Source organism: Bemisia tabaci, chromosome 1 (genome assembly GCF_918797505.1).
Source record: "Bemisia tabaci chromosome 1, PGI_BMITA_v3".
Taxonomy (NCBI): Eukaryota; Metazoa; Arthropoda; class Insecta; order Hemiptera; family Aleyrodidae; genus Bemisia; species Bemisia tabaci.
In genome coordinates, this window is record NC_092793.1 from 22,860,551 (window position 1) to 22,914,059 (window position 53,509).

The 53,509-nt window shown below is 39.9% G+C and overlaps 2 non-coding genes across 2 annotated transcripts; both read right to left on the bottom strand.

Annotated features, from left to right (window-relative positions):
- Positions 1-24,854: 24,854 nt before the first annotated feature.
- Positions 24,855-24,926, bottom strand: TRNAH-GUG (transfer RNA histidin (anticodon GUG)). The gene has a single exon. It is a non-coding gene; the product is annotated as a tRNA-His (tRNA).
- Positions 24,927-29,192: 4,266 nt separating this feature from the next.
- Positions 29,193-29,264, bottom strand: TRNAH-GUG (transfer RNA histidin (anticodon GUG)). Its single transcript has one exon. It is a non-coding gene; the product is annotated as a tRNA-His (tRNA).
- Between the last annotated feature and the right edge of the window lie 24,245 nt (positions 29,265-53,509).

Below are 53,509 nucleotides of genomic sequence, written 5' to 3' on the forward strand. Positions count from 1 at the left end.
AGCGTTACAACTTCATTTACAAAAAATGTTTCGGATAGATACTACAACTAACCGTTTGCTGTAAGATTTGCAAACCGAGGCCGATCGAGGCAACATTGCCGTGGACATCATAGCGGCTAGTTGTTATGAGGTAAAAGCTTGCAAGTACACACATCATGTTGGTAATTCTACACGCCTGTTTTACATACTTTTAGACTTTGTCGGATTCATGGCAATAAGTGGCTGCATATGTCGCAGGTCATAATTCAATGACGCCTCCTGATGTCGTCTGTAAAGGCACAGTGGGGGTCTCTGCCTAACCATGGCCCCGTTAATGGATAAAAATCCTATGCTGATTTTTCCTACTTACGTACAAGGCTATGAACATTTTCCCTGGGAATCTAAATTACTTTACGAATCGTCCAATCTCCACGGCAAACGCTAAGATCGCTCTATTACATAAGTGATATCCACTTATGTTAATGGTTTCCCTCTTGTACATATAATGCGTTATCCTTCCCCTAAAATTGTGACAGTACCCCAATTTGTTGGATGATTTTGTCGTCTCCAACGAAATATCATAAGTTGGAAATCAGAAAAACCATGAAAATCTGAAACTTGTTGACGAATTAGAGGGTGGCACTTCTTTTTGGTAGCAAGAGGATTGAGGTGGCAATAATATCTCTACATACATATAGGTCCTTACTCTGTCATTCGGGTACTGCAATTAAGAAAAACGCCCGTGCCGTTTATTTCAGAAGCAGTGAAAAAAGCGAAAGTGCCTTCAATTTTGAACATGCAATACGCACATCCGCGGAACACGAATAGTTGCACAAAGGCGCCGCGCAACCAACTCAGGTCGTGGTTCTTCGTAGATTTAGATAATCACCGATTTGAATCGGTCATTTTCAGAAAGACTTAAGCGCCGAAAATTGAAATGTGAGAAAAACAGTAATAAACCCCATCGACCCATTATAAATTTCAGAGCTTTGAAATATTGAATTCATTAATTACATTATTTTAAAATCCACGATTTGAAACGGGCCAATTATTACAGTATCTGACGTTTTGCTCGTGTTTTCATCTCTGGCGCTTAAGTTTTTTAAAGAATGATGCCAATCGTCAGATTCCAAAGTAAAATGACCAAGAATGTACATAATGAGCGTCCTTCCGCAATAATGACTAAATTCATACAAAATTGAGTAAAATGCGTGCTTTTCAAACGACAATTCGTTACAACTGTAATAATAAATAATTCTGGATAATTTGATTTCATATGTTGGCTTCTCCTTTGGGCCTTAAAAGCTCCATGACGTAACCTCCAAAATTACCAACATGTTCAGACTTTCCCCATATTGGCACTCTCTAATGGGAATACGCTCCCGATATCACATACATTTTTCCACTTTGACGTAATGATGCTAAAAAGAACTATGTATAGGCGCGAAAGATGGGGTGTACTCGTGGTGAGGTGGGTAAGAAACAATGTAAAAGTGGATATAGTTCCTTTTGAGAAAATTGAAAAGGGGGATTTTACATTATATCAAAAGGAATTGAGCGCTAACTCGTGAGCCGTGGACATGTGACAAGAGCGTTGTGGACAGGGCTCATGAGTTAAAGTACCCCAACGACGAGCCCGTCGTCGTCGTCGAGCCTGGTCGTCATCGCTGACGTCACTGGCGCTTTAAAATTCCCATTCATTCTTATGGCCCGAGCACTAACGAGCACACCCCATCTTTCCATCTGCACATCCTTCCATTTAGCATAGACCCGTCCACTTGAACCCTGGCGTCGGAGTCGTCGGGTGGGGGATGAAGATGTCAGAGATAAGGAGGTAACGTATACGCGACAGTGACCTCTCGAGTCGAGTGGCGCCGGGCGTCGCGACGCCTGCGAGAGTGGAAGAGCGTCGCGGCGCCGGCCGCGGTGGAGATGCTAAACGAAAACGAAACTCGTAAAACGCCACTAATCCTCGTCGGAGGCGTCATAAGCGTCAAAACGACGACGGCAGAAGGTGGCGATCGCGATAGCGCACCGCTCACTTGCACAATTGCATACCGTCACCATCACCGACGCCGCCACCGCGTCACGCCGCGAGATGCGACAGTTCCAACGAGCTTCACCGAGACCCGTGTTGCCCGACTGGACACATGAAACGGGCAATTCTAAAACCTAACTCGTGCACAAGGTCAAAGGAAAAATTTGAAATTTCAATTTTGAAAACTGCGAGGCACAATGGATTTAGTCAATGGGAGAGGTAGGACATATCGACGGTGCAAGTTGGAAAATCTCCGCAACTGTGTTATTTTTTTAAAGGAGAACAAATGGACATGATTCCTCGCAGTTTTTGCAGAATTTTCCTCGCACATAGAAGAAAAATCACGGCAGTTTTAAGGAATTACCGTTGAGTAGTTTTCCGTTTAAAGAATGAAGTATGACAGGAAGTCTGCGACGTCGCAAATCGAATTATGTGATTGCCGACTTTCACCGTCGATATGTAATTTGGAAACTTTAGATGCTCATGACTCCATTCACACGAAACTTTAGGGTTTCAAAAGTGGTCTCATTGGTTTCCTCGTAAAATCTTTTTCTAGTGACGCCCTTTAAAATTTAAAATGCAACAAAGTAAACAGCAAAATTGGCAGTTTAAGTTGAAAATTTCATGTTCGACCTCTCTGATCGACTCGATTCACAGTGCGAGGGTTGGTTGCGAGCTCTTCTGACTTTAGAAACCTAGTATTAAAATTCAGTGTTTTGCGGAAGACAACATTATTTTTCCCATGATCTATGAAAAGGGACCTAGGGCCGTCCCTATATTGTAACGCTCGAGAGGGAGGGGGGTCGAGAACTCGAGAAGAGCGTTCCGCCATTTTATTTTTACGTGGTAAGGGTAGAAAAGGTCGAAATAGGTGATTTTGAGTTCTCAACGGGAAACGCGGAGAAGCTTTTGTAACTAGCTACAGGTTGCAGAACCGCATTATAGCTATCTTAAGCTCCTCTGCATTGGGGTGCATTTGAAGATCCGAAAGATTAATGTAGAGCCGTAGGGTGGCTGTCCAACGGTTATGCGTCACGCAGCGCAGTACCGTGATGGTGCGGGTTCATTGACGCATGGCCGCCAATGTGCGGTTCTGCCTTTCCGTCTCCAGTTGACCCTATGTCCCGAATGTCCGCATTTAAAAGACACTTTGAAGAACTCGCTGGGTGCAGTAGCTTTAGGTCAAAGGTCTCTCGGATACAAGGTCGCCATGGAACGGTGTTCGCATGAAAACTCGAAGTGGTAAGTAGGGCTGCATCATTGCGTGGCACCGCGTTCCATAACGCAAAACAGCTGAAGTGCGGTCCTACGTTCATTGACGCAAAACCACCGATATGTGATTCTGAGCATCCGTCTTCGGTTGACCCTATGTTCCGTATGACCGCACTTAGGGAACTTGGCGAAGCGTGCTGGATGTTGGAAGCAGTCCTTTAAGGTGAAAGGACCTCCGGACCTGGTAGCTCTGGATAGGAGTTCACGTGAAGGTTCGTGAAAAGGTAACGTAAGTGGTACCGCCCGCGTTCCAAGACGCAAAACCGCTAAAGGGCGGTCCTACGTTACCTTTTTGGATTTATATGTTAACACTCCTCCAGAGGAACGCAGAATCGCTATATTGCGGTAAATGTCGCAAAACCCGAAACCAAAAGTTCCGAGATCCGCCCACGTTTGAGCAAAATTCAACAGTGTAACTTTAAAATCAGACCTATGCAAAGGATTACAATGATTTTAAGAAAATTCAAGACATTTGAAGTACTGAGGAAAAATTTTGCAGGTTCTGAAATTTTAGGTTTTGTCAAAATTATAGAATTGATTTCCGTATCTTCTATCATCTGCGTTTGCAAATATTTGATATTAATTGCAAAGGTCTATTTTCAACGATATATTGTTAAATTTTACTCGAGATTGGATGAAGAAACTGCCCCATTCATCCTTATAAACCTTATGGGGTCTCTCTCAAGAAAAGAGCACTCCAAGGAACGACTTAGAGTCCGATCCTCACTCCTGAGAAAATAAAACCTCACCGAGTAAAGATTTTTGTCAGACATCTGGGAAGAATTACGTGCGATTCCCAAACCATCCGGCAGCTTGGTTCTAGAAGCGATTATCGCACATCTGTGTGCTCTTGCTCGAGATTTTAATCCACCTGTTCTTTTTTCTTCTTTTCCCTTTTATTTTACCGACTCCTTTAATAATGCTCATTAACCCACATAATCACCGCCCTCTCCCCGCTTTACCGAACGTGTCCAGACCCCTTCCCCTCCTCCACCCACTCTCGTGTGTAAGCGTGGCTTCTGATTCCCTTCCAAGCGGTCAATTAAGTCAATACAAGGCTTTCGGATGGCGGACAGTCGCTGCGTTTAAATTGAACAACCATCAGTGGCGATTTTGCAAGTCGGCAACACCGTTTTCCTCCATTTAAATCCATTAAAAATATCGATTCTTGGTGAAGCGAGCTGCCTCACCAAGAATCGATTGTTTTACGTACATTTAAACGGAGGAAAAACAGTGTTGCCAACTTTCCAGAATCGCCACTGACAACCATGGTGTCGTTTATCCAGGTGGATCGACCCGATACAACTAGAACCATCTTCAACTATTAGAGACAATACATTTTAGAAACCGCATATAGCAGGTTATTTTCGGATGTTAGCGCTCGCAGATTCGCCTCATTTCGGCCTAAAATTCGCCTGAAAACCAAAGAGTTGAGTACTAACTTTAGCAAATTTCACCAACTTTGCAAATAGTCGCCTACTAAAGTACTCACACCGACATTCATCGCAGTACGGTATTGACATTTCATTTGTCTGATTTTTATACGTGTATCATGAGAATGGTTTAGGTAGAGAAAATAACGGTTTGTAATATCGTACTGCAAAATGACTTTTTTCGCTGTATTTTTCATAGGGTATTATTCTCATTAAAAATAAATTTTAACAATTAGAATTTTTGAACGCTCGCTGATTTTGAAGAGCACTGAATGATTGGAACTAAGACCTACCTCGAACCACATCGAGGTTAGCCATTTCACCATCATGCTGAAAGTTTTGATCGAGAAATACGTCTGTTCGCAAGTAGACACCTTTGCAAAATCCTCTAAACCATTCGTTCAAATTGTCAACACCTGCAAGTGTTTACAATGAAAGGTTTTCCTTAATGTGCGAAGAACGCCTGACTTTGACTCTTGCGCAAATTTAACCATCAAACCTTTTGACGCTTTCTTGCAAACGCAGGTTCAATTACGCATTGCACCATTCACCTAGCACTGACCACAACCGCACGCAATGGAATGGTCATCATGCATCGATCCTGTCGTCACCTGACTTGCCAAATTTCCGGACTAGCTTATTTCATGGCTTCTCTGGTGAAAAAGCATCTACATTTTTTCGTTAACCCCATACAAAAAAAGGAGTTAAATATGGTTCAGGGCTCATCTTAAAATGTGACTATGCCCTTACATCAGAGCAGGAGCGACCAATTGAGACTTGCTCAATGAAGTCCTTCAATGCAGAAAAAATATCAATTTAGCTGTCACTGTTTTCCACGATCATCTCAGGCAAAAAAAAAGTTTAACAATGCGGGGAAAAAACGCATACTCATCAAATTTTCTTCAAGTTCTTTCATGTTTTCTGCTCCATCTCGTCGTAATCTTTAGTGTAAAAATGGCAGCGATACCCATCTTCCCGACAGAAGTGACACTGTCTGGGAAGCGTTGAATAGCACTTACAAAGTTTGGTGTTAAGAAAGACCGAGACCAGTAGTGGGAAAAACACTGACGTCATTCTCTATCAATATTAACTCAAAATCAGTGCGTATGAGCAAGCTTTGATAAGTCCTTATAACCACCGAGTTTATACTGATTAAGATTGGCATCGGTGTCTTTTGCACTGGTTTTGGTATTTTTTGGCACTGACTTAAAGTTATTCGTAGACACAGTGAGACTCTACTCTACTACCCCTTGGTCACAGGTATGGGAACTTTCACTTTCGGGGATTCAACATTTCCTAAAAAAAATTGCACAGAAGCAGCAGCCATCAACCCTCGTGGCGACTTGACTGTTGAGTACCTGGTTGATTGTTGACCTACCCTCAGGTGGCACAACGTGCCAAGCAGTCAACCAAATTTTGGCTTGTTTGTTAAACGAAATGCTTAGCACGGTGCTCGACAACTAGTGTGTTATGGATCACTAATGTCAGGATACCAAAGGGAGGTCTCTCCTTCTTTCTGTGCTTGTCTCAGTGTTACATATAAACCACTGGCAAATGCCACCATTTTTAACAGGGAAGTTTTTTAATGAGTTGTTTTAAGACCTCAATTGCCAGAGATTTTACTTCGGTGTAATCGTGTAACATTTTGTGATTTAATTGCGAATTTATGGTTAAAACAAATCATTAACAGACCGGGCGATCTCATTCATCAGCTACCTAGAAAAAGGTATTTGGCACGCGTGTGCCTTGCGCGATTATTGTTGCGTCCGAGATTTGCATAACCGCTCATTCTTGTAACAGGGAAGTTAATAGGTAATACACACAAAAGAGTTGAAGAGGTAACACACATAAATGCTGCTGTGCTAAGGAAGAACACCGCATGGACCTTCAGACGTTGTCTAATTTCCATTCAAAAGACACGAATATTCAGGGAAAATTGTGAGCATTTGTCTTCTAATTTTTTAGAGAATATGCTTCACAACTTGATCTGAAGGATCTATATATTTCAAGGAAAAATGTTCATACGTTTTCCCAAAAATGTAGATTTACTCAGGAGAAATTTGGCAACATCTGAAGGTTCATACGATGTTTCTACATAGTACGGCAGACGGGCAGAATGGGAGCGTGGTTACTCCGATTTGTCGGTTACCCGAGCCGGACCCCAACATGATCCTCCTCGGGTGCATTTCAACGAGGAAGTGCCGGCAAGATGGGACGTCATCACACATAGATCGCCAACGGATTGACAGTCGAATTGCTATCAAACTAAGACCACATAGCTGTTTTTAGGAAAATTCATCAAACGTGAATAAATCTTCACCATAATTTTATCAAACTTCACGATATTTAAATATACCAATGCCTTATTCATGGGAGAAAGCTGTCATTTCAAAGAATTTTTGACATTCAAAATTACGAATGTAGCATCCGGCGGATGATACCATTTTATTGCATTAACGGAGCGACATTGTTGTCCCCATTTATCGCCTTTTCGCAATAATTTGCAAATTAGGACCACTTGGCTCATTTCGTGGCAACTTGCAAATGAAAACAATTATTAAGTGAGCAAATACCTCGTAATTGAGTTAAATGAACGCGCGTGTTTCAGTATGGGTGACGAAAACAGTAAGAGAAAGAAAGGAATCAAACTTGTCTCAATTACCGTAAGTTGAATAAAATTTTTTTGAATACTTAGAGGGCAGTCATCCATATTACCCGTGAATTCATGATTATTGACGGTTTAAAACAGGTCGGGCAAGAGGCCTAGATTTAGGATTTATGGCCCATTTAAAGGCCAGGACTACTTAATAAAATTCATTGATCGAACCAAACCCAAAAAAGTGAGAAAAATTATTTGTGATCTTCTTAGAATGTGAATTACTTCGTTAGAATATTCATGAGAAGTTCCTGAAATGATAGAAAAAAAAACAAAACAAAAAAATCACAAATGTAGAAAATGAAAATAAAAATATATAAAAAATTATCCACGCGACGAACATCATGTATGGACAATTTTGATAAGAAAACACTCATCTTGGTGCTTGGATTCTTGTCGTATCCACTTGTCCATTAGCTGATATCAGTTTCGATGATCGAAATCGGTAATATGGCATCGAGGCTGATAAAAAGGACGCTAGATAAGCGTGGCACAGAAGTTGGGCCCCTTTTGAAGGGGTGGGCTCTAGAAATTACAAAATATTTAAATGACCACACCGAGGCTTTGTCCGCGGTTCGTGCATATTACTCTAGTATTGCTTTAATTACCCCGTGTTTAAGTGACATAACCGTACACTTCTAGGAATCTGCTAATTATTCCGGCAGCGCCCGGTTAAACTGTTACAATTTTCGACCCGACCGCGCACTGTGTTGTCAAATTTTTTTTTAAAAAAATATGCTTGCTCTACCCTGCGGTGAACACCTCTACAGAAAAAGAACCTTTCAAGTACTTGCTCTGTGAATCAGCAACATTTTCTATGGTGAAAAAAAATAAAAAAAATAAAGTAGCAAGATTGTCAAGATTTTCTCGATGATAATAGTATTGCAAAATAGTTTCAAGACATAATTTTTGCACGGAGAAAAAACGTCGTGCATGGAACCCGAAGTTTAGGTCATGTGGATCTCTGAAGTTATCGATCACGGATCCGAAAACTTGAGGCCCAGCTGCCGAAATGCGGGTCAGACATCTAAAGTGCTTTGATATGTCCCGGAGTACTTCAATTAACGTGTGACCCGAACTCTTCGCGGTATGTACCGAAGTATCTCAAGTCTGACCTGAACTTCGGCAGCTGGACCTCAAGTTTTCGGATGCGTGATCCGAAAAATTCCGAATCCAAATGACCTCAACTTCGGGTCCTATGCACGAAGTTTTTTTCTCCGTGCAGAAAAACAGAGGGAAGTGAAAACCGCCACAGCCGTGAGCAGCGTTAAAATCTGCATGGCTTCTCTCCCTGAGGCTGTCAGCGCGGTTATAGGCGTCATCTCGGGGAAAACAGCGGATTTACCCTCCAGCACTAAGCCATGTTTTTATTCAACTATCATGATACGGCGAGGCGTGTCGCATGAAAGTCTACTCGAATCATAAAATGACAGGTGCGACTTTGGAGAAAAACACGACTTACGAAAGGGCATTACCGGCGATTGGGGTCACCGTTGATCAAATAAATTGAAACAAATTGATTGGAAACTTGATTTACGTGACCTGTAAATTTGTATAAATTTTATTGGTTTTTATTTTAATAATTTCAAAATTTGTTTAAAATCTCGAGAATTGTTCGTCAGGAATCAATCGGTGGAGGGAATTCGTTGTTCAGCGTATGAATTGCAGCTATTCTTAACGTTGGCGAATTTTCAGACTTTCAATTAAGACCGGTCAGCGACGTACTGCGCAAAAACATTGACCAGTTCTCGAACTGGGAAACGGGGATGCACTAATATGCGTTTCACGGCAACTGACAGACTGCACTGCATTTGGCGCAATGCGAGAAGTATTCACGCAGTCTTGTAGGCGTTGATATGCGTCCGACGCCGGCCACGCTGTGTTATGCATGATTTTTTGAACTCGCGTTAGAATAATCGCCTCGAATGTTGGGGCTTTAAAGGTCTATGTTGTGTCTTGACGCCATGGGAGTATTCCAACTTCGCCACCTTTCTCACGATTAGATATTTTTCCGAGAAAAGTTAGGAAAGTTCTCTAAGTTCGCTTGTTTAGATTGAATGGACCATTAAAAAAGGTACGAATTTAGGAACTTTTATACATGATTCTTCATTAGAATATCACGTAGAACACGATTCGCACAACGAAAGCAACTGAAATCATCTCCTGGCTAAGATATTAACGTTTTCATCGTACATTGTTTACGGGAAATTTGAATTGCACGGTCACAAGAAAAACAATACTCTACGCAAGTAAAATCGTGCATTACAGTGGCTAAAGCAGACTACTCAATCTAGCATTGTTTCCTTCTCACCCTGTGTTGTTCAAAGGATGGACAGCTTGCTAAAGCTGCGCCAAAGCGTCAAGATTGAGGTTGCCGTATTTCCATGTTGCTGAGACTGTCATAGTAAAATTCATTGTGCAATCTAACCCAAGTAAATTAGTCTTTTTCCCATGAGTGGAAAGTTTGAATTTATTCATAAAGAACGTTATTACCGCGCCGACCATAACCATAGTTAAATTATCGTAAAAGTGTATATATCATGTATATTTTCATTAACCCAGCCACCTGCTGCCCTCGTGTGGGCGAAATATCAATTAAAGTTCACTTGTTTTTCCGGGAGGCTTGGTTGGAATATCCTTGTCTTCTAGTCGCCATGACCACGGACCGGTAACATTGTTTTGAATGATTGGAACTAAGTGTGACCTCAACTTCGGGTCTTACGCACGAAGTTTTTTTCTCCGTGTGGACAATTTTACTCACGGTCCTAAATGGGGCTAAATGTACATGGCTTTAAAAATGAGAAATATATGAAATTCGAAAGAAATTCAAGTAAATTAGAAATGTTTCCGGTTTGAATGGCTTACTTACATGCTTATTGTGAAGCGCGACAGTATAATATTACTTCGGAACAGCTCGCTTTTGTGGCGCAATCTAGTAATGGTCCTGCTCCCGTTTCTATCCTGCGGATCGATTGTTGAATCGATATCGAATGATCCTGATCGATAAATCCCTATATTAGCAATGCATTTTATCGATCATGGTCATTCGATATCGATTCGACAATCGAAACGCTGGACCTGAGTCATCCGCGCTGCTCGAATCCGGGCACTGAATCGCACGCACGCTATAATGAATACACACCGTTTACAACAATTAACCTATGCGTATATGTAACACGTGACGCAATACGCAATTACCAAACCCAGGCATTTAAATTCGCCCCCCCCCCTTTCCACGAGGGACACTCTGCACTTGTATCACAGCCGATCGTCCGTGACGGGAAGAAGAAGGGTCCTTTTTCCAGGACCAGGAGAGCTAATACTAAGCGAATTTTATTTGAAGTTGCGACCCTCTTTGAAAGGTTCCTCCCCGGTTTGTCTCATCAATCACCAACACTCGTGGACGCCGTTGCTACTAGATTCGACTAATCAGATCAGTTGGTTTTCGATAGGTCGAAACTTTTTTAGAACCACCTTGCGAGGTAATTCCGAGCTCGTACACCAACGTTGCGACTCGTTCGTCACCAAATTTGAAATTCCAAACTCAAATAAAATGGTAGCTCGGAAGTTCGGGCGCCAAAGTAGTACCAAACCTCTAAATAAAATTCGCTTAAAGAGTCTTCGTGCACCGCAACAATACATTTTAGGGACCCTGCAGCCTGCACCGCTGTATAAGATAACAGGAAGCAGATTTTATTTTTGAATCGGATCCGAAAATTGGATCTGGTCGGATCTATGGCAGTGCCTTGCTCTCGAAAATTTCAATCAATCAGATTTACGAAAAGCAAGCAGGAAAACCAAACACGTAGTGTTGGAAGAGCGGAAGACCGCACAGTAAGAAAATAGCATGGCTTATCATATTCAGTTTTATGCTGATATGTACTAAGTTTTCTAACACATCATAAGTGCCTTAAAATCGTGGAGTATGCAGTATTATTGCAGCACTGCTCGAATAGTTGTATGTGGATTACATTTTGCAGTGTTGAACCACTATCTTTGGCTCTTCCACAAAAGTTTTTTTTTCTCAATGGGAAAACCAATGGCATATATGTTGTTTCTAAAATGATTCAGAAATTGTGGTTCCTTATTGCAAAATGTGGTCCATTTAGTAGTAACGCCAAATATCTATAAACGCCTCTTGATTTTACGGCTGTTATAAGGCCAACGTGTATGTATGAATTGTTAAATTAAATCACGGTGATGAATCTTTGGAGATATTCCTTTAGAGAATAAAAAATCTTAGGAATGGAGCAATTAAAAATAGTCATTCTCATTATAATTACAATTTTGGTAACATTGTGAAATGTACTTGTGTTTCCATGTAGGTAAAAGTTACGCAATCTCGGATGGATGTCGAGCTATGTTTCAGGCATTTGCTTTTGACTCATTGCAAATAAACCACCTGACTCTTTTTGAAAGGTCAATCTAATTTCCTGCGGGTTCAATAACGGAGCCATCATACTTGTCAAAAGTGATTTATGGCTAAATACGTTTCAGTCCGTTAAAGTAAATATGGGTGCATCAAAGAGAAGGAGAAGGCATAGACTTACTTCCAAAAATTTTGCACAAGTATAATACCATTTTTTCGCGTCTCGTACAAATGAGTCACCGCTGTGGTCTTATAAAATGAACTTTTACTACTTTAAGTTACGTAAACAACTCGGTTGCATTGTCACACGGTGAGACGAGCCATCAGAAGAGGTGGAAATGCAGCTTTTATAGCTGAAAATATAACTCTTTGTGTTTATTTCGTCGAAAATTTAAATTTTAAGGGATGCTTTTTTCATACAATTTTGCAAGTGGGGAAACCAATAAAGCCTTTATTAACGTCTAAGTTTTGAATTCACAATGGTGTAAGCTTTTAAAGTTTGCAAATCATGTCCGATTCTCCGCGTTTGACGGGTTACATTGTGCGCCGAGGAGACATTCGCTAAATCTGCAATCCATCAAGATGCTAGAATTAGATAACAGTTGCACCCGGCTCATACGACGGGCAAATAATGGTTTGTTCGGAGAACACTGTAATATAATCGGTAAAATGCAAGTTTTTTTCACCTGTCTGACAAATTTTTGACCCTGGCGCCATGTCCCCGTGACACTCTTAACTTTTCTCGCGGGCCCTGATCGAGAATTAAAGTTACGTAGGGAGCTTTTATTACGTAACTTATTATTTGTGAGTGGGTGTGTGGCAAGAGAAGTTTTCATTACAAAAAACACGTAATGAAGTGATTTAAAAACCTCATTCTCGTCCGGCGTGCATAGTTGTAGGGATAATTTTTTAAATGGCTTTCAATGATTGGAGACTTTATCGCATGGTAAGAAAAGTAAGCAATTGAGGACTATGCACACGTAAGGAAAGAAATTCTCCGGGGATTTTGGAAACCCTAAAAAAGCTGATATTTTTATTAGGTCTATTGATTCTTTTACAGCTTATGGAGTGGATTTTGTGGTCATTTTCGAATAGATATAATTATTCGCGCTCCGTAGTGGGTAAATGGTTAATGCTTCAAAATTAAGATTTATACATTTTTTGTTAGATCGACGGTGCTATTTTATTAATTACCTGCTCATATTTTTACTTGCTGTGATTCCTTTCGCAATCATAATTTTCAATGATTGAAATAAAGGAAAATCACATGTTAAAGCATGTAAGGCCTTTTTAAGACAAAAATCTGTTGTAGGATCGAATATGAACATAAACCTTACTTTCTAAGCTCAGCCCATTATCTTTGAAAATTTTTGTACGTTTCTTGTTGACATTTGAGTGATTAGTTGCACTATTTGGTTTTAAAAGACGTTTGTTTGATAACCTCCTCTAACCAACATAGGAGGTTAAGATAAGTTGTGTTACCTGTAAAAACAATTGAGTCCTCAAATGTAAACATTTCTAACATTAGCAAGATACTATGTAGCGCGGAGGGTCTTCATTTGGACATATCTTAATCAAATAGAACTATAATGTGACCTAGACCCCAAGACCCATAAGAAGGCATGCATGCTAGAGTCCATGTCACAATTTAATCAGTTCTTTTTGATTTAAATGAGTCCATTTGTCTCTGCTCATATCGCATCGTTGCGTTTGGCGGTACGGTGTGGACACCAATCAAAATTCAATTAGTCGTATACCAGACGTGAGAGATAATATCAGTAACGGCTGATTTAATGACCAGTTTATTGTCACTGTTATCACAATCAGCATCTTACATCTGCCAACGCAACTTGGTATACGTATTAACACTCGCCGTAAACATAAGACTTCGTGTACCGTTCCCTGAGGACTTCTAGCCAGCACCATCCACGCGCGTAGAGTCCTCTGCAGTTAACGTGCTTGATATAAAAATCAAGAATTTTTTACCAGGGGTCATTTTTTAATTATATAATTATATAGGGGCAGAAGAGGGGCTGTAATAACGTTGCAGAGCGAAATATTGAGTGAGGAGTATATTAAGCTGCAATGATAAGTAACGGCTGGAGTGTGTGGGGTCCGTATCCCTAATAGCTCCTCAAACAGCGCCTTTCTTTAAGAGGGATCCAGGGCTCCATTCTAACTGATGGAGGTTTGAGGAAACCTTTAATTCAGCAATATAAAAAGAAAAACTTCTGCGAGCCCTCCGTAAAATTCAGGAACATAACTTCGGATGGGTCCTTTTACGTAAGAGACTACAATTATTGGACAATGCAAAAAGTACAAAATACAAAAATTCAGTATTTTGACTTTTCGAGGTCGATAAACCCACCATACAATTTTAAAACCCATTACTATCTTTTTTTTCGTTTTTTTGATTTTTTGTAGCAGCAAATCATCATATAATCTCTTGCAAGGACCCCTTTCCAGAGTTACACTCCTGAATTGTACTCAAGGTTCGTAAAAATTATCTTCTTAAGAAGCTAGCTACTAACCTAGAAGACTTCCTTAAGACTCCCTCATACAACCACAATTGGGACCATGTGGAACTCCTCTAAGAAAAGGAGCTTTTTAAGGAATGACTATGAATACGATGTGACTGGGCAGCATTACGTAATTATTAGGGGGAGTTGAGCACAGCGTCACAAAATGATACACGGATAGCTGGGTGTGTCAAAAAACTGAGCCGAGCGCTACGTTAATTTAGGGATGCCCTTTTAGGCTTCATTAATTTTTTTTAAAGCCACTGATCTGGAATAAAAAATTAATAACTAAATTTTCGCATTATCCTTGAGTTTCAGATGATATCAATGCGACCAAGGTATGTGACGTCAGTGCAAATTTTAATTGAAACAATCCTCCGATACCTACTATCGTTGGCATTTCGCGCTCCCAGGGTATTGAGTCAAAATACCCCGAATCATTCTACTTGGCCGTCAACTTCATGTCATTCCTGTAATCAATCATTGCTTCTCTGGAGAGAATATTGCGAGTGATTGCGAGACTAAGCGTGTTGGTATTAAAATGAAGTTGCGAATTTTGTTCATCGACTGCTGAGATCGCCCATCATTTCATCCGAAATACAACAACGATGATGCGATTGATGGCAACAAAATTGGTTAAAAATTACTACTGTGGCCATTTAATGTATTAATTTTATACTACATGTACAAGTACTGGTTTTTTGTGTGAGGATATCACACTTTTTTACCTAAAACCTCATAAATGCTTTAGACATGTACAAATATGCTTACTACGATAGTGCTAAAGTACAAATACACATACTCTTGAAAATAACTTTATGTTTGTACAGCTCTTACGGAAACTGCATTTGAAGGGCTTGGAGGACAAGGCGCATAAGTGCAGTTTTTGAAAAAATTGAGATCTTAACGTTTTCAAGTAGAACTAGTTTTGATGCATAGTCTGTGAAAAATTCGCTCCCAAATTCCAATTTTGAAGCATCAAAAAGTCAGTTTGAGTTTTATTTCCATCATTAGGATTCGTGAAATTTCGAAACTTCAAACACATACTTCTGGAAATAGCAAAAACTGCACTTATGCGCCTTGTCCTCCACGCCCCTAATTTGTTATTTAATCACTCCTAGGTGCATAAGATTTTTCGTTATTTTAAGTGGTAGGTATTTAAAAGCTTCAAAATTACATGGAGCCCTAGGGCGAAAAGAAAGTTTAACCTCGCATGTTTATGCGTGAACATTGGATTTTGATTTTAGTTGTGAATTTTTCAAATAAGAATTCTACTAGTTTTAGTTGAAACCATTCATATCTTCTCTCTTTTTTTAAAAACCCGCACGTATACGCCTGTTCCTCGAAGCCCCTCATTCGTTTTCTCTTGATCATGTAAAATGATTCATTTACCGTTTTATTTTGTTCCCAACTCCTCATCGAAAAAAATTGAAAATTACACGGCAAAAATAAGCTATGACTCTTACACGCCGACGCGACATTCATACAACTATGAGTTAACAAAACATCTGCCGAGTGGACCTTGAGGAAACTTTTGGGATTTTTCTCCTAATTGAACATCATGTATACGAACGGGGAAAAATATACCATTGCCGATGTTTTTTTTTTCTGCTTCCGTCTATAAAAATAGAATATTCCACGTGGTTGAAACGTTCATTTTTATGATGACTCCGGTGATGGAAAGTCAAAAGCTCGGAAAGACCAGCGGGTCGATTCTTGGATTGTTATCGAATGACCTTGATCAATAAATAGCATTGGTAAGATAGGGATTTATCGATCAAAATCAATCGATAACGATTCCTATAGATGTATGCTGTCCGTTCGTGACGACTTGCGCTTTTATTGCTGCTTTCCGTAAAAAAACGTGACAAATTGTCAATTTTATGACCCATACTCAATCACCTAAAATTCTTTTGTTTGACGTTTTATGATTATAATAAAACGATTTAATGGGCTGCACATAAGAAGAACTTAAAAGAATTTAATGGTGGTTTTCTCACTGATTTTTTATTTACACATTTTTAGAAAAAAAAGCGGGTTCCTCTTTTTCTCGAAGGTGAAAAGATGAATATCTTTCAATTAAACTTGGTTATGATCGATCAGAGAACCATATTTATCCGTCGTATCGATTGTTAATTGCTCAGATCCACTGGGTTTGCAGTATATTTAGAGGTCAGCTGATAATGAGTGGGTGTCTCAACAACCAGCAAAATTTTGGATTCCTCCATCCCCTACCAGGAAGAAGACGCTGCAAAGGTCGAACGTGGGCAATTATCGCCACTTGACAAACGATGCGGTATGTTTTGTATGATTTGATTGGGAATAAATACTGTGCAAGTTTCTAAATTAATTTTGTTAAGAGAATGGAAGGAGAAAAAAACTCACATGCGTCGTAAAATTTCGACCGAAAAAATTGTTTTTCGCATTAAGTAAGTATGCTTCAGTATCGCCGCTTTTTGAACACGTGTATGCTTCAAATGATCCGAAGAAAAAACTGCTCAAGTTGCTAAATTAATTTTGTTAAAAGAGGGGAAAAACTCACTTGTGACTTTCATTTTGATATAAAAAACTATTTCACGAGTAATAAGTATCGACAGCTAAACTGCGAAACCACGTAACTTCACTGCGATGTTCCAAAATCTCTGCACCTATTTTATACGTTTCCGAAGAAAAGCAAGTCAACTGTATAGCTTGAGGTTTTTTACGGAATATTCTGCAAATAAAGAAGAAAAACTAGCTAGGTAAGTTTTCTAGAAATTAAATCGACTGGTTTTCCATTAAAAAAAACATAGTATGACCGGAGGTCTGCTTCGTCGTAAACAGAGGTACATACATAGTTTCGCACTTAAGCCTTCGGTATCGGTATACTTCAAAGCGGCAGAAATTTTTGACTCTTAAGTATTAAACCAACATTCCAACATTCTCAGTTAAAAATTAGATAGTACTTTGATTATATATCCCTACGTGCGACCAGGGGAGGATCCAGCACTTTGGCAACACAGGATTTTCTCCATTTAAACCTATGTTAAATAATCGATTCTTGTCGGAGCACCTGGCCCCTTCAAGAATCAATACATTTCCATAGGTTTAAATGGAGAAAAATCAATGTTGCCAAGTTGCTAGATCCGCCAATGCTTACGACTAAAGTCCTTTGACACTAAGGCAAATTTTAAATACTAAAATAAAAATATTGCTGATTTTACAAATTTTAAGATAGGTATCTATTTCATCCCGAAATTCGGATTTCGAGCGATGGTGCAGGATTCAGGTCGCGGGTTCCGACGCGTGCGTGCCCCGTGCCCGGATTTCGATTTTCAATAGATTCGATATATCGATGAGCGATAGTTTCCCCGCGAAAGACGGCCCGTTTTGAAGTATCGAACGCCCCTGCTAATGGGCCACGTGTGGTTGCGTGCGCTGATTGACGAGGCTGGCGGCTGGGGCTGGTCTCACAATCGCTTTCCCGTATGCGGCTGAAATAATGAATTGGACGTGTTAATTGGTCCAGTTTGATGTTTGATCACCGACCGCCGTCCAGTAACCCGCGTTGCGTTGCACGTAGTAGTCAAAACAGACGCTCTACGACTTGCCAGCCTGCCTTCTGTCCCTAAATTAGATCGAAAATTCCAAAAATCCTAAAAATTGATTACCCTAGAGTATATTCCCTGGTAAAAATTGGCAGTAGAATCTGTGTTCCAAAATACCATAGACCTACAGCCGGCTGTAAGATTTCCAATAGCTTCTATAGCCGGCTACACAATTTCTTATAGCCTTTTATATCCGATGGCGATTAAGCAACAGTCAGGCGGTAAAGTGTATGCTAAACGTTACTAATTACGGATGCTAGGACTTAGTGAGTTTTTGGACTACTGCTCTCTTTTTGGGCCGTAGTATCTTGATTTATTTTGCGAGGAAAGCTCCATACTTTTGATGGATGCCTACCATTCCTAATATATTAGAGCGCCTTTAGTTTCGTGTGATACTGTGCAATACCTCTGGTGTGAAATAGTTGCCTCAAGCACCGTGGCACGCTGCGGCGCGGCAGGCGGGCAGCCAGCGCGAAACGCGCATTGGCGCCTACAAACCTAACGGGGATACTTCACGCGTTGCGCAATGCGTGAAGTATCCCTGTTAGGTTTGTAGGCGCCAGTGCGTCGCCACTCTGCTTTATGTTAGGCTCTAATATTTAATCTGGCGGAGTCAGCGTTATTCAACTCATGATTTTGAAATATTTGCACATCATGTATGGATTATTCTCATTTTAATTGATGAAAAAAAAATGTATTAAAAGAAAATATAATGTGTGTTTTGTAAATATTAAGGTGGTTCCGTATCAAACTTAATGATTTCAAAAGCACAAGAATTTCTACACAATTTCTTATAGCCTTTTATAATCGATGGCGAAAAAGCAACAGCCAGGCGATAAAGTGTAAAGCCCGGCGATAGGAACTATAGCCTGGCTGCATAATTTTTTATCGCTTCGTATAGCCCGGCCGTACGATTTTCTCCGCATTCTACAGCCAGCTATATGATTTTCTGTAGCCTCCTTTAGCCGGCTATAAGAATTTCTATGGCATTTTGAAACGCAGCTCTTATCGCCAATTTTTACCAGGGTTACCCCACCTCTTCAGCAAAAAATAATATGGGGCCGTTCATACTGCCGTGCTAAGGAAGAACGCCGTATCAACATTCAAGGGTTGCCAAATTTCCCTTGATAAAACATGTATTTTTGACAACATTCATGCATATTTTTCCTTGAAATTTTCGGATATTTTAGATTAAATTGTTGACAAAATTGTCTGAAAATTTTGGAAAATAATAATCGTAATATTCCCAGTAAATTCGGTTTTTATTGGAGAAAACTTGGCAACGTCTGAAGGCTCATACGGCGTTTTTTCTTAGCACGGCAGCATAGAATACGTAACGTTCTAGGAGACGGTTAGACGGAGCTTTGAGCCTGCGTTACAAGTAGAGTGAGGGGCTCAAAGATGCGTTACGTAACTGAAGAATGAGCGTATGCCACCGATTTTTCGAAAATCTGCGATGATAGAATGATGGTGTTGACGCTTATCGACCCTACAAATTGAGAAATAAGGAACATCAATAAGGGTATTCCCTCGCGTCTCTCATGTCAGAAAATCAATTTACTTAAAGAGAAAGGGAATCCGAACAAAGCCATATCCATCGTCTAGGACCACAGAGGCAAAAAAAATATTGCCTATGGAAACAGATGGCTACCCAAGAATCATGCCGCGATGTGCAGACGCACTCGGTTTGGGTGTTAGGTTGGAGCTTAATTTCTCTCCGAACAAAGCCATATCTATCGTCTAGGAACACAGATGCAATAAAATGTTGCCTATTGGAAACAGATGGCTTCCCAAGAATCAAGACGAGATGTGCAGACGCATTCGGTTTGGGTGTTAGGTTGGAGCTTAATTTCTCTCAACTCTCTCCCCTGAGTTTCCGTCTTAAACGACAGCCCTTCACTGTATCCAGAGGGACCCTCTAGTGACACTGACGCGCGGTAGCGAAGAGAACAGTAAGTGCATGCTGAGATGAACCTCGAGACACATAAAAGCATTTGCTAACCATGGCTCATGTAGAAATACACTTACGGCACTCTTCGCTACCACGGCAGAACGTCTTCGCAACACGTGGAAACTTTTACTTTCTGGAATTCAACACTTCCTGAGGGACAGTAATGAGGTAGCAACAGTCACCACCCTTGATGAGGTGCGAGTGCGACGTAATAGGCCAAACAAGTTTACCAAACTTGGATTTGTTCGCGAAACAAAATACTCAACACGTTGTTAAACATCCACCAAGAAGGTAGGTCAACAGTTGAATGTTGGAGTCCCGAGAGTAAAAGCTGCCACCGTTGCCATGACACCAACGCAGGGTCTCTCTTTGTCTCTGAGTTTGACCATAGGCATCGAAACTTAATCACCCTCCTTATGGAGCTTCGGCCGGGAGCGAGGGAATGCGTCATCGTTCCGTGGCGTCCGAGTGTCATTCGCTTTTGACGAGGGACGCGGGCTCTGATGAATGGTGCGTCCCGGACTGTCTCCGCCACCGACACCGATGCCGCTGATGATGGCGGCACGTACATGTACGTACAAGTGAGCGTGTAGCAGTAACGCGGTCGTGGAACTTGGAGCTACTGACCCGCGGGCCCGAGGGCCGTGACCCAGTAACTCCCGGCCTTGCAACGAATATAGACATTATGACAATTTCTTAATATTTTTATGACTGACAACGCACTCTGAGCGAGAGCTCGGTAGCAGATGACGAGGCTTCCAAGAAGGAGTTCATTTCAAGCGTCTACAAGTCGTAAGTTGGAACATGAGTATCGCTGGACAAGGTGCGAATTTCTGATCAACGTTACTTCCTTAAAATTTCTCGCGAAATGAAAATAACTGATATTAACTCCAAACAAGGATATTAACGTTTTTATCCAAATTGGTTACAAAAATTTGAATTTCCCGCTCACAAGAAAAACAAGAATCTACTTGAATCTAGGGATCTAGAAGCTAGATCCCTACTACATGGAGAAAAATCTATGGCTTTATAAACCAATTAGTGGTTCATACAGAATACCACTAATAGTCGTGAATGAACTAATGATTCTCGGTCTGTGAACCATACTAAGGTATCTCTATCTCGGTACCATATCAACGTATGTATACAATCACTAAGGTAGATATGTGCTATTATTCAGGGCCGGATTAAGGGGTTGGCCACATGGGCCGCGGCCTATGGCGGCAAATCTAAGGGCGGCAAATTTTGCAATTTTTTTAAATGTAGGTATAAAAAAATCGGATTTAGAAAAAAAAATTACTAACGAGAAAAGGCTAAAAAATCTCTCATTTCCTGAGAGTATAGTAATTTCAAATTTTGTCGTCTTTCAGTGATAAAAGAGACAGCACCTTTAATTAGTCGAGTTAAGAGAGAAACCAAACACACAATTTAGCCTGGAACGGCGCGACTTAGGGAGAAATGATGACGAGGACTTGAGATGAAAAGGAGAAGCCCTCGGCGCAGCAGATCGGCATGTAACACATATTAGCGCCTACAAGACTGCACGAATACTTCACGCATTGCATCAAACACAGTGCGGTTATTGCGGTCAGCTCGAAACGGATAGCGCCTACAAGAATGCATGAATACTTCACGCATTGCGCCAAACACAGTGCGGTCAGAATGAAACGCATAGCGCCTACAAGACTGCGTGAATACTTCACGCATTACGCAAAACACGGCGCGGCGGCGGAAGTTAAAATCATTAAACCAAATGTGTTTGTTCTTTCATAATTTTTTCGTTCATTTCTTATGAATGGAAGGCCTTGTCAATTAGAGATAGGTTTACGAAACTTGACTTTCGTGCAAAGTTCCGTGAACTTTTGCTAGTAGTGTTGACAGGGCTTTCCCAAAAAATATGTTCAACACGAGTAAACGCGTCTTATGCACCCCTCCCCCGCTCGCACGTTCACTTGATGGTTTTTATTGATGTTTCAAAACGAATGAGAAGGGGGCGGCAAAATACAGGCGGCCCATGGGCGGCAAGTAGAAAAATCCGGCCCTGCTATTATTATATGTTGCCTTTACTACTTATTAGTGGTGTTCCATAAGCCATAGCTTTTTCTCAGTGTAGATCCCTCCCCCCTTCTAGATACTTCTTTGAATCAAATTGCGCGTGAACTGGAATGGTTTTGGCAGGCTTCCCAATGAGCAGTGTTCTTTTCTCACCCTGCCTGTATTCTCCAAAGTGTAAGCAACGTGCAATAGCTAGAGCGGCGAGGCGTGTAAGATCAATTATCGATATTTCCCCATCTAAAGCTGTGATAAAGAATCGATTATTGAGATGTTCGTTGGCAACACCCTGTCTATCGATTCTTTCCCTGGGTTTAAATGGCAGATCAATCGATGTACCGCAAAGCACGCCACGCCACTAATTAATAATAAATTTGGTCTGCGATAAAACTCGAAAACCATACGGTCGAAGAATAAAGTTTATGGGAAACTACGCCTTCACCTCGACAATCATTTTTTAAAATTAAAACCTACCGCCTCATTGTAAGAGGAAGATTAAATACTCATATGATGACTGAAGAATCATAGCATTTAGGAAAAATTCCCAAGGAGTGCATGAACATTTGAGACTTGTTTTGAAAAATCGCCTGATGTGCTGTAAAAAAATTCACCTGCAGGCTGCACAGCAATGAAGTGGAGACTTCTCTCAGTTCCCTTCACAACCTTGAAGATCTTAGAAAAGTGACACCCTTCATTTTTTTAATGTGTCTGATTCTCAGAATAGAACGAAAGCTGTCCGCCAAATTCAATTTTCGTTTTAAAGCGACACTCGAAAGCATATATCACGCAGCGGAACATCAGACACCATATAATTAAAGTTCGTAGCACATAACATTCCCTCGGATCAGAGCTGATTGGACCTGTGAACGCGTCCAGTGACAGCCCACAATCACTATTCCTCTCGCGATTGTCAGATCGCACAGAAAGGAAAATAAAAAAACTCCTTTTGATAGTGACAGGTATGATGATCTGGCAATTTGCGCATAAGTTTATAGTAATCATGGCTCCGCGGATATGGTCTGTGTAATCTTGGCTCCTGCGAAAGGTTTAGTGGGTGATCACTAGGTTGCCACTCGCGCGGACATTTTCGTCTTGACATCACGACCAATTTGAAAAAAAAATTATGGCTGGTGGATAGAATGATAATTAAAAGGGCCCTTTCGTAACGGGAGATGCCCTGGATTTGGGCATTACAACTAAAATTCTCTGAAAAATTTTAAGAAAAATTACAAGTTCCTGGAAAATTCTAATACTATCTAGGGCAACTTAGATGCGTCTGAACTTTCAACCTGAGTTTTTCCTTGGCACAACTGTATGAAAAACTATTCTTTTTCCATTAAGACATTCCCGAGGAAAAAATACAAATTTTTCCGACAAGCTGGCGGCCCCCATCGGGGGGGGGGGGGGGGGGGGGGGAGCTCGAGGCGTTGGTCCACCACCCAGCATCCACGGGTCGCGCGTCGTCCACCGACCGCCGACACTCAATCATTCTTCCTCCGGTATAATTAATATTTAATAACCATCACTTTACGCGCTCATTAAACCCAGTGTTTACAATATTCGCGGATTTGCTATGATTTACTGCCGTCATTAGCTCGCGCGGCCTCCCTCCTCCGATCCTTTGCTCTCCGTTCTTTTTTTTTGCTTTTTTGCGGGGTGGTGAATGATTCCCTTGCGCCATAAATACGCGCCGCAATCGTCGCGGGAGGTGTGCCTTGTACTACTTACATTTTTACGAGACTCGGCTGGAAAATCCGGTTTCATATCCATATTGCACGTCCCGATATTAATTGATACCTTTTTTTTTTGCCTTTTTTACGGGCTCAAAAAAATCGAAACTAGACTCTTCGGTAAAATTTTATCGTCGTTTTTCAGACGAAATAACGAAACTATATCTCAACGCTGCGAAATGTTCACCCAACAATCGTTCTTTTAAATTAGGTATAGAATACTTTTCTGCACGTCTGATTGGAAAAATCAATGACTTTTCCTTAGATTACATGCGAAAATCAGAAACATTTTGTACGGAATGGTGCCGTCATATTATAGTAAAAAATTGAATTGTTCGAGTCAATTTTGCAACTTGGGAATGATGTTGCGTTCCTCCGTCTGTAAACCGATGTTATATGCAAAAAGAGCAAATATGTCGTTTCACACACGAAAGACGTAGATCCATTCCAATATCTCTAAATTGCCTTAAACTACTAAATTTTCTATGAAAGTATAACTGAGCGATTTCTGTCTATTTGACTGGTTTTTGCATATTAACAGCAAAAAAAAAAACAATGAAATCCCTGAGAAACGTCAAAATATTTTTTTTTTTTTTTTCAATTGATAACACCATTTGAGAGTGGAGATTTTGCAAAGGTAAAGTGTAGATACGTTCTTTCGTCTTGTCTGGAAAACGTCGACACGTAAAAAATTCTTCAAAAAATGAGTTTTGAAAACTTAGCTTCGCAACGTACGAGAGATAAGGACCCCTTTGGAACCATATATCTTTAAATTGACTCCAACTACTAAATTTTCTGAAAAAGTGTGACTGAGTAATTTCGACAATTATAGCAAAAAATTAATTTGAGCAAATTGTAAATTAGTAAATGTGCTTGTGATCAGCTGGGAATATTAAAGCACGGGTGGTTATAGACCATTGGACCAGCAGAAGGGAGGAGGAATTTCAAGTCGATACTATCTACGGAATCAGTGGAATGAACTCTGGTAAAAAAATGACGTTTCATACTTCTCTGAGCCCCGAGTCTGGGGTAAAGATCTCCAAAAAACCACTCCACTAGATTTTTTTTTCTTGAATTTCTAATTTTTTGAGTACAATCATTGAAAATACCCACAAACAAAATGAAACTTGGTAGCTAAGAACATTAGGAGGGTACTCAAAACCCAAGTAAATCAGAGTGCGTGTGAGAGTATATTATCTTCGCCAATTCATTAAACATCTCTCTAATCACCGACTTTTCAATTGCGAGTCGGCGATATCAAAATTTAGTGCCGTGACCAGGATTCGAACCTGGGTTACTGCGGCCACAACGCAGGGTCCTAACCACTAGACGATCACGGCTCCAGATTTGGGAGACATTATCACGAAGAAACTAAATTATTAAGCGGACGGAAGAAGATTGGTTTGGTGTTAATGGTCGCTAGTTTTTTCCCCCTGAAATTACATGGATGCTTTGCAGTTTGCATGGTCTATGAGCAAAAATAGTCATCACTGGAAAAAAAAAAACACATTGGATCTAGAGTCCAGACTCTTGAAAACATTGACAAGAAAAAATACTCTTGATTCAATCGGATTTTTGCTTGAATCAAAACGACATCCACTTAAATTAAGAGGCTTGGTTCTTGATTTAAGCTAGATTCTGATCGAATCAAGAGTATTTTTCCTTGTCGATGTTTTTAAGAGTCCGGACTCTCAATCCAATGTGTTTTTTTTTCCCAGTGATATTTATTTTGTTGAATTTCACGCAAGATTGGATAAAATCGTTCCTTTAGGTTGCTATAATGAGGATCTTCTTAAACCGCCCTTAGTTAAAAGATGTCGACAATAATAGGAGCCTCCTATGAGGAGAGGAGCTTTCAGAAGAACGACTATGTATGCGCACCCCTAGTGTCGTTGTGATAATTGGTTCACTTCGAGCTTCCTCTGGTGGCTATTCGTATTTCTCGTAAAAGCTCCGAGTCCGGATTGTGACATACTTTATTTTGCTTGTCACTTGGAGCCTCGCGCCCAGCATTCTTCCCATCATTGGAGGTCGAGGCCTGGAATGTTTTCACACTCGCAACTTTTGAGCGACGTTAATGTCGGGTTCGGTTTTAACGACTGCCTGAACCTTGAGCTTGTCACCCGCGCCCGCGCCGAGCCGCCGCCGCGCCGCACTGCAAAGTAGAGTCAAAAGAGATTAGCTGCGTTAATCCACGGCACATGCCAGGATCGCAGAGTGATCGCGCGGCTAGAAAGTGAGAGCACCCACATCAGTAGGACGTATCCCTACCAAACGGAACTATGTGCATTAAGGTATGAGCCTGAGACTCATAAGAATATATGCATAATAGGGATCACGTCATAATGCACCTAGTTCCGTTTGGCATAAATACGTCCAATAGTGCAATCTGTGGGCCTGGACTCTAGAAGGTCATTCCTGTAGAATACGTGACGCTGAAAATAAGATTTTTGGCCCCCTCCCCTCCCCCCTAGCCCCCTCGTGAGGGACCCGTAATACAGGACTACACCCTCTAAAAAAAATCACGTGGCACTCTGTGCGACCCGTTTCTTCCTCATGTGGCGGTTGGTAATGAATTTTAAATGGAAAATTGGCGCAGTGGCGCACCCTTTGCCGATTTTTCATGTTAAATTTTTGGAGAATTCGTACTGCGCGGAAATTCCAGCTTTTCGGAACGCAGCCTTGGACTTCCCCCTTCTCTACTGTAACGCTTTTTTGTGTCAAATCGACGTTCGATGTATCGCATCAATTCGTTCCATACTTTAAGCTACTTGTCATTTTTTTTGAATTTTGAGATCGCACTTCTATTTTCATGAGACTCTGACAATAAGACTTCAGGTTTTTCATCTAAAAAAACCCTGCCTTTAATACGTTGAATTTCTTTGTTAAATTTGGTACATGAATTTTTTAGTCTCAAGACAACAGAAGTGCGATCTCAAAATTCGAAAAAAAATGACAAGTAGCTGAAATTATGGAACGAGTTGATGCGATATATCGCACGTTGCTCTGACACATAAAATTGCAACTGCCGCACCATTTTAACGGAGATTCAGACCCTCCTCCCCCTAAAGCATTATAATACGAATGACCTCTATACAGTCTTCAGTATACCCTCATTGAGAGTGCCGCTCTGATTGAACTACCAGTTTTGTACCTTTCGGGGATCTCATGGGCCAATGTAAACAATTCCAACCGAGGGAAATTCATGAATATTCAAGGGAGAAAATAAAATCTCGAAAGTGGGAGTCTTCCTACATGTATATCCATCAATGTTCGCCCAGAGTTTATTGCAGAAGTTGGGAATTACAATTTTCTTATGAATTTTAAGACTACCTCAATCTTGTTCATTTACATGCGTCCCTGAAGGCGTGATTTACATGCAAAAACGACACCAAACCCTTCGTAAAAAATTCTCATTCCAATGCTAATGTGACTGTATTATATAGAATAAATTCATTAATGTATCCCCTCGTAATGGTACGATTGATAAAATAAATCCCGGTTGCAATTACCATGTCAGTTCAGCTCGGAAATTTGTAAAAACAGGTGCGCCCACCGGAATAGGAATATGCTCATTTCAAAATCTCGTATCCGTCGGAATTTCAAAGGTCAGTCTTGAATGTCCATGAGCGGTGATATTTGAGTTTAGGTTAACGATGACTTGATCGGCATGTCGTACTTGAATGTCTTGAGTCTACGCATGCGCACGCGGCCACCGCGTGCCGATAAAAATTTACTCTCGTTTTTGCATCAATGGGTCTAATTACTGTCAATACAGCCACCGGCATCGAGTACTGTTTATAGTTGCCACGTTTAAACAAAATGTAAAATGAATCACTCTGAGGACAAGAAACTTGCACAGGGAAAAGAGACTTTAGTACTCGCAATAGAAATTATATATGAGGACTTATCTGTAACAATAGCGGATGTGAAAAATTACCTTTTCGAAACACATTCAAAAAACTTGTTTGGCATCGAGAAAATTTTGAGAAAATACTTGAGATGTGATCTTCGAGATCTGTATATTATGCCACAGCCAAACATATTAAATTTTTGTGTGAGCGAAACAGTTTTTTAAGCGTGTTTCGAAAAGGTAATTTTTCACATCCGCTATTGTTACAGATAAGTCCTCATGTACATTTGTTAAGTTTTTTGTTCTTCTCTTCCTTCTTTTGCGACGGGGGGAGGGGAGGGCTTTCCTAAATTTGAAGACGCCCATACTTTAATTCATAACTTCAAATGAAATGTATCAAGTTTTTTAAATAGATACTATTTTATTTAACGCAAAAATACCGGGTTTATAAAAGAAGTCCTTGACATTTTAGGGTATAAAAAGTATAAAATATTTTTTAAAAAAAAGAAAAAAAAAATATTAAAAATTAGAATGTATCAGTTGTTATTCGTTAAATAGATGAACGATTTGTTTCTCTATTTATCGACCGAAAGAAAAAAAATTGTTAGGTCAAAGAAATACGACTCTTCTATAATACAATAAGTTCTCATCAATTTGAAAGTATGCGAATATTTTTTTCTTACTAAAGAAGTAATTTTTTCGAGCTTCGATTTTTTATTTACTCATTTTTTTTACAAATGTATTTGAAAAAAAAAAAAAAAAAAAAAAAAAAAAAAAAAAAAAAAATCGGTAACTATTTTTATAGTGACCTGTAACGAGTATTATGGTTTACACTTTAAAGAGTAAAATGAAGAACAACATTTAATCTGCAACCGAGACATGATTTAATATGCACAAAAAAGTCTCAAAATAACCATGTTCAACAAAAAAATAGTATTGAGGGGCGAGGGGTGTTGTATTTTTTTTTTTTTTCTTTTTTGTCTGAAAAAAATTGTGTGGTTATCATGTAGGTACAGCATGTCAAAATCTTTTGTCCCTATGCATGGATATGCAGTTTTTTAAATTAGATTATTTTGCTTACATAAAAATCACTTTTTCGACCGTAATGAAAAAGTATCTACAGAATTCTCATCCATAAAAATAAGCATTATTTTTCAATTACGTATTATGCATAAACGGGCAAGTTACGAAAATTTCACAATTCCTCAATGCCCTTAGAATACGTACCGAAATATATGAACAAATTACGATTGTTAAACTGAAAAGATAATTAGTATTGCTTATTAGGTAAGAAGTCTTAAAAAAGTATGGATGGACTTTATTTATTAATAACTCTGCTGATTCAACAATGGCCAAATTATGATCCTTGCCAGGCGAACGTGATGAGACGAACAGAAAATGAAGGAAATAAATCCGGAACGAACTGTGTAATTTCGTCCACATCAGAGGAGAAATAAATATATAATTAAGTAACAAAGAGAAAAATACTCCAATTCCTCACAAAAGTCATATTGAAGAAAAGAAATAAGAAAAGCATAATCATCTATCAAAATTGTAAATGACTCTCAATTGATGGTATTGCAATATTAACGTGTGTTGCATCATTGGCTATGTCGAGCGTTGAATAAACGCGTACGATTCCATAGGCTGGATTTCGGTCGGAAACAAAAATATTCCGTGTGCAAAGCACTCAACAGACTCAATTCTCAAGTAAGGTGTTAATTTAACACAAATCCCTGATGTAAAAACTTAGTGCCGTGACCAGGATTCGAACCTGGGTTACTGCGGCCACAACGCAGGGTCCTAACCACTAGACGATCACGGCTTACGAGAGGGGGCCTCGAAATCGGGACTCTTGAGCGGAGGCCTCATTTACACGCACACTCTCAAGCCGCTGACAGTGTAGTGGTGCATTGCCCAACGCTCGCTCTCCCCTCTTCATAATAATGCCGTAGGCGGTAGATTTTTATCTCCCGCTGAGCTGGTGTCCTGCTATTTTATTCCTCAACATTTTTTGATAGTAACTTCATGGGAACATTTTTGTATTATACATTGACACTTCTGTATTTTTCTTTTTCCTATTAGACCCATGTTCTTCTAATAGACTGAGTTTTATCTTCTCTGAAGAACTAAGTATTCCGAATTTTCTCCTTTTTCATGTTTCACCTTGTTTTTCAATCAATAAGTAAGTAAAGACAGTATTTATCGCATTATTGCTAATCGTCAGACACGTTTTACAGTATGATAGTTTGGAATTTTCTGTTGGTTTAAAAACTAATAATATTTTTTTTCTTTCCGGTCCGCCTTAGCTATTTTATTGTTATTCATTTTTATTAGGATGTAATTATATATTATAGGGATTCATTTTTAGTCATTACTTTATGAGATTACTTTTTTTTCTTACTCTCTCTCCCTTTCTCCCTCTTTGCTAATTAATATATTTGTTCCTCTTTAAACCCTACCCTCTTCGAAAAAAACGAGATTAATTTGTTCTTGGTGATAGATTTGTTTTAGTTTCCAACCTATGTCACCGTTACTTGTTCATAAGTTTTTTAATCCGTCAATTTCATTTTCGTCTTTTTTTTTCTCTCTCTCTCTCTGCCTCCCACTATCTTTGAAATGTACGTTTTTTTCATCGGTTGATCTTTCATGAAAAATGAAAAATGAAAAATGAAAAATCTCGTCTCAAGTAGACGTGACACTTATTAGACATGATTATTTAGGAGTAGAATTTATACATAAAATTAATAAGATAAATGATAATGTACATTATAATTGGTCATGGGATATGCTCGGCAGGATTGTTTTACATAGCAAATATTATCTACAAAAATTCTAAATCCCGAAGGATCATTGTCAACAAAAGGATATTTTCAATAACCCCTACAGCAATAATGATATGATTTTTTATATGTATAGGAAATTCTCCAATACCACCTTCAATTAATATTATGGGGATATTATTATTATTAATATTATTCCTTGATGCTCATATTAATTTTTAATAAAAATGAATATGAGCATCAAGGTTCTATCATTTATCTTACTAATCTTACACTTATTACAACGCGGCAAAATGATTGATAGCATTGAAAAAATCTTTGCTAATGTTATCCATTAGATCTGATTCGATATACCGGAGGAATCTCCACGGTGACGTCACCACCGATAGCGTCTATAGCGAAGAAGCTCCGGTGAAGACGCGAGAAGGGCAAGGTCAAGGGGTGGAGAAAAATGCGGGCGCGCATGGCTATTGGCTAGCCGGAGGAGGCGCCAGGCGCCACGGAGGAATCCCACGGCGGCGTGCGTACGATGCTAGTTTTATGAATGAACTCGGATGAATGGCGAGGATGAGCCGACAGATACGCATGCGCGGGGCGCGGGGTCCTTGGGGTTGACCCCGCCAGACGTAGTGGCGTCTGCCGCGCGTCTGCGCCCGTGTCTCATCGTAAGGTCAATGATTCCACTCAACAGTGACATCTTCTGTCTTCCTTCGTCCATCGATAGGGTCTTTACGTCGCACAACGTGGGTTATTTTCTAGCGTTTTTAAAGCAGTTAATTTGAGGCTTACTGAAAGGCGAGGGAGAGCCCGTTGTGCGTGTTATGAATTGAAGGAGGCTTTAAATGGAGGAAATACTAAAAGAGTAATGAGAATCAAATCAGGGCCTAATGTTATTTGCATGGGAAACTATTTGCGGGCTTTTTTTTGGGGGGGGGGGGGGCAGAAGAGCACCTCATCAAGAGGGGTCTGATGGGGGGGGGGGGGGGCACAAAGAGACATCCCCTTAAAGAGAATATGCGGGACCGCCTCGATTTTAAAGGAGGCTTTGGTGACTTTCCCTAGTATTAAAAGGGATCCGGGGGTCCTCCTCCAAAAATTTGTAAAAAATTGCGTCATCTCGTGAGCAATGTAGAGAAGTTCGCATCGAACTAACCCCTGCAATTCCTGCGAATTTTCCTCGTAGTTTACCTCGTGAAAGCAGCAGAAATGCAGAATCGTTACTAGCATTTCACCAATTATAAAGAGATCAAGTGCGATGCATGCTCCATCGTTAAAACTTCTCTGAATATCCGCTATGATTTTACTTATAATACTATAAACGAAAAATTCTAGAAAAATTACTCAAGAGTTTTCTCATGAAATTGAAATTAGCAGTGGAGATGCTGAAACATCGCTACCGAGTTGGGACTTATCGCACCCAGCGCCACACTTATTTTATTATCATTGGCGGACGCATGTTCAATGGTAAAAATTTCATGGAGTTTTTGCGAAAAAATATGCAACTGTTTTCTTGTGGGTGAATGAATAAAATTATCAAGTGAGACGTTGCAATGCAAATAAGTCTATCTATCTTTGATCCCTCCATATCCTTCCAAAGATTCAATTTTCTCACATCTCATAAACAAATGTTTCCTTTTAGAGCTTGATAAGTTGCACGGCGCGAAGGGCTTATTCCGCCAGCAACTCTCACGATCAGTCGTCGGTTAATTTTATCTTTATCGTCGATCAACTCGCCACGGAATCAGCCACAGGACAGCGACTGATCAAAGGTCAAGATCGGCAACCGACCAGCAGCGACCGCGACCTACCCACCACTGACAATAACATGTGATCGAGTCTCGGATATCATCACCAGAGGGCACTATATATCACAAAACCATTCATCAAATCTTCAAAATAAAATTCAAAAATTACTAACGCAAACATTAAGAGATTTTGGACCCTATCGTATCTATTGAATTCCAGTTCATATCCTATCATTGAAAATAGTTATCGAACTTTGTTTTTCAAGTCCCTCTCGGTAATGAGTGACTGCTTCTTGATTGTATATTCGTCGCTGATTGAATGAGACCCCTAGGTCGGGATATTCTGCTTCGAGGGTCTGGGTGTTCTTAATTCTCACCGTCCGCTCTACGGACCACTTTGGACTTGTGTCCAAAAAACATGCCAAATGCAAATATTCAGCAATTTTTCCGGTCACTTGCGAGTGTTTCGATCCGGTGATTTTTCGAAATGTAAACGGTGATTACCCTCTGGTAAGGCGTGACTTGAGAGTACCATAATGACCCTCCCCCTAAAAATGATGATCTTAGCAACAACACAAGAGGACTGATTGATTTTTACTCATTAGTAAACCACTGAACGATCAGAACTTAAGACTATATTGTAGCGTAATTACAAGTAAGGGGCCCGCTCATTGCTCGATAAGATGAGCCGTTGCAGCCCCAACACTATCACCAAAAATTGAACAGAATTTTTATTTCAGCAAGGATTTTTTTCTCCCCCTCCCCCTCCTTTCTCTATTTTTTATTTTTTCCTTCGTGGAGGGGGGGGGAGGGATGCAGAATAATACAAAAATGATAAATCAGGTATCTTTCATTAGTTCATTGCACTTTAATATTACGTTTGAGTAGTATACGTTACGAAATGGAGGTGAACGTTTATACATTTCAATGAAGTGCTGGATTTTGTTCTTCAATAATATCTTCGGTCCAAATCGAAAATCTGCAGAAAATTCATTTAAACCCCCCAAATATTAGTGAAATATTTGTAAGCACTGATTGTAAACTGAAACTTGAATAACTTTATGGAAGTTTCACATTCAAAATTTCATAAAATTTTACACGTACTGTACCCAAAATGCCAAGCCAAAAAGGTTCCATTTCATGAGAACTTTCCAGATGGTTAGTCTTCTGAGGAGATTGAGTACAATTTGACCGATTGACTTGATGATTTATCGTACTTTGAAAAGTGTGTAACTAGATGAAAGTAGAATAAAAATTTTAAAAATGTTAAAATAAAAAAAAAAACAAGCAGTGAACTCCAACACAATGTGTTGATAAGGCGCGTCATTAACTCGCACATATCAACCCCTTTAGTTTTCATTTACAGAGATTTCAAAAAAGGCAAGCAGCACAACAAGAGAATTCACGATCCAACACTGCAAGGTCAACGACGCACCTTGACGAGACCGTGTATTGTGAATCTAGAAAGCTATTCGAACAAATTTAAGTTTTTTGATCCGCCTCAAGCAAAATCTTATCAGATTCTTGAAGAAAAGTGCTACGGAAAAATTTAAGCGAAGAAAGGAAAAATTCTGTCGAATTCCTAGAAGATAAAGTCGATTTAAAGGTATTTTGGGGCTAAAATACCCAAATCACCGGTATTATAAATCCCGTTATATTATTGAAAAGAAATTGACTCGATATAAATGCAATTGTATTAAATATGTCTTGATTTTGTTATTTTAAACGTCTTTTCATGCAAAGAAGCTCAACCATGTCCATGCTTTATTCATTCATGAATTGAAAGTAAGCAATCCACATCCCGAAAATCTACCGATTTGCCGTAAAAAATTGCAGAAACTTGATATACCAGGTCGATGTACCCACTCTTTGAATTTACCAATCGATTTAGTGAGTGCACGTATGTGAAAGTCAAAATGCTATAGTCATTTTGGGTGCATTCATTTTTCATGAAACAATTGTAAGTAATTTCAATCCCGAAAAACCATACATTTTCCGTATAAAATCGAAAAAATCAAAATATGTCGACTCCCTGACGTGAAAATTAAATTCTACGTGTGAAAATACTTATGTATCGATATGCTGAACAGAATGCCCGCCTCTCCTCGTAATTTACAAACCGTTCCTATACTTATCTCAAAATTTTTCTCAGAGCTTTGTGTTATTATCAGCTTCCATTTAAACCCCGGTTTGATGGCCGAATCGGCTGCCCAAAAAGCAAGCCATTTTTGAAGGGCTCTATGAGAAATTCGTGATATTATCAGCTCTCAGGAAATCACCCCATGGGTAAAATTGCTGGTATAAATTTTCGAGAGCTTAAAATAATCGTATTCAAGAAACTAAGGCATTAAACTATGGAGTCAATTTCGTTTTAATAATATAACGGGATTTACTTGTCTTCAGGTCAAAACTCATACAAGGAAGCCCCTTGCAAGAGGCTAATTTTTTGTAATTTCACTCAATTTTTTCTCCTTTTTATAATTGAATTGCTTGTCACATTCTGAGGTCAATCATATTAAATTGTAATTTATACATTTCCCCCCCCCCCCTTCATTTTATTTTTTGTTTGGAGAAGTTTTGTTGATTTCTTCGGATTTCGAATACTGTAACTTCTCTTCTATTTGGCCGATTTTTATGAATGAGACCTCTTTTAATTCGTGTTTTAACGGAGAGTAAGGAAAAAATTGCTAAAAACTCGCGAAACAATTTTTTTTGAAAATTGGACGAATCCTAGCGTGACGGTGAAATGGTTAATGAAGCGTAAGTAATTGGGCGAGGGGCTGAGGATCCCGGCCTAGCTTGGCGACCGTCATTAGCTATTGTTCGTCGAGACGCCGACGCAGTGATCAGGAGCGTGGGGAAGAGAGGGGTAAGTGGATTCCTGTATGAGCCACGTTTAGCTAATGGTCTAATGAGTCTCGAGGCTCATCACAGATTGCACTTACACAGATTGCACTGTATTTCTTAGTTTTAATAAGAAATAAAATATAATTCTGTAAAATTAGTAAATAAATACCAAGACAATTATTCAGGATGTCAAAGACTGACTGAAAACTTTTTATTAACCTCATATGATAAAAATATTATTATCAGCTGACACTGACATTGTTGTCAGATGAACAGCACTATCAGAGCACGGGTACCAACTTTTGAAAAGTATAACCGAGGTTACAGATCTGTCAAAGCAACGTTTTGAACAAAACGGAGGAGTTAAATTCTCATTTCGAGAGTGCCGACCTGCTCAGCCATCCTCGAATCAATTCGCTTGATTCTGCTTATATATGCATATTTTAAATCAGCGCGTCGCATTCTTAGGCTTTTTTTGAAAAAACCAAGTAACGTAGACTCTTGGTATTCACTGCACATAAACTAATGAGCCCCAGAATGAGAAACAACTTTAAATCATAATTATTGATGGATAAATAAACTTTTCACACGCTTTGGAAAATCTCAGAAGTTCGCGGTAGTCACTTTTCGGTAAGGAACTAAGGGACTCGGTTATTGTATCGAGCAGGGTTCGAAACGATCGCAAAGGCGGTATACTACGTATACGCGCCAAAAAATTATCCTTAAATGAAACAAATTAATGCACTCGAAAACTTGACATTTCCGTGGAATTTACGCGAAATCGTGTAATTTTAAAACATGCAACTGAGTCCACCCGGACTAGTTAATCTAGTGCAGGAGAGCATCGCTGAGCATTGTGCAATGTGCAATCCGTGGTGCTCTCCATAAATTTCAGACTGATTGCAGTTTTGCGGCTCCTCGACAGCTACCTGTTGTTGTTGTTGTCGACAGATCCCGGTCCACTTTAATTGAAACCTCGTTGTTGTAGTGCAATGTAAATTTAGTAGCGGCCAACCCACGCTAAATCAGCCGCAACCTGATCCCATTTTCGCGTCCGTATTTCGGAATCCAAAATTTATCGACCCCGAGCCCGAGGAGTCCGCGGTTCCTCGCACTGCTGCCGCAAATTCACGAAAAAAGTGGGATTTTGGGTACCCGGATTCTTGGTTGAATGGTTAGATTAGGCATATAGAACCAACTCAAGTGACTAGAATAGTAAAGGTAGTGCAAATAACGGACTCGAAGTTAGAATAAGACCCATTTGCAATTGTATCCAATAAAATTCAAATTAATGACCTTAAAAATTGTATATGAATGTGGGAGTTATTTTCGTAAGTACAAACATGAGCAGCCAAGTTTTAGAAATATAAAAAATATATTTTTTTTTTTACATACGCATAAAAAGAAACTTAGTCACCAATTGAGTAGGAGGTAAAAGGACCAAATCTTCTTCGCGGCACCGCGCAGCGTTAAAAATTAAATTGCGCATTCACTCATCAATTTAAATTAACAATCTCAATAATTGGAGAATTTTGTTAACTTTGAAACCTCGATGACAGCACTGTGCCGCCGAGAAACAATAGTCAATCAAATTTTATTTTGTGTGAATATATATATAATATAAATATATATATATATAAAAATATATAAAAAAAAAAAAAAAACACACAGTCAATGCCACTGAAAATTCGTTCTGCGTGAAATTTTGATGAGGAGAAAAAAATTCTTATGTCTCCTTAATTCACATCCCGTCTAACGTGCCATTGCAACGCGGCAACGCAGTCAACGAGGCCGGCTCTAACGAGCGCTTTAGTGCACTGATAACGATTACGGTGCAACAAGTACCGCCGCATGAATGATGCAAAATTTTTAATCTCCTCAAATGAGGCTGCGCACTGCTATCCCTTGATTTTGTTTTAATAGCCGTTGACATTTCCCGAGCCCTATTTCATTAGCCCTCGCCGGGCAGCGCACAAATCACGAGAACTATTAACCACCGATGCGCAATAAACTCGCACGAGACTCTGCACTGGATATTAAGGACGTGTGTAAGTATTTGTTCTAACAAGAGCCCCACCGCCCCACAGTGGATCGAGTCAATGGGAGAGGTCGGACAAAATTTGGAAACTTTACAAGCTTATACCTCCGTTTACACAAAATATTGAGGTTTTAAAAATGGTTCCGCTGGGATCCTCGTGAAATTTGCTGCTAGAAGCACCCCTTAAAATTTAAATTGTGACAAAATAAACACCATTTTTTGCAGTTTTAGTAAAAAATTGCATTACCGACCTCTCTGATTGACTCGATCGATCCACTGTGCGCCCCCGTCGGCCGCAGCGTCGAGTTAGGTACTCCCTACTTTGTGTGGTTATTTGCGAGGGGACGCATACAGTGTATCCAAGTTTGAAATAGAGCTGTGTCTACACTACAGGGTGACCCTAATCGAAGTGCTGATACCTTGGGGGGTCAATTTTTAAAAGGAAACGAGTCTTTTAGGCTCTGGAACATTTTTTTCCAGTGAGGCATTATCCTTAAATTACGTAAGAAACTTTTTCTTTTAATTTTTAAATAAATAAATAAAAATAAATGATCGTTAGGTATGTATTAGGAGAGAAGTTTATTCACGTACAAAAAATTATTTATGTACTGAAAATCTTGAAAATGAATAAAAATCTTTAAAGGAGTAAGAATTCTACAGTGCTCCAGCGTGTTTTTTAAAATGTATCCAAAATACGCGAAATTTTGAGGGTAAATTTTTCACTTTTCCTCACGGGACAAGGGTTATGATGTGAATTCGAAGTAGTGTGTCACAGGCCCCGGTACCAGGGACCCAGTGCCCACCCCCCCCCCCCCCTTGTGGCGGGCCTGCATGGACCAGTGGTGAGGCGTTGTTTATATCGATATTCCCCCCCCCCATTTTAAGCTATGGTAAAGAATCAATCATAAAAGTGTTCTCTGTAAACACCCTGTTTATCGATCCTTTTCCATAGGCATAAATGGCAGATCAATCGATGTATCGCAAAGCACGCTACGCCACTGAGATGGACAGCAGAACTTTCCCCGCAAAAACTTGAAAGAGACTCAAGTACAAGGCCGACTAGGGAACGCGCTCCGCTTCATGGTGTGTAATTTTCATATCAACTGGAGTCCGTTTCCTCTTCTGGGCGAAATGCAAACGACTTCATCAGCTAATAAAATTATTTGCATTGAGAAATTATGACGTGATAACACCCGGTTGCGCCTGTCATGACGACAGCTCTAATTTTGCCACATTTCAAGAAATCGCTACGATCTCGCATGGAACTCTGCTCTCTACGAAGCAAATTTGACGCTAACGACGCGATTTAACGCAACGCGATTTTTCTTATTCCTCTGCATGCAAATTCTAACGCAGTAGCCGAGCAGATGATGGAACCAACCCATAATTTTAGAGCTGTATTTCTGGCGGCCATTCAGGTTCAGGTGGTTAGCTCCACTCCGGTTTTGATCGCCAAGTAGGTTATCCTGCCGAGTGTTTGGATTTTTTTTTTTTAAATTTTATTAAGAAACACAACTACAAGGTATTAAATGTTTCTACATTAACTATTTACACAACTAAAATTTGAACGGGTGAGTTGTTAGACTGTAACTTAATTAAAAATAGGGACTATTAACAATTATTATACTAACTATAGTGTTTGGATACAACACAAGGACAGAGAGAGACTGCTACAAAAAACGGATCTTGACTGTGGCGTCTCAAAATTTCATCTTTTTCTTTACTTTTAGAGGAATGTTGTTGAAAATCATTGTAATAAATATTTCAGGAAATTGTCTTGGAAAGGGCCTGTAAAAATCACGAAAAATGTTGTCCAATGACTACGGTCAGTTATCCTTCAAAAATGCTAAGTAAGAAACCTCAACCTCGCAGACTGAGGTATGTGGTGGGGTATCTTTTAATCGACATGCGTTGTAATCGGTTTTTATATCCTTCCCCAGAATATAATGGTGGTAAGATTCATATCACAAGTTCAACAGGCTACTTTTTATGCTCAAAAATTGAATTGTTATTTCGGATTCATTTCTATTTTCTGGAACGATTGGCTGTTTTTATTGTTGTTGTTTTTTTTTCTTTCTTTTTTTACCAACACTATCAAATCGGTAAGTAACTAGTACTAGAGCTTCAGAGCCAATTTATTTCGAAAGATATCACCAATGCCAAAACATTGGCGAGACGGGGAGGAGGTAATTTGTAAGTTTTTAAAATAATTTTGTAATTTTTATCCGCTAAGTAAGGGGTCGGTCATTTTCTCCCCGAAACGTACGGTTTTCATATTTTAAACGTTTTACAGCTTTTATCCCAATTTTTTTGAATTTTATTAAAGAAATAGTATATTGGAATATATATTTACATATTATTTAACAGAGGATGTTGGAATTTAAAGGACACCTTACCAGAATGCGCTTGTGGCAAGGATGTTATGTTAATATTGTGGCAGCAGAGATTTTAAAAAAAATTCTCCATCAAATTGTGCACCCTCAATAGAAACTTTGCTCCCCTAAGTTTCGTCTGAAATGTATCCCTTTCAATCGTCCGTATGCAAATAAATATCATCAGTGATCATCATGAAGCTAAATTCATCGACATCCCAATTTCCCGCTGGAAACATGGGACTTGTCCACGTGTGCTTAAATGGCTCACTACTGAGCGCCGATCGATGATCGGGCTGCTTTCGGCGCCGGTGATAAAGATGTTAGTAAACTTAAGTGCTTGACACACACTGTAAAAATCGCGAAATCGCATTAAGTTATCATGCGACTCATATGTGCTTTTTAATGACTCGTTGGAGTAAAAGTGTCAAAAGGACAATAATTAAGATAACCGACACTGTAACCTTTTCTTATCGATTTACTGAACATAAAGTGATGTCACTATAATAATCAAACAGGTATAAAGGGATTTCATGCAAGTACGCACTGGAATTGCTAATTCGTAATCGTTTATATATGGACGAGAAAAGAGACTTTATTTTCATGGAGACGAGACTTTCAGTGGACTGATTTTTGTCGGATTTGGTAAAAAATTGGATTTTGAAATTTCCACGGAAATATCACCCTAGAGCATAAGTTGCTGATGGTTTAATTAGAGCTCACAGGATTAGAGTTCAGTTCGTCATTACTTCGCCCTAGAAACCATTAATTATGGTTTATCTATAGACTCTAGAGCACTTATCTACTCGAGGAAACTAATGTTAGATCAATTGTTTCAAAAATGGAGCCAGAAATGATGCGGTTTCTTTTTGCACGATGAGGTCTATTTGGAGTTGAGGAGGATTCCAAAGTAATTGCGTTTTGCAATACATTTTGTTGAGTCTGTTACAACCTTTTTCCGTTCTAATTTCTCATAACCCTTCGAGTCCTGAAAGTGGCAGATCAAAATAATTATGAATACTTTTTTTTTTCGGAACTGCATGTTTTTTAAGCTGGCAACTCGAAGGTTGTAACTCCAATATAATTGGGCATTGTTTGCTGTTTGATGTGATCCACAATTTCCTTAGCACACAATGCCACAATAAATATAAATTAATTTTTAGTTTTTGTGGGCTAAGGTCCTTTTCACCACATACTGAAGGAAAAGTTATATACGGACCACGGACATACCGACCTTCCGAGCTCATAGGCCGAAAGTTCCGGGTGCTGGGTAGATACGTGGCTTCGACTACTCCGGGTTCAGAACCCGTAGCAAAAGGAAAGCTAATTTAACCACGGGGGTGGTTATTTTAGAATTTTTTTTTGTAAACTATACATTGAAACGTGTCGGAAATTTTTTCCAACGACAAAATTGTCAAATTAGCAATTTCATTTTTTCCGTGCGCACTCTATGAGCCTGGAACGTTCGGTATGTCTATCGGTATGGCCGGTGAGAACAGCTTCCACATCCGAAGTTTTTTTTTTTCTTCTTCTCTTCCTTCGGTTTAGGCGAACAAAATAATTGACTTATCAAACCTTTGCTTGGTGACGTCACGGTGAAAGCATCCACCCTCATTTTTTGTCGACCGAGAGCAAAGAAGCGTCACGGTCGAAATCGTGCGCGCACGCTCCGTGGAACTCGCATGCGCGCGACCCGGCGATGACCGAACTTTTCCGACCGAGAGCCCTAATTCACGGAAACCAGGAGTAAGAAGTGACCGACAATAGCCACCATAGTCTGCCATGTTGTCACATTGTCTCTATTTTACATGAAAACTAATTTGAGGTATCCCCCAGCACAGACCTTTCAGCAACAACCAAGCCCAACACCGCCAGACGGCCATAACATGCCTGCAGACCGATTAATAAAATTGATAGACAAAGCTACAGATATAGAAGACAAAAGAGATATGGAGGGATCCTATTGGTGGAAGCATTTGGTTGCAATGGACAAAAGTGATGGGTAGTAGACTAGCTAAGGGCATCCCACGAGAGACCCTTTACTTAGTCCATCATATTCTTCCTTAGTCTATAGGAACCAGTCATTTCAACCAATAGGATCGATCCATACTCCTATGTCTTCTTTGTCTATCGTGTTTTCTATCAATTTCAATAATCAGCCCGCTGTTCTGCCGTGCTAAGGAAGAACGTCGTATGAGCATTCGAATGTTCCCAAATTTCCTCTCCGAGAATATCCATCTTTGAGGAAAGTTATGAATATTTTTCCTTGAAATTTTCAGACTTTTTAGATCGAATTTCGAACAAAATCCTCCAAAAAATCGGAGGAGAAATGTTCACAAATTTGTCCGAAAATTCGTTGTTTTTTGAAGGAAATTTGGCAGCGCTTGATGGTGCATATGACGTTCTTCCTCAGCACGGCAATGTTGAGCCCCATTTGACCGTTTACGAGGGAGACGAATTTTTCGCTCAATCCGGCGCCGCTTTCGCGCCGGTCCAGTTAACAACGGTCGCGGCCTTGCGCGTGTGTTAGTGCTCTTGTGTCTTGAAGTTGCCCTGTTCACTGTGAAAATTCGCCCGTTCAATGCATTTTCAATGGGAGAAAACGCAGTATGTGGCAACTGCGCTGTGTCTCCACTGCGCCTGTTTCCATGTTGTGTGGGTCAGTTATGCAACCCCCGCCGGTCTTCGATCTTCGCGACACACATGTTATGCTAATGTAGGAACAACACGAAGAGCAAACAAAAACAAAACAATGGATTGCGCGCATGTGTGTGAGAGGGGTGAAGCCGGTGTTGCCGCAATTGATGTGTGCAGTTACGATGTTTTGATATGTATATAGCGGGAAATTCGAAAGTTGACTGCAGGTTTGTAAAATGCAGTTGGGACCCGCGCCGATGAAAATTCCGCCCATTTGAATGATGGTGAATTGCGGAAAACCACGATGATTTCTGAGGAAAATTAATAAAAGGGCTCACAAGAAGACAAAAGTTCTATGACAACCATTTCTAGAGGAGAAAAAAATCTCTCTCGTCGAAAAGGAGGATATTTACCAAGACGATGAAAAGAAAAAGAAGGAGAAGAAGAATAAAAACAAGAGGAGTTTCTACGATGATTTTTCAATATTCCCATCCTTTACTTAACAAGGACCCTATATTTTTGGCTAATATTTTTTTTTCTTTTAACGTGCTGATCAAATTTCTGTACAGTTTCATTTTTATGGCGTCTTTTGTGAAACATCTGACTCAAATTTTAGGAAAATGCGGTTAAACTGCATTATTGCCAGGTGGCAAGACTTCTTGCGTAACACAATATGGAATTATTTCCAGTAATATTGGTGTGAGCGCGTAGAAATGACGCATCAGAGCCTCGTAAGAACATAAAAATGCTACTCAGACCAAGTAGCTGTACAATTTCTGAATCACAACCTAAAATCGCCTTCAAAATGATAGCGATACAACCCGCAATAACCGTTCTGGTTCAAATCAAATGGACACTCCGATGGACAAAGCTTAAAGGAATGATCTGAGCTTCAATCCGCAGATTGCAGAGTGTCACAGCGCCGAAAGCGGGGGACGTATTCGCCCTGAATTCCAAGACCACGTCTGAAAGTTTCTTATCTAAAGCTCAATTGATTAATAACTACGTTCACAGATCCATAATGATGCATAATTACAATACTCCACACTTCTGTATTATTGACCACGGCTAGTTGTAAAGCGGAAAAAAAGTCGATTAATGTTAAGGTTGTCTGCATTTTAATACTACACTCAATGAGAACTGAAGGATCAACAGATTGATCGGACGTATTTCTGCCTAACGGAACCATTGACGAGTGGGAAAGACGAGAAAGATGGGAAAGAGTGTGCTGTAGAAAGCTGCATAAGAAACAATGTTGAAGTGGGCGTGATTTCCTTTGGGGAAATGGAAAAGCTGGATTCCACATTCTACCGAACGGAACTATGCGAAACTCATGAGCCGTGGAGATGGCAATAGAGCGTTGAGGACAGGGCTCATGAGTTAAAGTTCGCGTTGCAAGGCGTCGTTGCTTGCCCGTCGTTTCTGGTGACGTCACTGGCGCTTTACAACTCCCATTTATTTTTGCGGACCTCGACTAACGAGTCCACCCCTCCTTTCCCACCTGTCTCTGGTTCCGTTCAGCAGAAATACGTCCAATTGTGTTACCTGATATTTCAGAAAAATGGAGACTTAAAGTGTAATTAGTGACCTCAGAGAGAATATTGGTTATAAGGCTTAATTTGCTAATATAACTTTGCGATTTTAACAATTTTAGATTATTAGCCACTTATTGTGGAATAATGTGTGGTCTATTCTGCCGTGCTAAGGAATGCCGTATGAGCCTTCAGACGTTGTCACCTTTCCTTCAATAAAACCTTAATTTACTGGGAAAATCGTGAATTTTTTTCTTCAATTTTTTCTAACAATTTTGTTCGCAATTCTGTATAAAATGTCTGAAAATTTCAAGAAAAAATACGTATAGTCGTTCTTAAAAATACATCGACGGTGAAACTACCAAACCACGTATCTCGGTTTGCGACGTCGCAGACTTCCTGTCATACTTTATTTTTTGAATGAAAAACTACTTAACATCCAGTCTTGAAAATTTCTGTGATTGTTCCTCTTTGTGCGGAGAAAATTTCGTGAACATTTCAAGGAATGATATTGATTTGGTCTACTTCAAAAAAATAAAATGTGAGCGTAAATTTTTAAACACCGCAAACGAGATACGTGGTTTGGTAGTTTCACCGTCGACATGTATTATCCGGGACAATTTGGCAACTCTCGAATGTTCATAAGGCGTTCTTCCTTAGCAAGGCAGTATTGGTCCCCTGTGCTTCGATTTACAGGATTTTTCTCTTCATCTACATGAGAGGTTGAACAGACTTTATTTTGGCATAATCCCCGATTTCGGCGACGGGACCCGCGATATGCAACTACCTCGCGACGAAGGGACACAGAATGGCAATTAGCTCCTAAGTCGGTCGATATCGGGGGCACGAATCATAGGGCACGCTCGAGCGCGCTGCGATAGGGGGGTCCTGGGCGCGTGATTCGTCCTATCGGCATTATGTCATCGCTCGGGCGCATGCGCTGATCCCAGAATTAGATTTTCTTTCACCCCCGACGCCGGCGCCCCGACAGCCTCCAGCATCCTCTCCATGCACGAGTGACCCGGTCCCTGGCGCCGGCGGAAATTCAATTTATCAAGTCTATCGCCAGGATCTGCTCGGTGTTTGTTCGAAAATTGAAAGAACTTGTGTTTAATCCGTGCGAATATGAGGAGAGCCTTGAGCCAGGTATCATTACTCCAAAGTCTCCGACTCCAAAGGCGTTTTCGGCTAAAAATGAATGAGGAGTAGAATTGACACTATGAGGAAATAAGGTCACGAATATTGCGCCTTATCAATGGACCACTAGACAAGGTACGAATTAAAGGATTCTGATACATGTTTCTTGACCAAAATTTCACGCAAAACACGATTCGCAAATCGAAAATTATTGAAAACAACTCCTAACGGAGATAATAACATTTTATTTCACATTGGTTACGAGGAAGTTGAACTGCCCGCTCACAAGAAACTCGAAGCTCTACGTGAATCAAATCGCTCACTACAACGGTTTCATCAAGCTTCTCAGTCGAGCAATGTTCATGCCCCACCATGTGTTTTTCAAACTATAAGCAATTTGCTATAGCTGAGCCACAGCGTCAAGATTGAGGTTGCCAGATTTGTACATCATAGAGACTGTCATGATAACGTTTGGCGCGCCATGTGAATCACACATAGAGCATTGAGTTTTCATGAGCGGGTGGTTTAAATTCACGCATCAAGAATCATTAAATATCTTCGTAAGGAGTTAATTTCGGTAATTTTCGTTGTGTGCATTGTGTTTTACGTGAAATTTTGGTTAAGAAACATGTATCAGAATGCTTAAATTCGTACCTTGTCTAGTGGTCCATTCTAGAGGTAGGTCAGGAGCGTCTTCTGTTCAGCAATAGTTATTTGGATCGAATTTGGCAAAAAGGAACCAGCGCGATTACAGTGTTGTAAAATGTTTGCTTCTTCATAATTATCTTACAAATCTCTCAGGATAGCAAATAGTTTCCACTTCCCATCAAAAACTTGTTAATTTTACAGGAAAATAATTGTGTAAGTTTTAATACCGTGCACATATTAAGTATTTTTTTAAAAGGAAAGAGAGTTGCACGATTTTGAAAACTTTGTAATTGCGCTGGTTCCTTTTTTCTAAATGTGATCCATGTGACAATGTATGTGTCTCTAGATCTTACCTCGTGGTGAGACATAGAAGCCGAATTGTTGCATCATTTAAAAACCCGATCTCATTGTAGGAGCACGTGGATTAGCAAGAAATACAGACGCTTCACATTGTGCCTTGATGAAGAGTGGCAACGCATAAGAAACGCCTGCATTGTGACAAGATACTTCCTAGCGTGGCCTCAGAGGCCGAATAGTTGCATCCTTTAAACGCCCGAAGCCCAATCAACAGTGCAGCGTGCACGCAGATTGGCAAGTTATTACTTGCCACAATGGCATTCCATGATGTTGCCGACAAAATTGCTTTTTTGGTAGCAATTATTCGTGGGGGATGACACTAACGCAGCAGTCAGACGTCTCCAGTTTCGTGAGGGACTTGTTTTTTGCAGCTCTTTTAAGAAATGGAAAGATGTATCTCCATCTTGCCTAAAAATGATAAACCTGATACTTGTATACGGACGTGTACACTCCAAAAAACAAAATGAGTTTTGGATTCCGATCCTGGTATTTATGACAACCGCATCCACTTCTCCTTAAGATCGGTGGATTACTGCGACGTGCAGGGCCGTTGAAATTCACATTTTGAAAAATTAACCATAAGAGAGAGCTATTTAAATTGTTAATCAGTCGCGTTCGAAGCTAAAAAAAAAAAAATCCTCAAATGACTGCTCTATGCCTAGTCGCCTTTACTACTATGGGACCAAAATTAACTGAACTCCTCGTAAATGTTCTTGGAAGTACCAAAGAAAGTATTCCCCGTTGATGACTGAATTGACAATTTTTAATTTCATTGAGGACAAATTGTTGCCGTGAAATGTCAGTCTGAAGCATTGAAATATCTTCTCCCATGGACGATTGCAATTTCAAATGATAATTTTCCTTAGTCGGGCCAACTGTCTCCTGAACTTTTGACTTAATGTACGCCCAAAAATAATCAACACAAATCCAATTTTTGATTCTGTAAATCTGCATATTCATCAAAAAGAAACATTTTTATATGAATTAAGTTATTATTGATATATGGCACTCACAAATTGAGTTTAGTGCTCTCATGTTCATACCCCCATCCATCAAATAATTTGACGTCGCTCTGAGATAGTCACTTCGAGCGCTCAACTTTCTAGCGCCTTCCACAAACGAGATAATATATTCGATTTGCATGTTAAAATTTGAAATAGATTTATCGGCATGTCTTTTAAAGGAGCAAGTGCAGGTGTAATCCTGCGAACACAAGGAGAGGAGAGCAGGATCCTGCACGGTGACTCTAGGAACTGAACCGGGGGATTCAACGAATGGCGAGGTGACTCGAGTAAGACAACAAAATCGACAAGACATAAATCTAACACGATTCGAAGCTCGAACCATGAATAATGGAAACCCCGAGCTCTGGAGCTTTAGGAAACCACTCTGTTGCAAAACTTATCCTCAGAAAGCTCCTTGCTCCTTATGTTCACCAGCAGCTGATTAGCTGAGTCTTAAAAGTGGGAAACCACCGTCTTTGAACTCTACAACTCAAAAATGTGAAAAAAATGCATAAATTTAGAAGAAATAATTTGGCATTAAACGCATTTAAAAACGTTTAGTTTATCATCTCATTATGCTCGGTCACGTTTATTTCGAGCACTGGGCTCAATCTTCAGGATAAGATGCCACAATTCATGATACAAATGTTAAACGAAATGAGGATGAATCGAATAGAATCGTATAGAAGAGAGAATTGTATAGAATTCAAAAAATTAAAAGACTATAAGGTAACTGCAGATTTATACCCCGAATAACAACAAGATGGAGAACTCTAATGGAAACGCATCAGAATTTTACCCGTTTGAAATACATTTTATTTTAATAATATGTGTCATTTTACATACACGCAAGATGCGATTTTCAGACAATGTAGATCAAAATTTGAATGTAGATAATGATTTAACGTACTGCAGTACTAGCTGCAGCTACTGCATTCAATGTCTCGATTGATGAGACGGAATCGCATTTCAGGGTGCGGTGCGGTGCGTATGCACACATGTTAGGACGGACCAATCTACGTCTAAGTTAAAAAACACCTGGGTGGTTTTGGAGTTTTGTGGAGACTTCAACGCAAGTAGTATTTGCTAATGCTACTTGTTACTTTCCTGGGATTACCTCGTCACACTCTCTTCCAATATCACGAGTATCCTTATTTATCATTGGTAGGCACACATATAATGATCTATTTCAAAGCATTTTCAAAAAGTTAAAACGGATTCATACTCCATGTCCAATTAAAAACAATTAAAAGAAAGAGAAAAAACATTGTATGAATTTACCCAGACCCAGCTAATTGTGTTTCACGCTGCTTAATACCCTCTCACGTTTTTCTTTCGCACAATAAAAACCGCATGACGTAATTCCTTGGAGCTTTCCGTAAATTTCCCCTATATTACGAAGAACATATAAACTTTCAAAGCAGAATACTGCTGTGTATTTTCGTAATAAAAAAAATAAAATATGAAAAAATTAGGCACTGTTTAATATAGTTAAGAGGCAACAATTAACAATTGCGAAAGTAGGATAGGTACAAGGAGGTCCATGGTACCGGCCTGCAAAGCTTACATTCCTCTTCAAATTATATTTTCAACTGCGGGTTTTCATAGGTTAAGTGGTCATTTATTGCTAAAAATTGTATTTTTTCCAGGCAAAGTGGCATCAACTGGGATCTGTTGGCTATTGCATGACTTATAGCAGCTATTATGACGATAAACTGCTCCAAAATCGAAGCCCGCGGCAGCTTCACGGGTGGAGTGTCGAACTGAAACCGAAATTGTTGAGTAAACATATACTTATTCTCGCCTCTGCCCCGATCACAGGCTAAGTATTTCATATTCGTCGGGTAAGATAGGTAACTTTCGCTCCATTTTTTCGAGCTCTGTAATATGGTGACGCCGCGTGTCGCGTCGTGACGAGTTTCTGAATATCTCGTTGCATCCATTAAAATTATATGAAAGAAAAATATGTATCAGCAAACTATTAACTCCAATTTCAAGGAGCGGAAACAACTTAAAATGGGTAGAATTTGAATAGTAAACTCTACGTTCTATTGTAAACTATATATGTAAAGGGCCGACGCGTTCCGGGGAAAAAGCATGCTCCTTTCTGCAGGGCGGGTTAAAATCTGAAGCCTTTATTATTTCAGAGCCCTGCGGAAAGGGACAGGCGTCCCAAAAATGCATTGGTATTTTTTATCCCGTCTACTTCGTTAGTACGAGTTTCTTGTGAAACATCTTCGTGAGTATGAGTTTCTTGAGAGAAAATGGGTGACGTAATTTATGGAGGGCTCCCCGCATCTTTTAACGTCACGAGCATGAAGGCTAAATATTTCCATTTGAATCTTCCGTCACATTCATACTGCGCAATGATACAACTATTTGAACTCTCCGGAATGCGTGAGGTATCATGCCGCAATTGAAGGCGTTTTCAAAACAGCCAAGTTCCGATACCCGGATTATCGTTTTACATACTTCATATTCTTTTGTTATATTCCGTGCCACTTGTTTCTTTTTAATCCCCGTAGAAAAACCACCCATTTGATAAATACAATTCTAGCTGGAGCGCAATTCAGCTATGCACTCACCACTGCAAAAATGTCAAAGGGAATCGACACGCCCAGCTTGCATGGAGGCTATTTCCATTTAAATCTTCCGTCGCATTCTTACTGCGCAATGATACAACTATTTGAACTCTCCGGAATCCGTGAGGTATCACCCCGCATTTGAAGGCGTTTTCAAACCAGCCAAGTTCCGATACCCGGATTATCGTTTTGCATAGTTCATATTCTTTTCTTATGTTCCGTACCACTCGTTTATTTTTAATCCTCGTAGAAAAACCACCCAATTGCTAAATAAAATTCTAGCTGAAGCGGACTTAAGCGCATTCATGACTGCAAAAATGTTAACGGAAATCGAAAAGGCCAGCGTGCATGGAGGCTATTTCAATTGCAATCTTCTGTCGCATTTCTAAGGCGCAATGATACAACTATTTGAACTCTTCGGAATGCGCGAGGTATCACGCCGCATTTGAAGGCGTTTTCAAAACAGATAAGTTCCGATATCATGAATAATCGTTTTGCAATGTTGCATAGTTCATAGTATTTTGTTTTCATTCCTAACCACATGTTTCTTTTTAATCCTCGTGAAAAAACCACCCATTTGTAAATATAATTTTAGCTGAAGCGCCCTTCAGCTATGCATTTACCACTGCGAAAATTTCAGAGGAAATCGAAAAGGCCAGCGTGCATGGAGGCTATTTCCATTTAAATCTTCCGTCGCATTCTTACGGCGCAATGATACAACTATTTGAACTCTCCGGAATGCGTGAGGTATCATGCCGCAATTGAAGGCGTTTTCAAAACAGCCAAGTTCCGATACCCGAATTATCGTTTTGCATAGTTCATATTCTTTTGTTATATTCCGTACTACTCGTTTCTTTTTATCCTCGTAGAAAAACCATCCATTTGCTAAATACAATTCTAGCTGGAGCGCACTTCAGCTATGCATTCACCACTGCAAAAATGTCAAAGGAAATCGACAAGCCCAGCGTGCATGGAGGCAAACCGCCACATCGCCATCACGTTAAAATTTTAATTTTGTTGAAAAAAGTTGCCAAAATCAAACTGTTCTACGTGTTGCTAGTGATCAGTGCTATTTCCTTGAGTGAAATCAAAGCTGAATGCTGCCCAAAACAGAAAATTCAGTTCACGTTACCCGGGAAAAACGGGGGTGACTGTCACAAGTACTCCGATGGCCATTCGCCGTACCCAACCATTACAGCGCACACAGCAGTGTCTGCCGGCTTTGATGGTGCGGTTTCATACCTTTCAGGAAAATGCCAAGCCGAATTTTGCGGTGACGGACTCCATCATTCATCAGGCTGCGGCAACGGACTGTGTAACCAGGCAAACTGCGATTGTCAAGGTGGTTGCATACCTGGCGACCCTATTGACAATTGCAAAAAACTCTACGGATCATCTGTGAGCAACGTCGTCGCGTTTTACACAAAGTTTGACGTATTGAGCTTATTTAGCGGGAGCGTCAAGAGAGACAAAAATAATGGTCCCTGTCCCGACCAAAAAAAAATCAGCAGTAACAATAAGCATCTGGGCAATACCTAAAGTTCTCCTAATTCAATATTCATTTTACAGGACAGTTTTTAATATTTTCGACCTCATTCGAAAAAATTACATTCGAAAACATTTAGATGATCGTCGGTGTTTCTACGCGCAATTTCTTTTATCTTTACTTTATTCAATAGTATGAGCACGGAGGAAGAATTTTGTAAATGCATGCAATCAATTGATAAATAACTTTCGCCACACGCAATAAATGTACTGCATGATCGCTCACATAAAACAGCAAATTGGTATTCGTGAAAAAAGCCCACAAAAATACTTGATGAATCAATTACGCCTTTCAGCTCGGTTCATTTGCGTTTTGAAACGCCTGGAATCGACCCAAAGCCGCCGAATAATGTATCAAATCCAGCCAGAGAACAACTATCATACATCGTTTGTTTTTTAATTATTTTTGTCGGATCGTATAATTTGCAGCCAGTGTTTTGCGGATTAGAGTTGGGGTCGCGCAAAAGTCGGCTTATTGCAAAACCGCAACAGCAAAACGACAAAATGAAGTTCTTAGTTGTATCGTTGTGCCTCGCTTATTATCTTATCTTTTAGTAGTTTATGACTTAGCTCAAATATAGGTATGAATAATGTGGGTTAAACTGCGAGCAGATTCCGAGAAGAACAAGACGGCAAGATCGAGTGTATTCGCATTGAGTGACCTTTTCTGAGAGAATCGAGCAGCATGCAGTTGAACGTAGAACAAATATACAACGAAAGTAGTAGTAGTAGTAGGAGTAGTAGTAGTAGTAGTAGTAGTAGTAGTAGTAGTAGTAGTAGTAGTAGTAGTAGTAGTAGTAGTAGTAGTAGTAGTAGTAGTAATAGTAGTAGTGGTGGTGGTGGTAGTGGTGGTGGTAGTAGTAGTAGTAGTAGTAGTAGTAGTATAGTAGTAGTAGTAGTATAGTAGTAGTAGTAGTAGTAATAGTAGTAGTGGTGGTGGTGGTAGTGGTGGTGGTAGTAGTAGTAGTAGTAGTAGTAGTAGTAGTAGTAGTAGTAGTAGTAGTAGTAGTAGTAGACGTAGTGACAGTAGTAGTAATAATGGAAGTAACGGTGGTGGTGGTAGTAGTAGTAGCACCAGTGGTTGGAGGAAGAGTAAAAGTAGTAGTAGTAGTAGTAGTAGTAGTAGTAGTAGTAGTAGTAGTAGTAGTAGTAGTGCTTAGAATGTATTGGCTCCGTGCCATCTATTAGAATTGAAGCATCATGGGGATTTCAGCTGAAAGATCTTAAAAATATGAAGTTCTGAGTTGTTTAAAAAAAAATCGATGACTAAAACGCAAAATCACTTATCTCCATTTCGGTACTTCAAAATCTCTTCTGCTCTTATTTTATTTTTTCGAGGTCACCTTTCACCGAAGTCACCTTTGTGCCTATACCTAGCTTGAAATTTCTACGGAATATTCTGTTCGTACAGAAGAATTTTCAAGAAATTATTTGAACACGTTTTCTGAGGGAAAAATAAAGTATGGCAGAAAGCTTGCAACGTTTCAAACGAAGATACGTGGTCTCGCACTACAGCCATCGATCTGCAATCATTGCAACAGTTTTTTCTCTTTTATTTTCTTCTTAGATTCTGCGGGAATAGAGGATCATAATCAGGCACAAATGGACTGAGTTAAACAGAAAGGAACCAAGCCACATCAGCTATTGCCAAATTTAATCGGGCAATTTAATTTTTTACATGGAAACAGTTGTGCGGATTTTTGTGCAAATTTCTATGGATTTTCTCCATAATACAAAGCAAATTCCTTAAAATTTTCAAAGGAATCCGCACAAGCGTTCTCTCGTAGAAAATAAAATTCCCCTGTTAGATTTGGCAATAGCTGTTGTGGCTTGGTTCCTTTCTGTTTAACGCGGTCCAAATGTTTGGCACGGGTTATAGTATAAGTCGGAGGCCGGGTCGACCTTGGCTCGGTCCAAGTTTCCCTGAAAAGGAGCATTTCCCACGCCTCCGGTGGCGGCCGGTACTTTCACCGCCGATGCGACGCGAGACGGACGTGACGTGAGGACGTGACGGCTTCGGGAGCCTGTCGTCCCTGACAGCTCGTCGCATCGTCGTTGTTGTCGCTCGACGAACGGCACTTGATGGCGTGACGTCGACGTCTCAATACGCGCCCGTTTTATGAATGATTGTCCCGACATGGTATTACCAGCTCCCATTCAGTTCCTCTCGCTCATCTTAGGCCCAGCTCCGCCGCTTATCTTTGTAAGAAATCTAGATAATAGAGCCTTCAAGCCGAAGTAAAACGCCTTCATTTAGCCGAATATGCAATTTACGACAGCGATGCACAAATAGTTGCCTATTCCATCCTAGTGATCAAGTCGTCACCTTCCAGGCAAAGTATCACAAGCGCCATGCGACGTTTAAAAATTTCTGGCGCCAATTTATTTTTTTACAGAGAAATTGTTCAACGAAGCTGTCCGAAAATTTCACTGAATTTTCTTTGTGCTGCCGATAAAATTTAGTGAAATTTCCAAACAGATTCAACCAACAATTTCTCAGTAAAGAAATAAAATGGCGGCGGAAATTTTTAAACGTCGCATGGCGCTTGTGATACTTTGCCTGGAAGGTGACGAAGTGACACTTCGGCCTGCTGACCTGCGATTTTCAAATAGCGAGGCAGTATAAAACGCCTTCAATTAGCCGATTCTGCAATTTGCGACAGTGATGCATACGAATAGTAATTTTATCCAGCCGATCAAGCACGACTTAACTGTGCAACCTCATAGTTTCCGCTTACTGAGGCAGTGTAGAGTGCCTTCAATCAGCCGAGTATGCTATTTCCGATAGTGATGCACGAATAACCGACGGTACCCAGAGGTACAAATTCCTGAAAGCACAAACC